General features: G+C 33.7%; 11 protein-coding genes across 12 annotated transcripts in view; 6 read left to right on the top strand and 5 right to left on the bottom strand.

The window, feature by feature from the left end:
* Positions 1–9,845: 9,845 nt before the first annotated feature.
* LOC21391883 (topless-related protein 1) lies at positions 9,846–15,511 on the top strand. The gene is made up of 23 exons (XM_024167845.1): positions 9,846–9,958; positions 10,058–10,168; positions 10,254–10,412; positions 10,544–10,679; positions 10,772–10,901; positions 11,006–11,079; positions 11,181–11,316; positions 11,420–11,529; positions 11,623–11,692; positions 11,790–11,863; positions 11,986–12,081; positions 12,168–12,263; positions 12,357–12,484; positions 12,586–12,820; positions 12,906–13,070; positions 13,224–13,367; positions 13,467–13,577; positions 13,703–13,882; positions 14,003–14,131; positions 14,499–14,594; positions 14,703–14,891; positions 14,988–15,154; positions 15,284–15,511. The coding sequence occupies exons 1-23, from the start codon at positions 9,906–9,908 to the stop codon at positions 15,486–15,488; spliced, it is 2,994 nt and encodes a 997-aa protein (XP_024023613.1). The 5' UTR covers positions 9,846–9,905; the 3' UTR covers positions 15,489–15,511.
* A 2,306-nt stretch (positions 15,512–17,817) lies between these two features.
* On the top strand, positions 17,818–19,327 carry LOC21391882 (phosphopantothenoylcysteine decarboxylase subunit VHS3). The gene is made up of 3 exons (XM_010101558.2): positions 17,818–18,143; positions 18,654–18,712; positions 18,795–19,327. The coding sequence occupies exons 1-3, from the start codon at positions 18,018–18,020 to the stop codon at positions 19,156–19,158; spliced, it is 549 nt and encodes a 182-aa protein (XP_010099860.1). The 5' UTR covers positions 17,818–18,017; the 3' UTR covers positions 19,159–19,327.
* A 181-nt stretch (positions 19,328–19,508) lies between these two features.
* Positions 19,509–22,622, bottom strand: LOC21391881 (heparanase-like protein 3). The gene is made up of 9 exons (XM_010101557.2): positions 22,174–22,622; positions 21,649–21,685; positions 21,364–21,547; positions 21,100–21,248; positions 20,780–21,010; positions 20,437–20,626; positions 20,214–20,339; positions 19,990–20,089; positions 19,509–19,903 (listed from the first exon to the last, which is right to left on the bottom strand). The coding sequence occupies exons 1-9, from the start codon at positions 22,396–22,398 to the stop codon at positions 19,535–19,537; spliced, it is 1,611 nt and encodes a 536-aa protein (XP_010099859.1). The 5' UTR covers positions 22,399–22,622; the 3' UTR covers positions 19,509–19,534.
* Positions 22,623–26,626: 4,004 nt separating this feature from the next.
* Positions 26,627–27,287, top strand: LOC21391880 (TPD1 protein homolog 1). The gene is made up of 2 exons (XM_010101556.2): positions 26,627–26,681; positions 26,971–27,287. The coding sequence occupies exons 1-2, from the start codon at positions 26,627–26,629 to the stop codon at positions 27,285–27,287; spliced, it is 372 nt and encodes a 123-aa protein (XP_010099858.2).
* Positions 27,288–27,621: 334 nt separating this feature from the next.
* LOC21391879 lies at positions 27,622–30,306 on the top strand. Its single transcript, XM_010101555.2, has 3 exons — positions 27,622–27,684; positions 29,526–29,766; positions 29,941–30,306. Exons 1-3 carry the CDS (start codon positions 27,622–27,624, stop codon positions 30,258–30,260), a joined length of 624 nt encoding a protein of 207 aa, XP_010099857.2. The 3' UTR covers positions 30,261–30,306.
* Positions 30,307–34,033: 3,727 nt separating this feature from the next.
* LOC21391878 (cysteine--tRNA ligase, chloroplastic/mitochondrial) lies at positions 34,034–37,664 on the top strand. 2 transcript variants are annotated; one of them, XM_024167837.1, is made up of 9 exons: positions 34,034–34,443; positions 34,557–34,620; positions 34,841–35,002; positions 35,177–35,347; positions 35,661–35,942; positions 36,047–36,172; positions 36,439–36,642; positions 36,894–36,995; positions 37,149–37,664. In XM_024167837.1, the coding sequence occupies exons 1-9, from the start codon at positions 34,034–34,036 to the stop codon at positions 37,359–37,361; spliced, it is 1,734 nt and encodes a 577-aa protein (XP_024023605.1). In that variant the 3' UTR covers positions 37,362–37,664. The 2 variants fall into 2 exon arrangements, with proteins under 2 accessions (XP_024023605.1, XP_024023606.1); XM_024167838.1 differs by lacking the exon at positions 37,149–37,664 and having other exon boundaries at positions 36,889–36,989.
* Positions 37,665–37,811: 147 nt separating this feature from the next.
* Positions 37,812–41,952, bottom strand: LOC21391877 (hydroxyproline O-galactosyltransferase HPGT3). Its single transcript, XM_010101553.2, has 12 exons — positions 41,537–41,952; positions 41,073–41,136; positions 40,828–40,877; positions 40,539–40,726; positions 40,151–40,211; positions 39,919–39,991; positions 39,533–39,656; positions 39,332–39,419; positions 39,061–39,111; positions 38,874–38,945; positions 38,263–38,375; positions 37,812–38,181 (listed from the first exon to the last, which is right to left on the bottom strand). The coding sequence occupies exons 1-12, from the start codon at positions 41,662–41,664 to the stop codon at positions 38,159–38,161; spliced, it is 1,035 nt and encodes a 344-aa protein (XP_010099855.2). The 5' UTR covers positions 41,665–41,952; the 3' UTR covers positions 37,812–38,158.
* A 1,161-nt stretch (positions 41,953–43,113) lies between these two features.
* Positions 43,114–45,233, bottom strand: LOC21391876 (ER membrane protein complex subunit 7 homolog). The gene is made up of 7 exons (XM_010101552.2): positions 45,091–45,233; positions 44,966–45,009; positions 44,369–44,477; positions 44,069–44,132; positions 43,854–43,970; positions 43,657–43,765; positions 43,114–43,458 (listed from the first exon to the last, which is right to left on the bottom strand). The coding sequence occupies exons 1-7, from the start codon at positions 45,183–45,185 to the stop codon at positions 43,364–43,366; spliced, it is 633 nt and encodes a 210-aa protein (XP_010099854.1). The 5' UTR covers positions 45,186–45,233; the 3' UTR covers positions 43,114–43,363.
* Positions 45,234–46,160: 927 nt separating this feature from the next.
* On the bottom strand, positions 46,161–50,726 carry LOC21391875 (uncharacterized transporter C405.03c). The gene is made up of 8 exons (XM_010101551.2): positions 50,393–50,726; positions 49,300–49,686; positions 48,137–48,354; positions 47,667–47,737; positions 47,457–47,558; positions 46,971–47,088; positions 46,743–46,878; positions 46,161–46,630 (listed from the first exon to the last, which is right to left on the bottom strand). Exons 1-8 carry the CDS (start codon positions 50,471–50,473, stop codon positions 46,568–46,570), a joined length of 1,176 nt encoding a protein of 391 aa, XP_010099853.1. The 5' UTR covers positions 50,474–50,726; the 3' UTR covers positions 46,161–46,567.
* Positions 50,727–57,976: 7,250 nt separating this feature from the next.
* Positions 57,977–62,926, bottom strand: LOC21391873 (synaptotagmin-4). Its single transcript, XM_024167843.1, has 13 exons — positions 62,690–62,926; positions 62,481–62,585; positions 62,212–62,262; positions 61,954–62,074; positions 61,198–61,325; positions 60,835–60,936; positions 60,638–60,712; positions 60,421–60,500; positions 59,834–59,984; positions 59,518–59,748; positions 59,001–59,297; positions 58,735–58,848; positions 57,977–58,181 (listed from the first exon to the last, which is right to left on the bottom strand). The coding sequence occupies exons 1-13, from the start codon at positions 62,792–62,794 to the stop codon at positions 58,035–58,037; spliced, it is 1,707 nt and encodes a 568-aa protein (XP_024023611.1). The 5' UTR covers positions 62,795–62,926; the 3' UTR covers positions 57,977–58,034.
* A 4,875-nt stretch (positions 62,927–67,801) lies between these two features.
* The window catches only part of LOC21391872 (probable sucrose-phosphate synthase 1), a 5,730-nt gene continuing 5,563 nt past the window's right edge, over positions 67,802–67,968 (top strand). The window contains exon 1 of the mRNA XM_024167828.1: positions 67,802–67,968. This exon is cut by the window's right edge and continues 237 nt beyond it. The gene's annotated coding sequence lies outside the window, so the exon portion shown is untranslated.

Genomic DNA, 67,968 nt, shown 5'->3' with positions numbered 1-67,968 from the left:
CAACTCTCAGTCGTGTGAGTCTGTGACTGCGTACAGACCAGCAGAGGAAACTGAGAAACGCGACTCGCAAAATATAGCTGGAGATAAAATCGAGGTGATAAGTAGAATGACTTATTTCCTTTTTTATTTTCCAAAATATCTAAAACTGATTTTTATGTCTGTTTAGCATGATATTTACGCGGAGTTATGCGATACGTGCGTGGTCTTATAGAAGTCAGTGAGAAGTGAGAATTCACTGTCAAGGGATTGGGTCCCACGGAGCGGAAAAGAAACGGTCGGAGGCGCAGAGGACAAGCGTGTTTGTCGTTTTCGTGGGTCCCACCAGGTAGAATTTTGGAGAAATGGGACTTTCTTTTTTCTCCTCTTTTTTTCTTAAATTTACATCTGACGGTTTCTATAGCCCGAAGAATATTTTCTACTTGATTGATTGTTGTTGATGGAAAAAATCTCACACTCTATATCATACACTAAATGACCGTCACGTGACACATCTAAAGGATTAATGGTCATGTCAGCTTGAGTAAAGTATCCCGTAATTTTATAGACGCCGATCCTGACTCTAAATTGAAAATTGAGCCCCTAAAAAAATGATCGTACTGAGGAATATATCGCATTATGAAGTTGACCACACTGTCGTCTGAAGACAGAGACCGCTTTGAAGGATCCAAAGGCGCCGAATCCACGCACGTCTTGAAGGACGTGATATATTACCTGACACATGACATGCATTTAATGCATGCAAAGTTAGTGGTGACGTCGGTGGAGAAAATCAAGCTGGCTGACTGAAATCTCGGTGATCAAAGATCACTGTTTCTCTCTCTCAGTCGTGTTGATTAGATTATTGACAAGGATAACATGATGTATAAATATGGATAGAATAGCCCAGAAGAGGGGTTCTGAATTCCCTCTCACATTGTAATATTTTTCTCAAGAGCATAGAGAAAACTCTCTCTCAATGGATGTAGCTTCAGAATTCGGGGTGAACCACTATAAAATTCATGTGTTGATCTTCTCTTTATTTTCATTAATCATGTTTTAATCTGCTTGATCCACACAAACCATCAAAAATCTGTTATTAATCTGTTGACAAATTTTCACTGTCAACAATTGTGTTGGAAATAAACTGAATAAAACTCTTGTTTTTTTCTCTCAATTAGATAGAATATTTGTGATTCAGCCAAAAAATATAAAATATTTTTGAATTTTTATTAAGAGGGACATTTTTTTATTAGGCAAATAAATCGATTAAAAAATGATAAAACTAACTTGTCATAATATTAATGAGTAATTTTTTGTAGCCATTTTTATAGTATTTTAATTAGGGATGGCAATGAGGCGGGGTAAGAGCGGTGAATGATTTACCATTTTCATCCCAACCTACCAAAACTATCTTCATCCCGCTTAAAGAGAGGTGGGGGTGGAGTCGGGGACTCCTCCTTGGGGAGCATTCCCCATACCCGCCTTAGGTTCCCATTGAATGTAATTAAGTATTTTAAAATTATTATAACTTAAAGTAAAAATAGAGTAGAAATTCAATATAAGTTTAGACCGAAATTAAAGGTTTCTCAATATAAACTAAATTCAAAACATATGCAAAAAAAAAAAAAAAAAAAAAAAAAAAAAAAAAAAAAAAAAAAAAAAAAAGTTGTAAAGCCAAGAAATGTCTTATTAAAAGCAATAATTAACACATATGTAAAAAGTATATGTATGTATATTTATTTAAAATATGTTATATTGTATATAACATATGTATATCGGGGCGGGGCGGGTTGGGGAGGGTTTTTTCTGCCCCCGCCCCGCTAAGATTCGTGGACAAGATTTTGTCCCATCCCCATCTTCATCCTTGGTTATTATCCTCCATCCTTGTGGGCCTTATCCTGACGGGGAATATTACCATTCCTAATTTTAACAAATTAAGGCTTATTATGCGACGATTAAGATAATTTTTCTTTGGCTGAAACCAAAGGTGCAGTAATTCTAAAAAAAAAAAAAAAAAGCGTGCAGTAGCAAGCATTGTATGTTATTGCATAATGATGTAATTACGAGCCTACTTGTCTTCAGTAATTAAGATTAAAGGCAGATTCACATTGGTGTACTGTTGATATATTTATTGCCACACGTGTTATTATTAGTAAAAAATTATTCTAACTAGAAGTAAATAAACATAAATTTATTATGTGTTGCAAATTAACTGAACACAATATTAAAGGAAATCAAATTGCTAATTCATTTCAATGTATCAAATATCAAACATATCAACTACGCAACAACAATAACTAAAACAACAAAAGAACACATGATTCTCTTTTTTTTTTCCTTTTCTTTTTTTGTTTATAATCAACAAAAACCACATGATTAACTATAACCTACGAGTGATTAAGACTAGCTACCCCTAACATCATTTCTATATGATCAGTTTCCTTCGGCCTCCAGATGCAACTCCCTTTATCATTATTTTTGAGCTCCAAAAATATTGTTGCATAATCCGAGTCCGAGATGCGATGGCGGCCTAATTAAGAGGACGTTTGGTTAGTGTATTCAGAATATTCAGAATCATTCTCAAATTATGTGTATTTGTGGGAAAGAAAACGTTATAGCGAACTACGAACCATGATCCGAATCATGACACGGATCTTTGTTACAAACGCATCATAAATTATTATCGTCATTAATATTTTAATAATAATAATAACAGTAATTATTGTTCACAAGCACAGGACATGGAAACGGGAATAATTTGCCTCGGAGCACCGGATTCAGTAGGATGTACTTCTTGATCTCGTTCATCAACACTTTTCTCGCTGTGGCCGTGTCCACGTAATACGTAAGCATCGGATGTTTCCTAATCATATAACAAATTATTAATATTAAAGCCCGAATATATATTACAAACAAAAGGAAAAAAAAATGAATATTGTCTTTAGATATTCTGTTTCAATTATATGAAAATAGAATTAAAAATATATATAATACCTAATGCTGTCCATCATCAAGAGATCGGTGGCGTCTTTAACCAATTTGTCGTTATATCGCTGAAAGACCTTTGTCACTGCCTTAGATTTATCCCCACTGCGAAATCAAATAAATCATTTAATGATAAGTTAAAACGACAAATTGATGTCGTCAATCTTTTGCATGGTTTGAGAAAGGTATTTTGTATATAAATATTGTACTTGTTAATAGTCCGTTTAGTTCGTTGATTCGAGTTTTTAATTCGAGTTGAGATGTAATTTTATATGAGAATTTTTTATTGTAATAAAAAAATTAAATGTGACTATTTCTGAGAGCTTTTTACTGTAGTAAAACTTGAATTAATGAAATGAACGAGACCTCAATATATTTTTGCTTGCGAATCTCGAAGATGATTTGAGTCGAAAAAATGTTGTCATGGAGAGGTCAAGCCCGAGATGTATTTCTCGGCTTCGTCGAAGGCTCCATGAACGAAAGGCTCCTCGAAGTGCCCCGCATTTAAGAAAACCCAGATTTGCGTTCAAGTCTGTATATTTATATACATTGATAAAAACAATAAATAAATAAATAAATAAATAAATAAATAAAAATCAACGTTTAATGACATTACTCTTATATAGACAACAAAATATTCTACAAAAAATAAAATAAAAAAAATTATATATGGGAAAAAGGAAATGTTCATTACGTGCGAGCTATTTCTTTGAGATTAACGGACTCAAGGTATTGTAAAATGCTGTAAACGTTTTGCGGGGTGGAGGCCGGAGTCGGAGATGCCATGATATCACCGGAAAGTGAAAATGAACCTATAATGTGGCCAAAAAGACAAATTATAATAAGAAATTTCAAAAATGAGTAAAACAGGAGGAAGTAAAAAAAAAGAAAAAAAAAAAGAAAGAGAGAGGAAATCCTAGAGACCAAAAGAAAAAGGAAGAAAAAAGAAAAATTTAAAGAAGGGATATAAATGTGAAAACAAAGGAAACTTGAGGGCTCGTCGACAAGAAAAAGAACAGTATTATTGTAAGAAGTAAAGTTCTGATTTCTTTCACTTGCATTTATATGTTTATTCGCAAGAAATCGAAGTTTTGATTCTCACTTGTGAAGAGCCAAGCCAAATTGTGTGTGCGTATGGCATGCTGGGGAATCATGAATTTATAGGGAGAATTTGGCTTCGCTCTCAGTGTCTATTGGATCCGGTGTGAGACCATTATAGGGCGTTTAATATAAAGATTCGTATCATAGTTTAAATTATAGTTCGTGACTCATTATAATATTTTTTTTCATAAAAAATACACGTAAATCAAGAATAGTTAATCATAGTTTTGAATCCGTGAACCAAACGTGGCCTCGTTTGTTTCACCGATTTAAATTTTTAGTTCTAAGTTTCTACAGTTAAAAATGTTAAAAAAATATCATATTTAACCTTTTTTGTTATAGTTAAAAGCTCTAAAAAAATATCACATCGAATTGAAAATTTGAGACTTTAGAGACTTTCTTACGTTGGGTCCCACACCTCTCTGGAAAATTATATGGCAGACGCACTTTACGCGTTTGAGAAACACTCGCTGTGTTGAGAGGAGAGTGCCAGTTATAATGTGAAAGCGTTTTCACAGTATTATGGTGAGCTCTCCCTTTGAGAAGGCTTGATCAAGAAAATAAGTGCCTTATCAACGTGTGTCGTGTTTTGTGATGATACTCCTGCATAATAGTAATAGACAGCAAATTAGTTGACGATTTTAACTACAATAAGATAGATTCAATGAAAAAAAAAAGGTCACTTAATATAATGTGTCGGCAAAAAGTATTAATTACTTGATTATTTAGAAGGTGATGATGTAAAATTAACCAAGTCCGCAAGTGACGCTCAAAATTAAAGAGGCGCATAGAGTAAATTGCAATATCAGAAAGTGCATATGCTTCCAACCTTGCATGATGGAATTTCCATCATACTTGGCGTAGATTGTTAGATATATGCAAAGGATTAATAATGATTGAATTGATAACTACATTAAAAATTAAATATTAATGACGCGTGTGATAATATGTTACATTAATTTTTTAAAAAGAGAATGCACTTTTAAATTATTAAGTAAAAAATATAATAACGCCTGAACAATAGATTATTTAATCAGTGAAAATTTCTTCATATATTTTGCAAAAAAAAAAAAAAATGATTGCCATTGTAATCTTTTAGAACATTGTTTCCAAGCAAAACAAAACACTCGGTCCATACATCACGAATGTAAAAAATAAAATAATAAGGCCCCGTTCATTTCACCGATTCGAGTTTTATAACAGTAAAAAGCTCTCAAAAACAGTCACATCTAACTTTTTTGCTACAATAAAAAGCTCTTACATAAAGTCACATCTCAATTCGAATTAAGAACTCGAATCAGTAAACTGAACGAGGCTTAAGTAAATAAAATAGAAAAATTCAGTGGAGAGTATATTAGCGAGAATGGAGAGGTCCACGGTAAGGTGCCTAAGCCTTGCACCACTGCAACATTTGCTCTCATTGGTTGTCAACGTCGTTCTCCGCCTATTGCGCGTGAACTCACGCAGTTTCAAATTGGTTCGGACGGAGCCACTCCACGTGGACATCAATATTTTTTTCCTAATTGACGTGGACATCATTTTTTTTTTTTTTATAATCAAACGTGGAAATCACGTTTGATTCAACGTTTTATTTTTTTTTATTTTTATTTTTTTTCAAAAGGCCATGTTAGGTAAACTTTTAAAAGTTATAGTTTCTTATATATACTATTCCCTTTATTACTTTGTATTTGTATTTTTGGGAAACAAAATAAATGTCTATCTTAGAGAAAAAAAAAGAAACCATAAATGTCCAATGACGCACCTTAATTGGATAAAAGCTACGTTACAATTGCAATATTACTACTGATTTCACACATGATGCTTGGATATCTCCAAGATAACAATGAATTTAATGTCTCTACACTTATGGCTATGATAATCTCAGTAGTAATGTTGAATTCCATGGTCTGATACCACGAGAAAATTAAAGCTACTCTTTTCCTAAACGGCCAAACACAAAAAGGACCAAAAGTGATATATAAGTTTTTTTTTTTTTTTTGAAAGTTTCATTTATACAATTAGTTTTTACTCATAATCACATCCCTTCTTTTAAATTTTAAAACCCAAATAAATTAAAATTGAATCTTACTATATGTGTTTGGATAAAAAAAAAAGTATATATAAACACAAAAAAGTAAAATAACAATAGAGAGTTTTGCATGAATAATTTAATTCATTTCAATTAATTATGAAAAAAGAGAATAGGAAAAAATAAAGAAAATTGTCATGCTACCTTAATGTGTGGTCTACACTATAAGTTTCATCCAAATTTTGTTTATTTTTTATTTAAGACTCAATGTGCGCTTAGTTCACTAATTTGAATCATGTTGATTTGAACTTTTTATTTAAATAGAAAAATATGAACATTGTAGCCCCCGTGTTTGGTAAGCATGCAGTTCAAATTATATTCTTTGTTTGAACTGAGTTAAATTGTCCAACTTAAAGTTTAGCTTCTCCCTTAAGTTCAACCATTTAAACTATTTTTAAACAGTAAAAATGTACTCACTCTCTCTACTTCTTACACCTACTAAATACAAATATAAATTTTATTCCCTGTTCATATTAAAATTTTAACTGCATATCCAAATGCCAATTCGAATTACAATTTAAATTACACAATTTGAATTTTTCTGTTCAAACAAAGAGGTTTAAATCAATAAAATTCGAACCAGCGAATTAAACGAAGGCGTAGTTTAAATAGTAATTTAAACCGGCGTTTAAATATGCAGTCTTTTAATCTAAACAGAAAATAACGTCCGAATTAGTGTTTGGATAAGGTCTTAAAATTGTGAGTGATAGAGACAACGTTCAAAAAAGAAAGAGAAGGGGGCATCGAATCTCTAGAGCTGAACAACCATTTTTTGAACTTTGAGAGTGACATCGCTGTAGAATATTTCTTTGAAAAGTGAAACCTCGGCCGTGGGAGTACCAATTTAATTTAAGATTAAATGCCTCACCAAACACCTATTAATTGGGATTGTAGAGCCGTTTGGAATGGTCCGAACTTGGCTGAAATAATGAAACACACGCGCTCAATTTCATTATATGTAACCAATCATCTTTTGATTTTGATTAAGAATGGAGTGCAATCTCTATCTCTATTAAGAAAAATAAAAGAACTCAAGTCCAATCATCTTTTGATTCACGAAATACAACTGGAATTGACTTGCACGTGTAAAAAATTGATATATAGTACATTATAGTGGTTCAATCAAATAAGCATGAGAATTAACGCAAGAACAACATGTTTGTGTTTACTAATCTATTATATAGTGATACAAGGCAAGTTTTCTCCGTACATTGCTAGAGGTGTCAATTAGGCCGAACCCTTCTAACTTCAAGCCCGTGGCGCCGCGAGTGGTACTGAACTTTGCTAGACGACATGATGGTTTCTCCGATTGGGTTCTTGAGCTTGAAGTGCTAAATGTGGTACGAGCTATTCAAAGAGGTTCGAGCTGAGGACAATAACCTAAAGTGTCAAAGTGCCTATGTTAAACCCCCGGTCTAGGAATGGTGTAGTCCACTTCATAATTAGTTTCGTTTTGTCATGTTCGATTGATGTTTCATGAAATGTTTCTACTCCTCGTTTTATTATCGCTTTTGTAAGATCTGATATTGAAACTTTTGAATAAAGACCCAGTTTACTTTCCAAAAAAAAAAACAAAAAAAAAAAAAAAAACGTTATGGAAAGATAAGAAAAGGAACAAAATAAGAAAATAATATTTGATACTATTTATGTAAATATGTTGTTTTGGTAAATTAATAATATTAATGTTTTAGTTTATGCCATCGAAAAACTTCTTAACGCCTCGTTCAGTTCACTAATTTGAGTTTTCAATTCAAGCTGAGATGTGATATTATATGAGAACTTTTAACTGTAGTAAAAAGTTAAATGTGAATTTTTATAAGAACTTTTAACTATAACAAAACTAAAATTAAAAATTTAAATCGGTAAAATGAACGACGCCTTAATTTATTATAATTGAAAACTGAATTTCATTCTCTCTAAAAATAGTCCAATGTACTTTAAAAAATGGAGTCCATAAGTTGAAAGTTGGACCGAATTTAATCACCAGACTAGAAAAATGTGCCAAAATTGGTTTCCATGTTAAATACATAAATAGATGAAAAAACATTAACAATATAGAAAGTCATTCCAAATTTAATCGCTAAATTGAAATAAAGTGTATCGAAATTAGATCATGTAAAATAAATAAATAAATAAATATAAAATGTTAAACAATAGCTTAACTCTCATTATAAATGATTTTTTTTTGTTTTCTTTTTTAAAAAAACAAGTGTGATAATCTTGTTAATTTTACCAAGAGCATTTTTATTTATTTGATGGAGATTTATCCTCATCAACACAAAGGTTTCACTTGTAGAGTTCACGTAAATCTCGTTATACGGAGCCCACCTTTATGTGTCCACGAGGATAAATGTCAGAACATAAATTCCTTTCTCTCCCACCCAACTTTTGACAAGTGGCAACTTTAATTGGCTTGGAACACGGAAGGAACATAAATCTGAACACAGACAAACTGAACCCAACTTTCCCAATCTCAGACCGTCGCTGTCATCTTTAGAACAAAAGCCGAGACAGCTGTTGCCTTCCTTTTCAGCCTTGGGCCCCACTTCTGACAAGTAACCACTCTAAATTCAGGGCCTTATCATATAAGCCAGTCTAGTTATCATATATAATAAGCACTCTTACGTATACCTCGTGAGTACCGCCTCAGTGTATAAATACCCAGGTTTTTGCGGCCTCCATAGGCATCTCATGAGAAGGAAAGTCTCTGCTGTAGAGGAAAAGCAAGCGATAAAGAGAGAAGTTGGTGAGAGAAAATAATAGCTTGCTTTTTTTTTTTTTTTGGGGTCACTTTGCTGCTCTGTTCTTCTTCAGTTCTGCAGAAAAAGGTCTCAAGTTTCTACCTTTTTTTACCATTTTAATAGGTAGCTTTTGTTCCGTTGTAAAACAAACTTCCTTTTTCTTCCAGACCATATTCGTCTTTACTGTTTTTCGTCTCTGAAAACTCTATTTCCCTTTTTTTGTTTTGGGTTCTTTTCTTAGTGGTAGTGGATTATTGCTTAGAGGTCTGCAATTTTGATGAGATTGAGACTAGTCTTGAATATGTTCTCTTCATGAATGAAGCCGTTTCTTCATTCAGACAGTTTCGTTTTTGTCCGTTTTCTCGTTAAACTCTAGTGTTTTATTTATTTTATTCATTTTCTTTTCATTTTAAAAGGTTGATGCGTCTTTGTGTTTATATTGTTCCTTTAATTTTGAATTTTTGATGCAAAAGCCTGCCTGATCACGAATGATACAAATTTTTATTTTTCTCAAGCCCAAAAAAAAAATAAAAGTTTTATTTGATATATATTTTTCACTATCTCTCTCTCTTTCCTTTCTTTTTTTCTTTTTTTTTTCGCTTTTCCTTAAGTGGAACCTCTATTATTATTAAAAAAAAGAAAAAGTGTTTGTTGTCTGCATTTACTCTGTTCATTTTTCAGTCTAGGGAAATAGGAACAAGAGACAGTGATGACGTCGTCACTCAGTAGGGACCTCATCTTCTTGATCCTGCAGTTTCTGGATGAGGAAAAGTTCAAAGAAGCTCTTCACAAGTATCTCTCTTCCATCATTTTCTAATCCCATGTCAGTCTTATAAACTTCAAATCATGTATCGTTTATATACGGAATCTCTTTTTATTACAGGCTTGAACAGGAATCCGGGTTGTTCTTCAACTTCAAGTATTTCGAGGATTTGGTGCTCGGTGGAAACTGGGATGAGGTCGAGAGGTATCTCTCCGGCTTCACCAGAGTGGACGACAACCGATATTCGATGAAGATCTTCTTCGAAATTCGGAAGCAAAAGTACCTCGAGGCCTTGGATAAGTAACACCACCATTCTTAAACTCTTAAACGGTACTTATATTTTTCAATATATATCTTTGTCTTACAACGTTTCTTATTGTTATTTATTATTATAATCAGGCTTGATAGGGCCAAGGCAGTGGCCATCCTTAATAAGGATTTGAAAGTTTTCTCCACTTTTAATGACTTGTTCAAGGAAATGACTCAACTTCTCACACTGGACAACTTTAGGTACATGTTCTGCAAGAGTTGTTGATGATAATGGAATAATGTGGCCGCATTTGAAAAGTTGAAGCTTATCTGGTTTATTATGCAGAGAAAATGAACAACTGGTTGGCTATAGAGATACCAAGACTGCAAGGGCAATTATGTTGGTTGAACTCAAGAAGCTTATCGAGGCCAATCCTCTTTTCCGCGAGAAATTGCAGTTTCCGACAGTAAAGAATTCAAGGCTACGGATGCTCATCAACCAGAGGTAAGAAATAGTTGTTTGCTATGCGAATTATGAGTCTGAATTTATGATCTCTATGTGATTTTTCACCCTAGTGTTGTCTTTCCTCTCATTGTTAATAGGCTTTTGACATATGAATTGATTTTTCTTGGCAGCTTAAATTGGCAGCATTCGCTTTGTCCGAATCCGAGACAGAATCCGGATATAAGAACTCTATTTCTTGACCACAGTTGCAGAAATTCCAACGATTCTTTTGCTCGATTAAATGGAAACAATCAATTGATGTGCTCGGTACTGAAAGCTGACAGTCTTCTTCCAATCAGTTCGAATGGGGTCTTTTGAAAGTGCTTTACTATTTAATCATTTTCATTTCTTTCTATCAGCCCTTCCAATCATTAACACCACCAGTGCAAACTCCTCTATCCATATGGATGTCAATTCCCTCAACTGCAAGTCATCCAGCTGTTTCCGCAGCTGCTAATGGTAGCGGTTTTGGTTTTCTAGGAAATCCAGGTAGTTACACCGTATACTTCACCATAATTCTTCTGTGGAAATTCTAGTATGAAAAAAGAAAAAAAAAATGTTCTCTAATTTTGAAATATTGTTGTCTGCTATAGCTGCAATCCCAAAGGGTCCTGGGGAATCTTCTGATGGCACATATAAAATGACATTCTCTGGAGCTTCAGACAGGGTAAGGTCTCAAACCAAAAATAAATAGATAAATGAATGAAATAATAATCTGGTTTTTCAACAAGGCATTATTTTGTTTATGCATTCTTTCTTTTTGTATAGATTATGTTGCCAGGAAGTAATGCAGTTCAAAGTGGCATCATAGACGAATTTCCTAAGACCGTTGCAAGAACGCTAAATCAGGGTTCGGTTCCCACAAGCATGGACTTTCATCCCATTCAACAGACCCTACTTCTAGGTAGTTTTTCTGTGAGCTCATCTTGAACTAGAATTGGAATATAGTAACATATTCGATGTGGTTAGATATAAGTTATGAGCTGATTTTGTATTATTTTCTCCAGTTGGGACTAATGTGGGAGACATAAGTTTGTGGGAAGCCAGTTCAAGGGAGAAGTTGGTCTCAAGAAGTTTTCAGGTTTGGGATATTGGAACAAGTTCAATTTTATCAAAGGTACATTCTCTTTTCAAACAATTCAGAAAAGTAAGATCAAAGTTTATATCATCAGAACCATCATAATTATTGACTGTTGCAAATGAATTTCAGGCAGCTTTGGTTAAAGATCCATCGGTGTCGGTCAAGCGAATTTTGTGGACCCCAGATGGCAATATATGTGGTGAGCTTGAAGATAATAAGGATGACAATTTTTGCTAGCGTAGTCATGATGTCATCTCCCGCTAAACTATATGTACCTTTTCTTTTCATTTTTGCAGGAGTTGCGTATTCCAAACACATGATGCAGCTATACCGTTATCATGGTGGAAACGACATTAGGCAGCATTTGGAGGTAAGCTCGATGCTTATCTTCTCTTGTAAAGTGTATGAAAGCTTTCTTCTTTATCTCTCTCTCTCCTTTTTTTTTATTATTTATTTTTATTTTTATAATAGTTCTTATTCTAATATTTCTAGATTGATGCTCATGTTGGGAGTGTAAATGATCTTGCCTTCTGTAACCCCAACAAGCAACTCTGCGCTATAACTTGTGGTGATGACACGACCATCAAGGTTGGTTAGCGAAAAACTGATTACACATATTGTTGTAGTTATTGTAAAAAGATATTTATATAACATGAAATTCTATAAATATTTAGGTGTGGGATGTGGCTACTGGTGCAAAGTTGTATGCTTTTGAAGGTCATGCAGCTCCTGTTTATTCAGTGTGTCCTCACAACAAGGAAAATGTCCATGTAAGGACTTCTCTTTATTTTTTCTTTTTGTTGCCTTGGATTTGTCCCAAAATTCTGTTCCTTCTCATGATGATTTACAATTTTATGCCTCAGTTTGTATTCTCAACATCAATAGATGGAAAAATAAAAGCATGGTTATATGACCTGGCTGGATCAAGGGTTGATTATGAAGCTCCCGGTCGATCGTGCACAACAATGGCTTATAGTGCAGATGGGAAAAGGTTGATTTAATGAACGAGTTGGTTTAGTATTCTAATGGTTTTGTGACTATGCATGTACATTCTTTCAAAAATTGATGCTTATATTAAACACCCTTTTGTAGGCTTTTCTCATGTGGGACAAGTAAAGATGGGGAATCACATGTTGTTGAGTGGAATGAAAATGAAGGTTCAGTAAAGAGAGCCTACCAAGGATTTCATAAGCATTCTTCAAGTGTTGTCCAATTTGACACAACCAGAAACCGGTTCTTAGCTGTTGGTGATGACTATTCAATCAAAGTTTGGGACATGGATAATGTCAATTTATTTACAACTATTAATGCTGAAGGAGATCTACCAGTAAGTTCACTATAGTATGAATTTATGTCATAAACATTTCTCTGTTGGCATTACTAATGTATTATATATATTTTCCATTTCTAAGGCATGTCCCCGAATCCGCTTCAACAAGGATGGCACACTATTGGCTGTTTCTGCAAACGAGAACAGAATAAAGATTTTGGCAACAGCAGATGGTGTTCGTTTGCTGCGCACATATGACAGTCATTCTCTCGTAGCCTCAAGAGTTGCATCCGAGACTCTAACAATGGTATGTTCTTATGACACAATCTCTTCTTAACTCATGGTTTTCTTTACATGTTGTTGTGGCGTTGCATGTACATTTTTATTCATTAGTCCAATTACAATCAGACACTTTAGAACACATTTTTGACACTAACAAAGTGAATATATTGCTCGCTAGAATGGCGGCACAAGAAACTTGGATGATGCGAAAACGAGATCAACTGAAGAATCCAATGCACCAAGACTCTGGAGGCTTACTGAGATCAGTAAGGCTGCTCAGCTCCGGTCATTAAGACTCTCACCTACAGTAAACATAGACAAGGTAGGCTTCTAATGGTAATCACGCCATGTCGGCCTCTACTGCAATATTGCTTCGAAGAAAATTAGCTTCTTTTAATTGCTCCTCCTGTTACTATGGCAGATCTCAAGGTTGATTTACACAAATTCGGGTACTTCCATTTTGGCATTGGCATCAAATGCTATCCATCTACTGTGGAAGTGGTTGCGAACCGACCAAAATTTGAGCACCAAGGTAATGCGGTTACATTAATCTTCTCTTAACAGTTCAAATTGATCAGTTTTTGTCACAGGTTTTGCTCCAAATACTGTAGTCTTATTAGTCTAAAATTATGGTGACACAAATTTCTCATGGTTCAGGCAACAACCAAGGCTGCTCCTCAGTTAGTACAGCCAACATCAGGCATGTTAATGACCAATGATTTAACCAATTCTAGACCAGAAGATGCTGTTCCCTGCTTTGCTTTGTCCAAGAATGATTCTTATGTCATGTCATCTTCCGGAGGCAAGATATCTTTGTTCAACATGATGTCCTTCAAGGTAACATTTTGGAAATTTTGAGTGGACAATAGTTTTTTCTTTTTCATCATGAAAGAAATTGCTACTGAAAAGATTGTTGGTTTTGGTGCTTATGATTTACTGATGTCAGTTTTCCTTTAGACTATGACGACTTTCATGTGTCCACCACCTGTGGCGACATTTCTTGCATTTCACCCTAAAGACAACAACATAATTGCTGTTGGCATGGATGATTCCACCATTAACATCTACAACGTCCGCGTAGATGAGGTATGCTCTTCCAGTTACAGATTTAACTTATAAGAATAATGATATAAAAGAAAGGCGAGCGAGTAAGCACATGCACAAAATTTATAATGATTCACCCCGCTGCAGCTTTTCATTTTGATGATGAAGAAGAATATTTGGGAATCACACGGCTCACACTTCTCTTACTCATTGTCTCATTCCCAAAACTAGCCCTCATTAATATAAGTCTAATTAAGGCAACCAAAATACATGTGCAAGTACCTCAATATACTCTGACAGGCAATAATTAAGCTCCACACACCCCAACACTTGCTCTAGCATAGAGGCTGAATAACTGACAAACTGTTTATTCAAAAGAAAATATGGTTATTTTCTTTCCTCTTGTCAGGTTAAGAAGAAGCTCAAGGGTCACTCCAAAAGAGTCACTGGTCTTGCCTTCTCTTTTCTTCTGAACACACTTGTTTCTTCTGGAGCAGATGCTCAGGTTCGCCATATCATTCTCCCTAGAATGCCTAGTTAGAATAGACACTGTTATACTTTCAAATCCGGAGACATGATTTTTGGTGTTTCCTTTCCTTTTTCCCCCCACCAGATTGTGTCATGGAACTCCGAGAGTTGGGAAAAGCAAAAGAGCACTTCCTTGCAGATTCCATCAGGGCGATCGGCGGCAGTATTGTCAGACACACAGGTTCAGTTTCACCAGGACCAGACACACTTCCTCGTCGTCCACGAGACTCAGCTTTCCATATATGAAGTTGCAGAGCTCAAATGCATAAAGCAGGTACCAAAAAAAGAAAACCAAATTCTTCTTTAATACATCATTGAGATTGGTATTGAAATATTTTAAAACATTGTCCTATTTCTTGCTTGCTTTCAGTGGGTGGCAGGGGAATCTTCGTCGCCGATCTCCCACGCGACATTCTCATGCGACAGCCAGTTAGTCTATACGGGCTTTCTCGATGGAGTCATCAGCATATTTGGCGCTGCAAATCTCCAAGAACGATGCCAAATTAACCCCACTGCTTATCTTCCAACCAATGTCAGGTAAGACAAGAGCCACATTAAATTCACAGCTTTCTCAATTCTCATCTCAAGTCTTTTGCAAGTTTATTTCGATGTAATAAGTAAAACATAAATCATCTCATTTACCAACATTTCTTTTGGCGATGACAGTGGCATGGTGTTCCCACAAGTTGTGGCAGCGCATCCACATGAACCGAACCAGTTTGCGGTGGGGCTAACCGACGGTGGAGTTGTCGTGTTGGAGCCGCCGGAGGCAGAAGGCAAATGGGGGTTGCCTCTACCACCTCCTCCATCAGCTGAGAATGGTTTGCCAACTCCAGTTGCTGCTTCTGGTTCTGATCAACACCAATGCTGATGTGATGGACTTGCTGAGAATATACTATATGTATATATATTTATTTATTTATGTCATGTCCTGTTACTTTGTAGACTACATCTGCAAATATAAGTTTGATTTTATGTTTTCTATAACAATGCAAGACCAATTTGAATTTCCTTAGGGTTTTTTTTTTTTTTTTTTTTTTTTTTGTATGTTTGCTCCATGTTTTGTTGCTTTGGTAAAAACTCCGTTAGTTTTTTAAGCTACTTTCTATTGGAACACCTCTTATGTTAAAATACCAACAACGAAAAATCCCACATCAATTAAATATGAGAAAAATATTTCAACAACAAAGATATAAGAATTCAATTACTTTACTTAAATTTAACATTTTAAGATATAATTTATAATGTATTATAGTACAAATACTCTGATCAAATTTTTTATCCATAATTTCTTTGTCTTCTCTCTAATTCTACTATCTTTCTTGAATCGAAAAATGAGATTGAGATTGTTTATAGGTTATACTGGTTATTTTTACAATCTGAAACTCTAAAAAAGTGGTATGGGTTAGAGATTTAAATTTAAAAAACCCACAATATAAAATATCAAAGAGATTTAAATTTAAAAAACCCACAATATAAAACATCAAAGAGATTTAAATTTAAAAAACCCACAATATAAAATTTAAAAACCCACAATATAAAATATCAAAGTGAAGCTACTCAATTCTCTCTTTTGCCAATTAAGGTTTTCATTATCTGCCTTCAGATAATGATTCTGCATATCCTATTTTGTAATTCGAATTTATGTAACAAATTTTTTATAGTCATTCTGGAGTTATAGTAGATAATTCAGTATATAAAAGTATGAATATAAGCAACACAAAAAAGTGTTATAGTACCATAGCTCATTCCAACAAGTCCTATGTCATGCTCTTTTTTTTTTTTTTTTTAAAAGACTTTTTTTTTTCAATATCTTCCAATTTTCTCAAAGGAGCCACAATCTCATTGTTGTTGTTGCATCTAATCGCACTCAAATGCATAACTATGGTGATGCTGCTCAATTGCTTCTCAAGAAAAAAAAATAACGTAAAATTAAGACTTACCATAATTGGGAACTCCAAAACGATTCAAATTAGAGGAGCTTGCCACTATTCGTGAAACGAGAAGAAAATCCAATCAAGCAACTTTCAAGTTCAAATCAGTAGGGAAATTTGGGGGAAAGAGGAGGAACCCTAGGAAGTGGTATTTGCGGGATTTTTTTTTTTTTTTTTTTTTTCTTTTTTAGGGGGAAAATGAAGGGGTACTCGGACAGAATAAAAGACAAAGCCCTAACAGACTTACACAATTTTACTTAAATACCCTCCATTATTTTATTTTTTAATGTCACATAATCAATTTCCGTCCATTTAATACACGAAACAAGACAGAGGAGTTATTCGATACGTTTTCTATATATAATGGGTGTTTTGACTTATTTTACAAAGTCATGAGGCATTTTGAACAAAGTACGTATTTTAGGGGTTATTTATGAAAATAATTCTTAATAATATGGTGTCGTTTCATTCATATTTTGTTTTTATTTTTATGCTACTGTCCCAATGTAGTAAAAAAAAAGAAAAAAGAAAAAGAACAAAATTCATTCAAACGATTTGCTTAAGAACAACTCCAATTATACTAATTATTTCATATTTTTAATTAAAATGGTTAATGATTTAGTTAGAATTTAGCTTTTCTCCACTCTAACTAATGTTTAGCTATTTTAGAGAATCCATTTCACACTAGTTAAATATAGTTAGCAAAAAGTGACTAACTATTTAATTTTTTGTATTATTTATTATTTCAAACTATAATAAACGCAAATGTTCTTTTAAAATTCAATAAAGTTATCTATATTTTTAAACTCAATAAATATTAAAATAATCTATAATTAATTAAAATAAAGAATATGGTTAGAGTGGCTCACTAAAAAGTTATTAGCTAAAATAACTTTTTAACCATTTGCATTTAGAGAGCTATTGAGAATGCTATTTTAGTTAGAACTTAACTAAAATTTAGAGAGTTCGTTTAGAATACTCTAAGACCTAATTTATTTCACCAATTTGAGTTTAAAATTTAATTTTTAATATAATAAATTTTTTTTAAAAATAATTATATTTAATTTTTTTATTATAATATAAAATTTTCATATAAAGTTACATTTTAATTCAAATTAGCGAATTAAACGGATCCTGAAACCGTTTAGTCCCGTGATACAAGGGTGGGTGTGGGGTAGGGATCGCATGGAGTTTGGTTTCCATTTTGTGTTATTATTAAAATTTCATGCAAAAAAAATACTTTAAAAAAAGTTTTTAAAAAAAGACTTTCACCTGGCAAAGTCTTTTCATCTACTTCTACATACTTCTAAAACGGTGTTCAATTTCCCATATCTTGTAAAACCCTACCTAAAACCCTAAATCTGCCTCTGCCTCTACCTTTGGCTCTTCGATTCTCATTCTCAACAAAACTCTTTCTTGGTCTTTTCTCCGAATTCGAGTTTTCCTCTCTCTAATTCTCCCTGGAAATGGAGGTCAACAGAATTTGCTCAAACGTCGCCGTTTTGGATGGTTCTCTCTCCTCTGCGATGGAGGCATTGGTGGCTGAGGCAGCCATTGCAGCTTCCAAGTCTATTGCTTTGTCACTCTTCCTGGTAGAATGTCTGAATTTTCTCTAATTTTGTAAATTTCTCATGAATTTTACTCTTTCCTGGATGCGAATTTGGCCGTTTACCTTTGGGTCTGAATTTTTAGATTTTTATTTGCCTAGCAACAAAGCTCTGTCCTTTACTTTGGATATTAGGGTTTCCGACCTAATATTGTCTCAGTTTCTTGTGCCTCTATGTTTTTTGGTGATTCTAAGCTTTCTCATTCTTTTCCCTTATTTTTGTTTTTATTCACCTTTTTTTCAAAGAAGTTTGCCAAAAATGACAATATGAGAAACTCAAATTAGCAAAATGACCTTGTTTACATTTAGAATTTCTTCATTCGTTGTATTTTTGTGTAATTTATGCGTTTTGTTTCTCTGAACTCTGAACTTATATTCCATTAGATGGTTTTCTTCTTAGCACAACTGATGTGCGTATGTGTGTGTGTGTGTGTGTGTGTGTGTGTGTGTGAGTGTGTGTGTTTTATTTATTGCATATTCACAATTGTTTTTTCAGATCGGATCTCTGTGTAATACAGTTGACGTGTTTCTCAAAGAACCCAACGACTTCGGAGGGTTAGTGGCTTGATCTTTGTGCTTTCTTTATTTCCTCTTGAAATTCATCAGTAGTAGGATGAAAGCAATTGTACTGTCGCAGGTTTCCCATTTCTGAGCTTTTTGCAGTGGAGAAACCTGGTCCTGAGAACAAAGATGGCAGCGAAACTGAGAATGGTGACGGAGAGGATAAAGACGCCGATGATCAGGATGATGATGATGATGAGGAAGGTGGTGATGATGATGATGACGATGATGCTTATGGAGAAGAGGGTGAAGAGGAGGAAGGAGATTCAGAAGATGAGCCCAGGGCGAATGGTGATGGTGGAAGTGAGGATGAAAAGGACAAGGATGAGGATGACGAGGACGGTGATGATGATGAAGGGGAAGAAGAGGAAGAAGAGGAGGAGGAGGAGGACGAAGATGAGGAAGAGATACCTCAGCCACCTGCTAAGAAGAGGAAATGATTGCTTTTCTCTCCCATTTCTTTTCCAAATGGCTACTTTATGTTGTAGGAAATCTCAAATTTGTACGGAAATACGGTTGGATTCATGTTACTTTTCCGTATATAGGGTAGAATTGCTTGCTGTATTTGTACCTTTGATAGTTTCTTAATTATAAAGCCTTGTTTAGTTACTATGTTTGTTATTTAGATTCGTTCCCTGATTTGAATCATAGTTCGTGATTCGCTACAGTATTTTCTCTCACAAAAAATATACGTAAATCGAAAATGAATCACATGGTTTTAATCCATGAACCAAACGTCACCATGATTTCAGACTTTATGGGAGCATACATAGAAGCAATATTTGGTACAATTTTTATTTTTTTTCTCTCAATAATTTATAAACAGGCTGGGACATCAATGTTGAGGATGAGAGCAAATACAATAGAGAAAGGAGCCACAGTTATCGGTTCGGACACACTTTTATTTATTGGGTCCAAGGGTGGTATGACTCCAGATGAATCTACATTTAATATTTTGCCATTTAGATGCACATTTTGGCTCTCTAAATTCCCATTTTTAGCCGTTAGGTGGTATTCTTCTCTTGTTATATTTTCGCTAGATATCGATCCTTGAGACATTGTAGACGGTGTTGTTCTTCGATGTTCCGTATTCAAAGTCTTGGAGCTTGCATCAGTCTCAGTTGAAACTCGGACATTAACTGTAGTGTCTTTCTCTAGGTTGATCAGGAGCAATGTGATTCCTCGCTGCAAGATCAAATGGATGCTTATGAGTTCTCTATGTACCTCACGAAAAATCTGGATGTTAAAATTAGCACTAGATTTTCGCTTACAGTTTTCTTGGAACAGTGAGCATAAGCGCGCATTTTCGTCGTCCCAGAAAAGTTTGTTGAGATGACATTGTTTCCCATTAATCGATGCCAAAGAAGAGCACTGTAAGGCAAAAACAACTCGGCATATTTACGTATACTTAAATATGTTTTTCCCTGTTCTTTTTATTTGTTTCTCGGTATTGTTGTGGCTCTGAAAAAGAAGGAAAGGGTAATTCAGGAGTAACCTGTAATAATCTGGATTTGGGACAAAAGTGTTAGTATTGAGAAGACCATAATTTCCGCCAATTAATGTTTGTCTGCAGTATGTTTTGGTATCATAAGATGCTGCCATACCCAGCTGATCCAAGTACCTGTTTGATGGGGCAGCAAACATGGTCTTCAAAATCTAATAGTCGGAATGTGAAGAAGGGGAAAAATAACAAATCTGCAGTCTGCTATTAGCTTTACCAGAAACTGAACACAAAGGCATTGGTGACGAGATTGCGGCCACTGTTATAAGCCCCTCCTGCTTCGCCAACCCAAGCAACTGCTGACGTCCCTGAATGCTTAAGAATACTTTGTAGGCTACCGAAAGTCCCCGACTCGCTGCTGAGAACAGACGGGTTTAGGATCTTGTCAATGAGATGCTCATCACTGCCTAAGTATGACAAAATAGAAAGGAAGATATGTCATTTTGCAGCTGCTTCTATTGAGACTGTATACTTGAAACTGAGATAGGACTGCCAGAAGACAGATTAGAGAACGGACAAATTATCTGGTAACCTTTTCGAAGTCAGATTTTTCAGTTTACCTGGACCAAGGTTGTAAACGTGGTGGGTAACTACTTGAAGAGACTTTGGCGTTTTGTCTAAGAACTCTGTGAACCAAGTGGGGTCAAAGAACCCTCCTGGTGCAAGAACCAATGGCTTGACTTCAAAACCTTCATAGATTTTTTGGACAATGTTTTGCAGATGGTTAATGTCAGATGCATATTGGTCTGGCGCAACTCCTGCTCCAATTCCGCGCCCGCTCAGTTCATTCCCTGATAAGCAGAAATTGCGACTTAGTTACACAAGCTTTAAATCCAAGCTGCAAGTTTCTTATATGAGCCTTAATGTTCAAAGTTCTTACCAAGTTCCCAACCATGAATTTTATATCCCTTGTTGACCGTATACCTCATAAGAGATTCAGCGTTACTGGAATTCCAAGCTCCGGTGGCAGAACCTTGGGAATCTATTGTCCTGCCCCTTAGCGCATTTAGACCAAAAACAACAACAGCCCTGCATTTAAGAAGTATATATATAGTTATATAGATTGTATTGTGAAATGTTAAAAGAGGAGAAGAAGAACAATAAAGAGGCAATGCAAAGTAAAAAAGGCCATTGTTACGGTTACCCAGTTCTGTTGAAGAAAGTGTTTAGTTCGTCCCACCGAGACATAGGTAAGCAGCCTTGAGAGAAGCCAAGCAAATCCGAGTCTTTTTTGACAAACGGGGTACAAGGCTGTTTATTGTCTTGTGTCTCGTATATGACTTTGTCTTGCAAAGTGCCCCCAAGCCTAATTTTCAGGGATGAAAATGCTGCAATACGATCAAAAGATTCAAAAACTCTGTGAGTTCTTACTTGGGTCGGAAGAAACATGCTGTTTCGGCTTTTGTATGCGAGTAGAAACGTCGTTTACCTCGTATTGCATTTACAAGTATAGGATCGTTAAGGTCCTATCAACAAAAGGAAAAAAAAGCAAGAGATATACGTTTCAGTAGAAGAAGAATCAATCTTATGAAAGGAAAAAGTTAGAAAACAAATAGAAATTATTACGAGGATAAAAGAATGAGCTTATGACAGAATCTTTATGTTAGTTGAGAAATTTTACTTATGCCGCTATTTTACAAAAGGAGAATATAACGCGGCCCTCTTGAATAATTCAAATATGTTGTTGTCCCCTCATTTCATAAGAAAAATTATATTTGTGCCCACATTGAATAACTGAAATATATAATTATATCTCCATTTAAGAAAATATCATCTCTAATTTCCTTTTAGAGTACCCCACCCGAAAAGTTTTTTTTGGCTCTTCCTTTGTTTCTCATATAAAATAGTATAAATTGACAAACTGAGTAGAATTAAACATTTCTGAAACATTAAAACCAGAAAAGATACCAAGTACTGTATTCAAAAGAAGAAGAAAAAAAAAAAGGCGGCTCACTAGATTGAGAAGAGAAGCTGTGCCCCAGCTACAAGTTCCAAAGTCACATTTATCAGGAGGCCACCAATCAATAGTGGCGCAGACAAAGTCGTCGTCTATTCGTCCGATCGGAGCTGTTCCGTTGACAAAAACGGTACCCCGCTGCGTCTTCGAAGCTACTGAGCTTGAACTGTGAGTCCAATGGTATATCCCCAAGCACAAAACTATGAAAACTAGCAGAGACATCTCATAGAATAGATAACGTCTATCCAGGGCTTAGAACCTTGTTGGTTTAGAAAGGATCAAGAACAACTAACTAACATGTTTTGTGTTTGTACGAGTGTGAAAAAGAGAGAATCCGTAAACTGGAAATCTGAATTCCTAATGAATATTGCACTCCATTTGCATGTTTAAATATCCGAAGAACATTTCTGTGAAGTAGACAATCTTGCTCTTTTTTTTTTTTTCTTTTTTTTTGATTGGTCTTTACTTTAGCATCTATGAAGCGTTAGTCGGGGCAGTCAACGATTAGTAACGTCCAGACTCCATTTGCTTAAGAAGTAAAGGATTTGGAATAGTCAACTGAGGGTTCTCTTGCTTTATTAAAAAATAAAAAATAAAAGAGAGAGAAAAAAAAAAAAACTTAAAAAAGGAAAAAAAAAATCCCAACTCGTTTGTCGAATTATAGCTATTTGAAAAATTATTGGAAGTCCTAAAAAGAAGGGTGGAATTGAAGGTTGTACCTGAGGACTTATTTCATATATGCAGCTATTCATGATCTTTATGTAATTATAACTTTGTAAATACTATGTAACAGAAAAAATGACTATTTAAAATTATAGTTATAAAAATAAATGTCATGTTATATTTATATCTTTACTTATTATAATATAGAACTGGACTAAACCGGTCATTTAAAAGACGAAAATTAAATCAGTGTGTGTATAAAATAATAATAAAAAAAAATCACCAACCCCACCAACTCTGTCGAATTTTAGCTATTGAAATGCTGCATTGATATATTCCTCAATGCCATTTGCATCAAAATCCACATTACATAATGCTGAGCAGAAAGAAGACTTCTTTGCTTCTCCCATCTTTGTCGTCTCTTGAATTATTAGTTATTATAAAGCCTAGGCATCAATAATTAGCAGGGAGTTAAATTTGCTATATGATTTTTCAAAGTTGATTATTAAGTACCAACCTATTTAGAACAGTAGAACACTAACCCATTTCTTTTATGCAGTTAATTAGCTCACCAAACGCTAGAAATTTAGCTAGGTTTATAACGCAAGAGACTGGGTCCCGTTCATTTCGCTGATTTGAGTTTAAAATTTGAGTTTTACTATAGTAAAAAGCTCTCAGAAACAGTCACATATAACTTTTTTATTACAGTAAAAAGCTCTCACACAACATCATATCTCAGCTCAAATTAAAAACTCAAATTAGCGAACTGAACGGACCCGAATAAGTAAATAAATTACTAGTTTTCTTCTTGAAATCAGTGTAACCGAGGAAGGTCTAACTATACTATTTTATAGCTTTTGCGAAGAATTTTCTTGAGGAAGGTAGTTACCAGTTCCGCAATATGGAATCTTTTGCTATAACTAACTAGGCCAGTTTTGTTCTTCAAAATGTGTAAGAATCATATTGGTCTATATGCCCTTTTGTTTATTAGATTAGATAGATACAGATTGAGATTAGCGTGTAATGTTTGGCTAAGAGGAAACGTTCTGGCAATTACAATAATTAATTTATAAAAGAGCAAGGGGGACCACTTATAATGACGAAATTAAGCACTTTGTTCCAAAACCCCCCAAAAACAAAAAAAAAAAAAAAAAAAAAAAAAAAAAAAAAACATCAAGTTATAAACTATAATAATCATTCATAGAGTACTGGTCCGTTTGGTAATTATAGATTTGAATAGAAGTTCTATAAGATAAAACGTTATAACAAAAAGGTTTAAACTGTAATTCAAATTAATAAAATAAACATGCGAATCATTATTATTTTAAATTGGTACAACAACAATCAGTATTGTTTTTTTTGTTTTTTTCTTCTCTTTTCTTTTAAGAAGCAGTAACACAAGTTGCTATTTTATGCCCCGTTCACTTCGCTGATTCGAGTTTAGAATTTAAGTTTTTCTACAGTAAAAAACTCTCACAAACGATCACATCTAACTTTTTTGCTACAGTAAAAAACTTTCACATAAAGTCACATCTCAATTCGAATTCTAAACTCGAATGAGCGAAGTGAACGGGGTCTTAGACTCTCTAAAAGTTTGCATTTGGTAGAGCTCCAACCAAGGGAGGGTGATTAACTAATTTTAATAAAGAGTTTTTTTTTTTTTAATTATTATGAGCAAATGATAATAGCACATGTGTATACATATATATATATATATGATCAGATCGAACCAAAAAGTACGTTTATGTGAATACATGATACATTTGTATGACTTGTTGATAGTCAAAGTCAGTTTCACTGTTCCAGAAAGTTCTCATTTCTAGTCGAACTATTGGGCGCGTTCATTTTGTTTTTTGTATGAAAATAAAAATGAAAGCGTTTTCAATCTCAGACAGAAATTATTTTTGAAAATGCGTTTAGTAATTTTATTAAGAGATTGTTTTCAATATAAAAAAACTCATTAATGTTTTTGTCTCTTTCTCTCTACTTGAAAGAAGAAAAAACGAAAACAAAAAATAAAAAACAACTAAAAGTTATTTTTCATTCCTCTCTTATTTTACACTAAATCAAAAAATCATTTTCATTTCCGTTTTTTATCTTTATTGCGCCAAACGCCGTTTTAGAAACGTTTTATTTTTTCTTTTTTGAAAAACGTAAAAAATAAAAACAAGATCAATTTCAAACACGACCACTATTTCCAGTATAGCAATAATTCGTCTTATATTGTGCAAACTTGAACGAGTCTTCAATTTTTATTTTTATTGAATTATTTGAACTTTGGTAATTATCTGAAGGGAGAAATAGGCCAAGACTTGAGATGAATTAAAATTAATAGGCTAATAATTTACATAAGTTAATAAATAGGCCAAATTACTGTTTTCGTCTATAATTTGTCTGGCTATGAACCATAACTTGACAAGTTTGTCCATAACTTATCTGGTTATGAACCATAACTTGACAAGTTATGGCCTATTAATTTCTATAACTAAAAATTGACCTATATACTTTCATAAGCTTTTCATATTGGCCTATTTTATACCATTTCTCTTATCTGAATTTCAATCCATTTATTGGGTCCTTATTTTGACAAGTCCAAAAAAAAAAAAGGAAATTCCAAAAGAAACCAACTTTGTGTGGATTCGGACGGCGAGAAATTAAAGGGCCCTAATAATGCCCCACTAAATGGTGCATGCATGCTTGGTAGTAAGTAATGCTAGTGCATCTCTCTATCAAGAGAGGGACCGAATATATATATATAATACGGGGAATCTTGATTTCACTTCCCAGTTTGGAATAATCTAGCATTCGAGTAAAAAATATGGTTCAAACTTCAAACTTCCTCCAGTTTTTCATATCAAATGCCAATTAACCTTGCTAAAAATCAAATTTATCCTACAAAGATTGTTAAGGTAAATGTGGATTAATGTGGAATTGCTACTAAGTTAAACATGCAACTATAGAAAGCAGAAGATAATGAGCTAAAGTATTGGATGCTGAATATTTGTAACACCTTGTCATAGTTCGAATTAGACTAAAATATATTATATATATTTTTCAACAATAAGTATGAGAGGCACATAAATATTGTACCTGTTGAATTCGAAAAATAATTAAAAAATAAATAAAATAAAAAGAGGACTGAAAAAATAAAACAAAAGATATGTCCTGAAAAAATAAAAATAAAAATAAAAATAAAAATAAAAGGGGACAGAGATGGAATCATGTAGCATGGGATTAATTAGAATGATAGAGAATATAAGATATGTCAACTTTGGTACAATATTTCCTCTGATTAATTATTTTCTCTTTTAAGCTTAATAGTACAGTCAGTAGTTTTTCCTATCAAGTTATGAATAAGATAATCTGACATTTTTCTACCACATATCCTGCCATTTTAGGAAATATATTGATTGTGATATTCTGTTGGCATATATGTGGAAAGAAAAATCTAGAAAAATATATATTAATCAAGCCTCATTCTTAATTTTCCCCCTATATTCTGCAGAAGGAGTTGCAAAATATCACGTGCTGATATGTTACCCCCTAAATTAAAGAACATTTCGATTTTATTCCTTTTCTCGTCGACGAATATTATCCCTTATTTTATAGAAACAAATTCAGTTATTGCCATCCTAATTAACAAGATCAATCATATAAATCTTGGATAGGACCTTCAAAAACATGCAATCACGATTAAGCGTTTGCTTTCCAATATTTCATACACTAAAAAGCCAAGACCAAAAACTAAGCAAATAATTGTGGTATATTAGTTTCGTCGATTGCAGCCATGATCATGAAGTTTCTATGCGTTGTTTTGGTATTCATCACTCTCGCGGTTGGCGGTAAATAACAGTAGTACTTGCACACTTAAATTTCCTTGTTCTTTCTCTAATGACCTCAATTAAAACAAATAACTTATAATGGTTTTCATTTTCTTTTTCAATACGTATATACATTTCCGGGGTTTTTTTTTTTTTTTTTTTTTTTTTTTAAATACAATACGAGATCAAACCAGCGTCAATTCAAACCTGTCATAAACTTTATAAGTTATAAGTAATATTATGTTGTACTTCAGCAATATTAGTGAAAGGATATTGACATGGTGATGCAGTTTTTTCATGTCGCGTTCAGGTAATTGCCAGTGCGCCATACAGGACATTCAAATAGCTAGGTCTCGGACCGGAGAATTGGTCGAAAATAAGCCGGAGTGGTCGGTGACGATCAAGAACGAGTGTTCATGCACTCAATTGGATCTACATCTAGACTGCAACGGATATCAAACGGTCAAACTAGTTGACCCTTCTATATTGAGCATATCCAATGATGGTCAATACTGCCTGGTCAACAATGGTCAACCCATCTATGCCTTCGGAAGTATCAGCTTCACTTATGCTTGGGATACTTCCTTTCCTTTCCGTCCAATATCCTCCCAAATTGCTTGTTCTTAGAGCCAAATTTCGCGTCTTTCTGGACACGATTAATAAGAGCTTTAAGCTTTTTTTTTAATTATTTTTTTAAGGTAATAAGAGCTTTAAGTTTTGTATAATGGAATTGTACTATTTTGGTACTATAATCTTTTTTTCTCCTGCACCAATATATATGAAGAAGCATAAGTCCAACATGCATGAAACGATAAGTGATTTTGAGTCTGCAATTGGCTTTTCTTTATTAGAGATAACATTCTTAACCTTTTCATACCAATATTGGAGTGATCAGAGGAAAAAGAGTGAACGACGGCCGGAGTTCTGGGCCACCTCCGGATGCGTCGTCGGGCTCCCGACCATGAAACTTGGCCCTCCGGCTCGTCTCGTCGTGAGCTTCTCATTGATGGTGGTGGTGTACACGGTGTTGTGACTCTATTTGGGTGGATCTAAACCAATTTGGAGCTTAAAAGCCGAATGAATGAGCTTCGTTTCTAGGCGAGTTTTTCATTTTTGTGGCTGAGATTTTTTGGCTGGCTATCTCCCTTGACGGCCCATTGGCCGGTTGTCCTTCACCGGAGGCTTCTAAAGGCGGTGGTCATAAGTTTTTTCTGCTTTTCTTATGTAATTTATGTGTTTGTAATAAGTGCGGTGGTCTCCCTACCCGACCCTCGTTTGTCATACTGTTTGTTCTTAGTTTTTGGTGATCGGCTTAAGACCGTTTGTATGTCTCCTGATAAAGTTGTCTTGGTCCGGCTAGAATTTTTTTTATGTCGTGTAGACATCCCCTCTTTGTGGGGGATCCAGCGCTCGAAAGTCTATCTCGATGACAGTGGCGGAGCTAGGATTTTGATTCAGGAGGGGCGTAAACTAAAAACGTAAAAAATGCTAATAAAATCAACTCCAAACATTTTTGGATGAGTAGTATATATGTATAGACTATTGAACATACTTGAGTAATAAATATTTTAACAAGTAAATTAGATAAGAAAAACTATTTAGGAGGTACATAATATTTATGAGAAAATAGTAACTGCGAGTGCAAGAAGGGGGAAAAAAGATCTTTAAGTATGTAGGACATATTTGAATAAATATATATTACTTTAATAAGGGCAAATTAGAGAAAATGTACATGTGAAAGAGTCATAATTGAGAGGATTGTTTGAAAAATAAAATCTTAATTAGGGACACATTTGGAGAGAAAAATATTTTAATGGGTTATTTTTTATATAGCTTATATTAGACCGAAAAATATTTTAGAAGGGACCAATTTGAAAGAAAAATTATTTTCGTAAGAATAAATTAGAGAAAAATCAATTAGGTACATTTAGAAATATAAGATTTAATAGGAAAAGATCAAAAGAACAATATAAGGAAATAAAATAATTTGAGATTGAATTTTGTGAGGATATATTTGAAATTTTTATTGATAAGGAGGGCATATATGAAATTTTTTTGAGAAAACATATACTAAAATTTAAATATAAAAAATAAAGGGGGCATATGCTCCCCCCGAATTTTATATATGCTCGTTATTAGTGTGCCGAGGTGTTCTCTTGTTTTTAGACTTCAGACGTGCATCCGTCATTTTAATGGGTTATTAACTTTGTACCAAGATGATTGTTTAGAAATTTCTCTTAAAAAAGAAAAGAAAAAACATGCATGAAACGAAGTTGCAAGGCTACACAGATTTATTTAGTTATTTATTTATTTATTTTTATAGTGCCACTCACAACGTTTTAATTCCATGAAAAATGACATTTGACTCTGGATCACCTTCAATTTCATTAATTTTCTTTCCTTCTTTCGCCAAATATTAATTTGTGATGACTACCCAGCATTTTTTTAGAGTACATACGTCTATAGCCTATAGGTAACTTCTGGAAAAAAAAAAAAAGATTTAACATAATCCTTCAGGTTTATAATTTGAGACATTCTCTAGTACGTTAACATACTGATAGATCAATTTTTTTGTACATAAAAACACGTAAAAGTTAAAAAATACGCAGATTTAACAATTATAAAAATTTGACATACTAATTATCGTACCAGAAAATCTCCCTAATAATTTTTCATGGGTTTTGTGGTTTACAGTTCGACTCAATAATTACAAGATTAATGAAATGTACATAATTGACTTTATGCATTTACATAATTATAAAGGAAACTAATATTGACTAGTAAGTAGTAAAGTAATTATAATCACAAAAAAAAAAAAAAAGTTCATGTGGACAAGTGATTGATACCTACCATAAATATAAACAGAAAATCCAAGTCTCCACATTCTCATATCAATCAATATATTCAATACAAACAAGAAAGATCGCCTCACCCCATTTCTCTCCACTCTCCACCAACGCTAAGGATTATTCCTTATTCCCTCACACAAAAAAAAGAAAAAAGAAAAAAGAAAAAAAGAAGAAGATTCCAAAACCCAACACACAAATGGCCATCACAGTAAAATCTCTTATTGCAATTGTGATTATGAGTTGTCTCATCAACAAAGGTAAGGCAATTTTTCCATCACAACATGTATACTCTACATATATAACTCGTGATTCATATATAATAATACCATAATTAGCTGTGGCTGCTAAATTTTGTTCAATTATACATGTAAAAATTCATTTAGTTATTCTTGTTCATGATTATTTGGATGGGATTTGATTGGATATGGCAGGATTAAGTGGAAATAATTGCAGTTTGGACGACATAAACATAGGAACGGTGAGAACCGGGAGAGAGATAAAGGAGAAACCGGAGTGGAACGTGACGGTGATTAACAATTGTGGGTGTGCTCAGAAGGCCATAGAACTGAGTTGCAAGGGATTTCAGACGGCTGAGCCTCTTGATCCGTCGACGCTGCTGCAGTCAAAGCAAGGGGACACGTGTCTCCTCATCAACGGTTCTTCGTTGGAGGGATTTGATTCTGTGAGATTCTCCTACGCTTGGGATCCTCCCTTTCTGCTTTTGCCTGTCGACTCTCTGATTAGTTGCTGATCTCATTTGGAATAATATTCATCTTGTCTCGGAAGAAATGTGTTTGAAGGGAAAAAATAATTGAATTGTGGTTTTTTCACCATCTCTATATGAGTAAGAAAAAAAGGATATTTTTCCAATATAAAGTTTGGTGTCGTTTACGGCATACAATGGCGTTAAAGTATGCTTGTCGTTTTATTTGACGCTTCAATGTTGCTCTTGTTACGTACAAATGACATGTCGTTTTTCATTTTGAAAAGCTTGCTGTCTTTGTTTTTATTCGTAAAACAGCACTTTCGTTTAAACGACATGTTATTTTCTTTCAAAGTTCTGTCGATTATCCAAATAAACGACACGTACCTTCATCTGCCAGTTTTCCTGTCGTTTACTTTTATGCTACGGAACGACATATCCTTTTGACGACAGAAAACGATGAGTCTCTCAAATATCAGGCCGCTTTTGTTCTTCAAGAAAAAAAAGTAAATCTTGATAAATAACTTTTAAAGTGTATGAATCATTATTTTTATTCTTTATTTTTAATTCATAATCTTTTAATTAAATAATTACACTAATAAAAATATTTTTTTCAAAAATAAAAAATAAAAATCTAAATTCATGCACTTTTAAGAGTAAATTCTTTATTTTTTAAAGAAAAGAAACCTAGGTGGCTCTATTTGAGGAGGAAAAAAAAATGACTACGACATGATGCCTGAAAGCAGCATACTCTTTTTCGGTCTTGTCGTTTTGAAAAACCGATATGTCTACCATTATAAATTATTATTCACATTAGAGATGGTAAGTAGAGAGCACTTTACTTAATTAAACCTCTACTAGAGTTTTTCAATCCTCGGGAGGGGATAAAATCAACTTAAATTGAGTTTCTAATTTGTCTGCATTTCACTCCAATTATCGGATAAATTACTTGAGCTGCATAAAAGAAAATCATCAAGAACTTGAAGTTAGAAAGGGAATGAAATGAAAGAAGAGAGGAGCTGAAAACTCTTCATATTAAAGGCTACATAACATTTCAAAATCCATAAATTACTCGTACCCTATTATTGAGTCCTCATTCTTGCTGATAAGTTGGCATAATGACATATATGTGTATAGTTTACTAAATTTATATAGGGTAATTTATTTTCAATTCTGAATTATTATTCTTCATTGAGAAGTTACAATATATGCATTTTTTAAAAGAAAAAATATTCAAGATCAAACAATTTGGAGAAGATGGTCAATTATCTATTCCAAATTCTAAAATTATAAAAAAATTTATATTACTTATTTTCATATAATTAACAGTGATATTTTTTTTTTATTTAGATACAATATTGATGTTCTCATGTGTCAATATGTCATGAATTAATTTAATAAATAAAAACTATTATATATATATTAGTATAATCTTAATAAAAAAAAATAAACCCCCTACCGATAAATCATGACTCCGTCACTATTGCAGGAAATTGCCAGTACAGTATAAACAACATCAAAATTACTGAGTTTAAGGGCCTATTTAGTTCGCTGATTCGAGTTTTTAATTCGAGTTGAGATATGACTTTATGTGAGAGCTTTTTACTGTAGCAAAAAAGTTAAATGTGACTATTTATGATAGCTTTTTACTGTAATAAAACTCGAATCGGTGAAATGAACGGGGCCTAACACAGGAGCATTGGTGCAAAATAAGCCGGAGTGGTCAGTGACGATCAAGAACGACTGTGTGTGCTCGTAATTGAATCTTCAACTAGACTGCAAGGGATATCAAACTACGAAATAAGCTGACCGGCCTTCTGTATAGAGCGTCTCCGGTGGTCGCGGCCTGGTCAACAATGGTCAACCCATCTATGGCTTCAAAACAATCAGCTTCACCTATGCTTGGGATACTGCCTTTCCATTCCACCCAATTTCCTCCACATTAGCTTGCTCTTAAGCCTTTTGACTAATATGTTATGCCTTAAGAAATGCCCTATTGTTGTTTTTAAATAAGAAGTGTCTACAATTAGCGTTTAATGAAGAGCTAATTATGTCAGTATTGCAAATTTTAATATTAATATAGAAGTTTCTTGGAATTGTTTTTCTTTCTGGAGTGTCTGTGGTTGATAGTTCTTAAACGCGATGAAAATTGCAATTAAAACTGACTTTATGGCGCTACAATAATCACAAAATTGCAATGAATGTTGGTACTAACGAGTAAGGTACATTTTTTTTTTAGGGAGCAGAAAACTGATTTTCCTACCATTTACCAATACCAATTTCCAAAAGAGCAGTTTTATTTGCACTCAATAAAATTTATAAATACACCCCAATTAATTAATATTTATTAACATATATCTAAAAATTCAATCCTTTTATAGACACTTTTTATATGATTCCCAATCTAACCTTCCATACCCCACCTCCCAACCAACGCTTTCATTTTCATTTTATGATGTTTTATAAAACGAAAAATAATTAGCCAATCTCAACAATAATAAAAGCTTTTCTCATTGTCAAAAAAAAAAAAAAAAAAAAAAAAAAAACCCCAAACCCAAAAAAAAAAAAAATAACAAACCCAAAAAAAAAAAAAAATTTTTTCTTTTTAAAAAAAAAAAAAAAAAAAAAAAAAAAAAACTCCATATGCCAAGAAGAAAAACACTTATCGTCTGCAAGCTTACAAACGAACTTTGAAATCTTTTCAACATAAATATTACAATTGAAATACCCAAAGTTTTAGCAAAACTAAAAAAATATGGTTTTAGAAGCCACCTCTTACGCATTGTTATATGAAAAATCAAACAATTTTTCTATTTATAATTGATGTGGTTTACATATAAAAAGATGTATTCTTAATGGGTATTATTGTAGGTTAAAATTATAATAAAAGTAAATTCTAATTCGGTGGGGGAATTTATGAATATTAGGGATGCAAATAGAATTTCTCTTTCAAAAAATATTTACATCCATAATTTTTTTCCCGTGGAATGGGGGCCCACTTGGACCCGCACCCGTTATTATTGGCTCAATCTCTGTATGACTCGCTTTAGTTTATGGGTCATATCGTTAGTATAAGCCTAAAAGTATTTTCAGTCTCATTCGAAGTGTTATTTTTTATTTTAAAATTTTGAGAAAATTATTGAATTTAATATATGAATCTGAATTTTTATTCTTACTTTTAAATAAAATTATTTTTACTAATATAATTATTTAATTAAAAATAATATTAATTAAAAATAAATGATAAAAATTTAAATCTATGCGAGCGAGTCAGAATCAGCTTGTTAGGCTTTAAGGCCAAGTTGGACTACCCTCCTCCTTTTAAAGTCGAGTCAGCTTAGCCTGAAGATCAGACGGCCCAAACTTTAAGCTATAGGGTCATATTGATTCACTTCTCTCCCTCTCTCTCACCCTCCATCTTCAAATATAATTTACTGCGAGTCTGTTTAATTTATTGATTTAAAATTTTAATTTAAGTTGAGATGTGATTTTATGTAAGAATTTTTTATTGTAATAAAAAAATTAAATGTGACTATTTTTCAAAACTTTTTATTATAACAAAACTCAAATTAGTGGAGTGGAGTGGACAGGGTTACATGTCGTTATTTGCTGGTTTTCTGTCTTTTTACTTACGACATGTCGTTTTAGTGAAAATATAATTCTTTTTTTTTTTTTTTTTTTTCTGTGGACGCCGGTGTAGATTCGTCACTCGTCCAACTCACTCCATCAGATTCCGTAACCGAGTCTACTCGTTCGTTTTAGATAGAGATACATAAAACAGAAAGAGAGGGAGAGGGCAAACGGAAATAAAGCAAAAGAACATGGCGACTCTCTTGAAGTGCTACAAGCACTTCTTCTCTATCCAACTCTCCTCGCTCTCCTACTCGGCTCGGACGATTCGACTCAGCGCCTCCCGGCCCCACACCTTCTTGAAGCTGAAGCTCAGCAGGAGCAGTGGTCGGAGCAATTTCCGCTGCCTCGGCTCTTCGAGCTCGTCATCTCCGCCGTCGGTTGCCGAGACAATTGGCGGCAAACTCGACGGCGCTGTGACGGAGAGAGAGAGTCCGTTGTCTTCGGAGCTGTGGGTGTACAACACAATGAGCAGAAAGAAGGAGGTTTTCAGGCCCAAAGTTGAAGGAAAAGTTGGGATGTATGTCTGTGGAGTCACTGCTTATGACCTCAGCCATATCGGCCATGCTCGCGTCTACGTCACTTTCGATGTTCTCTACAGGTCCTCCCTCCCTCTCTCTCTCTCTCTCTCTCTCTCTCTCGTAAAGAAAACTGTATATAGTTTGGACATTAATTGGATTGTGTTTGTGTTTTTCTTTGTTTGGAATTAGGCAGATATCTTAAGCATTTGGGATACCAAGTCTGTTATGTTCGAAATTTCACCGATGTTGATGACAAAGTAAGTTCATTTGGGAGCAAAAATGCAATCTTTTAATTGTGTGTATTTGAATACCTATATTGGACGTGTTGCCAGTGATGTTAATTTTTTTTTTTTTTAAAGCTGTGTAAGAAGTACAATGTGTTATCCGAAAAAGGGGTGGATTCCAAATACCGATTACTTTCCACATTGGTATGACAGGATATAGCATAGCTGAGTCTGCACTTTTCAAATTCTGTAGATAATCGCTAGAGCGAATGAGTTGGGGGAAGATCCCATCAATTTGAGTAGGCGCTACTGCGAAGAGTTCAATCAAGATATGGTCTATCTTCACTGCCTGCACCCAGCTGTGGAGCCTCGGGTGTCTGATCACATGCCGCAAATCGTCGATATGATAAAGCAGGTAATCTGTTAAACCGTATTCTTTTATGACTAGAAAATTCCACCATTGGCATCCTTTGTGCTCTGCGAAAGGTATTGGAGCTTAACAATCTGTTTTTGGATTCGGTAATCTGATCATTCAGATTCTTGTGATGCACCACGTCGTGTATGATTTATCATTGTTTTTGCTTTGCAGATTATTGATAATGGGTATGCCTACACGGTAGAAGGTGATGTCTACTTCAACGTAGATACATTTCCAGAATATGGAAAACTATCTGGTCGGAAGTTGGAAGATAACCGAGCTGGTGAGCGGGTAGCTATAGACTCCAGGAAGAAAAACCCTGCAGATTTTGCTTTGTGGAAGGTAGTAATACTTTTGCAAACTATAATTTAAGAAGATTCATGTTAATTCATGTCCAAAAGCAGTCTGCTTGGTTGAACTGTTTACTTGCGTATACAAGTCATTCCACAAACATAATGTATGCGTGCAAAGTTGTCTTAATGTAGTTTTATAAGAACTTTCTAATAGGATAATTTTATTCTAATCATATTCATTATACGCCCGAAAAACTGTAATATTAGGATACTCTTATCGGAACAAACTAGTGCAGCAAATTTTTCTGGTGTGAAAGATAACCATGGCTCCCATTTATTTATCTATTTATATTTAATGGCAGTCTGCTAAGGAAGGGGAACCGTTCTGGGACAGTCCATGGGGCCCTGGAAGACCCGGTTGGCATATTGAATGCAGTGCCATGAGTGCTGCTTATCTTGGTTATTCTTTTGACATACACGGTGGAGGGATGGACCTTGTGTTTCCCCACCATGAAAATGAGATTGCTCAGAGCTGTGCTGCCTGCAAGCAGAGTAATATAAGCTACTGGGTACATAATGGCTTTGTCACTGTTGATTCAGAGAAAATGTCCAAATCCCTTGGAAACTTCTTCACAATTCGGCAGGTAAGATAGATAATTATTTTGAGCAATCACTTGGTCTTTATGCCCTCGATTTTATGTCAAATTTGTGTTATTCTTGATTCTATTTTAAATATTTCATCTTCCAGGTTATTGACCTCTACCATCCGCTTGCTTTAAGACTTTTCTTGTTGGGTACCCATTATCGATCCCCAATTAACTACTCCGATGTACAGCTTGAAAATGCTTCAGACCGTATTTTCTACATCTATCAGGTACAATACCATCCGCACCATACGGACAAAAGTAGAATTTGTTTTCATCAATTCATTGCTTTTGGGTTGTTGATGGAAAATGTAGCTGCATTTAGCTAGTATTTTGTGCCAGCAGCATTTCAAAAGATATTGGTTTATGCTAACTTGCACCGGTTATATGTTTAAAACAGATATGACCAAGGAATTTTTTTTTCTCCTAAAATCCTCTTATCTTTGTGTTTTCTGCTTTGAAACAATCACTAAATGTAAAATCCATTTCGTTGCAGACTTTACATGATTGTGAGGATGTTCTGAGCCAACATGATGTGCCAACTTTGAAGGATTCCATCCCACCAAGTACTGTGGATGAAATCAATAAGTTACAAAATGTTTTTGTAGCTTCAATGTCAGACGATCTTCTCACTCCTGTCGTTTTCGCTGCACTATCTGATCCGTTAAAAACCATCAATGATCTCATACACACCCGTAAGGTATCGAACCATAGGCGTGTACTTTTGCATCATTATGGATGTTAATTTATCATTTGTGATGCAACTTCTTTTAAGATTTTGTTCAATTTTGGACCAAACCAATGTAAAGCAAACTTTTTAGCCTTGTTCAGACCCAGCAAAGTTACTAGCTTAGTTCCTTTCTGTGCAGTACTACCCTGTTTCTCGAATTGTCAGTTCTGTATGGACTTCCTCTGAGAAAAGTTATTATCTTGGCATTGGTTTAAGTGCAGGGAAAGAAGCAAGCTTTGCGAGTAGAATCACTAGCAGCTCTGGAAAAGACGATCAGGAGTGCACTGGACATTTTAGGATTGATGCCTGCAAGTTACTCCCAGGTACAGAAAATGATTTCAGAGTGCTTATCTTTGTACTATGACATAATTTTTTCCTTTTTCCGCACTCTTGTCTTTTGGGAAATTTGAATCCTTTGTAAGCGAATGAACTGCATAACGTCACGCTGCTGTGATGCATGAAGTTCTGTTCAACAGATGTTGCAGGAACTGCGGGAAAAGGCGTTGAAGCGTGCAAAATTAACGGGAGATCAAGTGTTGCGCAAAATCGAGGAAAGGACTGAAGCGAGGGTGAATAAAGATTACGAAAAATCAGATGCAATTAGGAAAGAATTAGCAGCTGTAGGTATTGCTCTTATGGACAGCCCAAATGGGACAACCTGGAAACCAGCTGTACCACTTGAACTTTAAGAGCAGCACGGCTCAACAGCCTGAATGACGTGTGGGAAGCAAGACTGCTATAGCTTGTCCATGTAAAATACCATAACGAATCTGGGTGAGAGCATTGATTTTCCTAACAATTTCATCGAATTGGTCCAGGTGTTTGATTATATACACTTTTTGGAGAGAATGAGCGACTTCGTGTTTGGCAAATTAAAGAATCAAACCTTGATAATTTACGGGGGAAGAAATTTTGGCTTACTGCTATGTTGTTTTTCGTTTCTTTTTCCAAGCGCAATTGTTTTGTTATACTGGTTTTTGCCAATATGCTCTCTTTCCTTTGTAAAATGTGTCCCTAGAATCAGAGTTCCGAATCTACTAGTAAGCAGAAAAATATATACATGTATAGTAAAATAATATATATATATATATGTTTAATGATAACAAATGGATAGAAAATAAGAGAAATCCAGACATTGCTTAAAGAAGCTCCACAAACTTTTTTACTCGATAAAGAAATTGATCAAATAAAGATTATTTTCTTTCAACTCTTCCAACGTTTCAGATAACAATCGTGATGACTAGAGAGGGGGGAAATGATCTTGAGAATGGATCAAACTATGTATGTATCCTAAAAAGAATCTTCTGCCAATATCTGAATGTGACTAAAAATGTAGCAAATTTTGCCCAGCTCATTCCCACAAATCAACACAATGCCGTGTAGATGATGCTCCGATGAAATATGACGCAAAAACCGCTCACGATCCAGATCAATAACCAAGACAAAGTTGGGAAGTCCCTCTGATAAGCTATCTGTATTTTCTTGATTAGGCTAGAGAGCACACCTTGTCTGAAAAGAGAGTTAAATGTCAGTGGTCAAACACAAGCCACACTCTTCAAAGAAGATGAAAGTGAGCCGCACAGACTTTACCTTGTCTAATGCTACTACAGCAAAAACGATTGTCATCTATATATGTTGTTTGGAGACCCATCATCCATGAACCTACTGATATATCATCGTGTGCATAAGTCTTCAAAGAAGCACTGAAATGACGATGAGTTTGAGAGTTAATCATTGGGCATTTATGGAAAATATATGATCAGCATTTCCATTCTATCCCAAGTTGAAAATAATCAAAGTGGACATAAGTTGATAAATGATGATGAGTTTGAGAGTTAGTTATTGGGCATTTATGGAAAATATATGATCTGCATTTCCATTCTATCCCAGGTTGAAAATAATCAAATAGCGGAAATAAGTTGATTGAATGTCTGGGACGAGCTTAAAATCCAATGCGATTGTACTTGACACAATGTCCACATATTTACATGAACGGCTGCTTTTAATTAGTAAAACAGACGAGCTACAATTTTCTGTCGATAAATTAAGCAAATCGTATTTCAGGCCGACTTAAAAATATGATTAGATTAAGGTGCCAACTAAATTCCGTCGGTTTAAGCTTCTAAAAAAATCAAGTTGTCTCTATTGAACACGGACAAATTTCCTATAACTGGAAACTATGACAATTCTTGGTAACTAACCTGTTTACGTAGACATACTGAGCCAAATTCTTGGAGAGAATCAAAAGTGATCCGGATGCATGCCGGAAGTACCTGAATGGAGGGAAAAACCTCAGGAGAGCCCATTGTTGGTTTATTATAAGAAACATATGAACAGAATGCTAAGTAGTACAGAAGAATACTGAAAGGAAATATAAACACCACTTACGATTTCTCGTCACCAAATTTCCACCATTCAGGTTCATACCAAGGCTTTCCTCTGAAATCAAATTCAATTAAAAATCAAAAGCTAAATCCCAACAACCTTCAGATTAAGAAGACAAAACACGATAACAATAACAATTAATTGAGAACGTTAAACAACAAACAATCTTCAGACAACAGTTCCTTGATGAGAGCACAATCACCACAACACTCACACAGAGGAGACATGATTGTTGTCACAATATAGTTGAACAAAGATACAATGTAATACATACTCATCAGCTACAACATCTCCTGACTTCATGCAGCCAATATAAGAGCTATTTTGACCACGACGATGTTCAAGAAGTCCAATTAGCCCATCTGTTACGCAAAGAGAGTAGTGTAAATAATAAAAACGAATCTTTGATTGTCAAAGTACTCCCAACTCCCAAGTTATAATATATTTCAAAGAGTGAAGAAAGTAGAAGCTCAACCAAGATCAAGGTCGATGTTGTCATCAACTTTAACATAAAATCCCGCATTCCAATTTTGGACCGCTGTGCTGAAGAAGAACTTCGCTTTCTTGGGCAACTCTTCCTGAGCCTCCTCATGATCTTCCTATAATTTATGTGGTTTAAACCCACGCAATTACGGATATAAAAACTTTATTATTAGTCCTAATACATATCAATCCCATATAGTTCAAATGCCTCTTTGAGGATTGAATTAAGAATAAAAATTATGTGATCATTATACAAAAGAACTATATAGACACATGCCTACGTTTCTACACATGAACATACATGCTCATAAGACTAAGAAAAAGAATAGAAGCAAAGGCATTGTAACAACAGCTGAAATTATAATGCTTAAAACTTACAAGAATAAAAAAATCTTTTGTTGAACGATTTTCCTCATCGATATTGCGATCTAAACTATCGCCGCGGTTAGCACTGCCAATTTCAAATAACATTTTTGTTAGAAGAGTTTGGTCCATCGACGACTATTGTGATCTTACCATGATAATGTTCAAATAACACACTTAAAGAAAATAGGAAGACAGGGAAGGCATAAAGAAGTATAATAATGAGGGATTAAAGTCAGAGAAAAACCTCCGACCGATTACAAAGCGGATGACTACTCCTCTCTCTTCAAGTTTTCTTAGGGCTTCACCTGCAAAAGCCACAACAGTGATGTACAACATATTATTTTGTTAAGGGCAAGATATATGATCCTGAAGTTCATGCATTTTGACCCATGATAGAGACATGCCATATGCATTTAACCCTTGAGTATTCATATTTTAAAGACATACAGATACAAAAAACATAATCCATATAAAAGTAGCAGTTTAATTTTAAAATGTACTTAAAGGTTTGCAAATAAAAATTGTATATGCAGAATTTCACAAATAATAACCTCACAAGCTTGCTAAATATTTGAAATCAGTAAAACGTAGAGTTAGCTTCCTGTTGTCTGCTATAAAAGACCCCAACTGACCTCTAGGCATCCAAGATCCTCTGAACACATTTCTCTTCAATCGACTGCCAAATCCAGTATAAACTCCAATAACAGCTAGAAGTTGGGAAGTAGAAGATCCACTTTGTTGCAAATGGTTCTTCAAGTACCCTTGACTCTTCGCCAGTGTCAGCTCCATCTCAACTTCCACAATTCTCCTCTCCAGATTTCTAAATACCAACACAATCAATGCATATACGAATACCGGTTAGATACATACAACTACAATGATGCGAACCAATTTGAGTAAAAGAAAAATTAAGTAACTTACTTGCATCCAAGGACCGCCAACTTCTCATCAATTGAAAGAATCTTGGGCCTCTACAAACATAAACAAGTGAACATCTCAAGAAATACATCTATTAGAAAACAATTCAAGGCAGTCGACAATTTTGACTCTCACTCGCAAGCTTCACTTAAACTTTTACACACAATAATCTAAAAAGAAATTTATTAGAGCTACTACTTTTAGTCGGAGCACCAAACAGATTCTCCAGAAAAGCTACTCAAACGAACCTGGCCCGTGTTTTTCTTGAGAAGACCAACTAGTAACGTTCTGTTCTCTGCATCCTGCCATAACCTGAATAGCCAAAACAAGAACAATTTGCAATCTTAAATTTAAGAATAATTTTGATTCCATCAAATTGAAACGGGGGACCCTAGTCCAAACACAAAACCACATCAAAGTTATAAAACAACAAAATTCGGACAGGAAAAAAGAAATTCCCGGAAAATTTACAGTGCTTCTGCATCACAAGGAACAGGAAATTCGAAACCATTATCACAGTCAACAGCAAAAATTCAACAAAGGATCTCCATTGCAGAGTCCTATACAATTTCAAAACTTAATCGATAGCGCAATTTATAGCTGGCTCAAATTTGCCGTCTTCACCAATCCAAATTTCCTACATTTTCTCGGAAACCAAACAGGCAATTAACGGAAAAAAAATAAAAAAATCAAAAGGAGAGTAGGATCGCACCTGCCGGCGACATAGAGCCAAGCGAGGCAAGAAAACAAGGCCATGAGAAGCGAAGGTTTCGAGGTCTGAATAGGCTTTGATCTCCATCGTTTCTCCGATTTCGTCGTCGTCGTCGGTAAACTCTCCATCTCCCACACGACTATGAGAGAGAAAGAGCACAATATATATATATATATATATAGGATGTAGACGTATAACAGGAATGAAATCTTTAGGCGTGTGATGGGCAATTAACAGAGTAAATTACTTGCTATAAGCAGCAACCGCAGAGAATAAAGGGAGTAACGGAAGGTACTATTGAAAAACTGGGAATTATTATTATTATTATTATATCGGAGGTCAGCATTGCAATGCCGTAGTAATTCTTCTTCCGCAAAAGGAAAGGAAAGAGAAGATCAGGAGGAAGTGCCAGTGGACTTCGAGAGCTGAGAGGACTAAGTTCATGGCCAACTTAATATTGGGCCTTTAAGCAGGCCCTAGAGTTGAGTTGGCCCGTAGGACATGTGGACCCCCTAGCTGCAGGGTTCCTACCTAGTAACAAAGAAAAAAAAAAAAAAAAAACTCTTTTGAGGTAGACAATGCATACGAAATTATTATAAGATGAATAGATGATCTCCAATATAAAGATCAATACTATTTTATTGAATATTTAATTGCTTGTTTTAATTTTGTGCGTTGTACAAGATTCTATTTTAAATTCTATATTTAATTTGTTATAAATTTTAAGCTTTGAAATTTGTTAAACTAAAACATATAATTTTTTAAGAAATTATAGTACTAATTAAGTACGATAAAGTCCCCTTCATTTCAGAGTTTAGAATTCGAGTTTTATTACAGTAAAAACCTTTAAAAAATAATCACATCTAACATTTTTATTACAGTAAAAGGTTCTCACATAAAATTACATCTCAACTCGAATTAAAAACTCAAATCAACACACTAAACGGATCCTAAGAGTCAACACATCAACTAAATAAACACAATCAGATGTTAAGATTCGCTTATTCTGTGGCTCGGAGCATTCAAATTGTAAATGGCAACAAAATCAATAAGAAAATGAATAGTTAACACTGTCAAAACAAGCCCCCTTTTTTTTGTTTATTATTATTATTTTGTTTAAAATAGGCGAGGCCTCTTATCAGCGAGATGGTTAAGGTGAGTATCACCTAATGCTGATAAGGATGATTGGTTTATTTAAATCTAAATAGTTTGTTTTTAACTTAGATTAAATTACGAGTTATCTTTTATTTTCAAATTTGGATCATTTTGAACTGTTAGGTATTAGGAGATAAGTCTTAATTTAAATAATTTACATATTAGATTAATATTAAATTAAATTCAAACTCCACATGAAACTCTATTTATATTGTATTCTCGTCAATGAAAAACTTGTACCATTGTGCTTCAAAATCTATTAGATGCAAAGGTTGGAGGCACTTTCTAACTAGTTCGCATGTCGACTTACAAGGTATGTGATAGAAAGAACCTTGTTTTCCCAACCCACATGAAGAGAAGTAATCAAATAAAAGATAGTGTAAAAAGTGAACTGCTCCAACTATAAGTTTAACACAAAATGATGAAATCAAAACGTTAAGGCACTAACATGATCAGATATCCCTAGCCATAGTCATCAAGGCGACATTAAAAACCTTTCAAGCTAGTCACAAAATGAAAACTATAATGTCGACAAAATACAATTATAAAAAATTTGTTGAGTTTTGCTCAAGACAAGACTGTCCATGAGGTTTCAGAAACCCCCAGCTTCCTGTCATGAAATTAGGCCCTTGATGCGCACAGATGGCTCGTGCTTGTTATAAGTTTTGCTCCCTAACTGCTTCTTGCAGCCCCAGGCAAGAGGTTAGACAGAGAAGGAACCCCTTGGCCTCTCATTTCTTCTTGTGCTCGTCTTATTTCTTCGGGATCTGTCGTTAATACACAGCAGATTATAGTCAGCCATGAAACAATCGAAGTCCTGATCGATATGCAGTACATTTAAATTGACTGTGAAAATGTTCAATATATAAATAAGTTCCACAGCAGGAGGTCATCCTGAAGATATGAATCTAGTTCCACAAATAATGTTATTTCAAAATCCTACACATTAAGTATAGGGAACTTACCCATGTTCTCCACTAATTTGGGCATCAGAAACACGACAATCACCATAAATCCAATCATCAGACCCATCGGGCTTTTCACAAGAGACATTATTGAGAAGGGTTCCCTTATCTGATATTACATGACAAAATGAGGTCAAAAATCGATGATATGAGAACAGTTTACAAATAATAATGTAAAAAAGTTTATCAAAGCCAACCTCGTAATACTGTTCATCTTTCAATGGCTCTAAAACAAACTCATGCAGCCCCCTTCTGGTCTCTGTCAGTGCTGCTTGAACCTTTCCCGGGTTTCTGGCACTAACATCAACCCGAACCTAAAGATTATATTGAAAATAAACACATGGGCACGTTAGATAAGTAGTGATGTAGCTAAAAAAAAAAAAAAGATTATTTGCAGATGGATAAAACCTACCGGGGAGAAGAAATATCCTAATGCTGCCACCTCTATAAGGTGAGTCCCCGCTGGCACAGTATGGCTTTAAGCACACATGTTAAGGATACCAAGTATGCTTAATGAACGAACAACCTCCATTTCATTCTTAAAATACAATCTAGCTCACTAAAAAAAGTCAAAATCTGATACAGAAACTTGAAATTTATACTATCCTTACAGAAATTGAAATTAATATATCTTCTATTATTCCATGAGAGAAAATAAGTCATCATAAATCAAACTTAAGCAAAAGCAAGCATAAAGAGATTAGTAGGATACAATGAAAAAAATCCATCAGGCTTCAGAAAGGTAACCCTTTGGCCACCGTTGAGGATGACTTTGATATTTGATATTTTTGCAGGTAGACCAAATCCTTTAGCCCCAAAATCTGTCAAAACAAAATCGTCACTAATGTGCACGAACCAAAGGTCAAATACAACTAAATCATAGAAGAAGGATCAAAGTAAGTGGGAAAAGCCAAAAAGAACACAAAACCACTCTCTTCTTAGCACTCGCTCGTCTCATTAACCTATGAACTTCCAAAAAGCCCCCACAGAGATACAAGAAATATAAAGAAGCCCTAAATCCTAGTCAAACTTGGCACATATCTAATAGGTCGAATCAAGTTTTTTTCTTTTTTTTTTCTTTTGACGCTTTTCCGAATTAAGTTTTTTTTTCCCCGAAATAAGTTAATTTAACTACAGTCTAGAACAAATATGAGATGTAAAATTGACGCTTTCAGAGTCCTACGCTTCTTCCTCAAATACAGATCGTTAAGAACAAGAATTGAGAACCAAAAATAACTCTAATTATGCTTAAATCCCGAATTCAACAAACGTAAAACCAATTTCGAATCAGAGTTGAATAATTACATACCAGGGATCTTCACTCGACCATGAATGGAGTAACCCTCACCGGACCTGGAAAAATGAATTGATTTTAGAATAAATAATCAGGAAAAAAATTATTGATACAAAAGTTGTTCCTCTGAAAAGCCGTACCCAGGAGAAGCTGCAAGGGAAGAAGAGATCAGAGTGAAGCAAAACTGTACGAAGAGCAGGAGAATAACCGATCCGGATCGCATCCTCGGCGCCATCGCACGGTGATGTTTGCAGGAATTTTTCGTGCGCACGGGATTCGTCGTTTCCCTCGGTTCTTTGAAGGTTAATGTGTATTCTGGTGTTACGCGCCTAGCAGGTCTATTGTGGTACGAGAAATCGTGACCGGTCACCCGACGAGGCGGAAAACGATCAATGATGAGACAAGTAGAGAGTTTTTTCCTTTTTTTTTTTTTTTTTTTGAGGAAGTTTTCTTGGCTTTTTATTTGCATTGCAATTTTCTCTGTTTTTTTTTTTTTTTTTTCTTTTTTGTTGCTAAAATAGTTAAAAGAAGACTTGCACCTTCAAGTTTAACTCACGACTTAAAACTATAAATTGCGCAGAACTGTTATTACCATTACCATTATTAATGTTGTAAGACTGTTTAATCAACATTGCAGTATGTTTGTTAAAAGGGATTTAAATGGCCATTTTTGAAGGATTTTTTCACCGAAGTTTTGTAAAATTATAAAAATAATTATTTTTTTTAATTTAATGGTCAATTATTGATTAATTTAACGGTATATAATTAATTGACTATCAATAATTAATTTTAATATATTATTAATTAATTCGATGATTCTTTATTATTAATCGATATCAATTAACAATTAACAAAAATTAATTAATAATTAATCAATTTTAATCAACAAATTACAAGTTTATTAATGATAAATTATTAATAAATTAATAATGAATCTGTAAATTGCTGATTAATTGTGATCAATAACTGATTAATTGTGAGTCAATTACTGATTTATTCCTATAAACAAAACGTCTATTTTCATACAATAAAATAAAAATGAGCCATTTATAAAAAAGTGGTGGAAAAAAGTCATTCACACTAGATGTAATTTTTCTTATTATTATTATTATTATTATTATTATTGGGGTTTAAAACAAGACAACACTACCAAGTCACAATAGGATCACAAGAAAGTGTCTGGAGATGACTCCAATGAACAAAATTGAAGTACATCTGTATCACATGTCAATCAGTTTGAAAATGTTCGTGAAGATATACACTTGAAACTTGAAAGCCTTGAAACAAATGCAAGAAAAATAAATTCCCATTTCCCCCAACAACAAAAGAAAAGGAAAAAAAGAAAAAGAATTTATTACATTAAAGGGCTCAACACTCAAACCTGACCGTGGCAATAAGACCAATCTAAGCCTATGTCGAATTTACACGAATCTAGAACCATATTACTTCCATCTTCGTTCTTTTTCTCTGAACAAAAGCACATGGAAGAAGTTTCTTCTACAACAAAATTGAAATTTAAATCAAGAATTTGGTATCTGAGCAGAGTGGCGGAGAGAGAAAGGCCCCCCAAAAAAAACAGGAATACCAAACTAAACCAGTAAAATTTTGAACCAAATGCTATAAGCCAAACTTCTTCGAGAACCAGTCGGAAAGATTCGCTATTACAAATCCAAAGAAGACCTGCAGAACACCACCATAAACCGAACGTATGAAAGAGCTCATACATGCACGTATGCAAGTAGCCCTAGTACATCATGAATTAGAAGCATTTTTTTTTTTAACCGCATTATACCTGAGCGGAGCCGAGAATGTAAACTGCTGAATACTGACGACCATGGATCACCATGTCGGCCACCATAGCAAGCGGGATGGTGAGCGACATGCCCAAGGTGGCCACCAGAGGAGTTGTCCATACAACACACAGCGCCCTATGGCGAAAAGTAGAAGTTTTAGATAAGGGAAGTCGAATAAAAGAACGGAGCATAAATTACTAGACAGAAGAGCAAAGGTTGAAACATACCAAAAGTAATCAGAGAGTACACTTCCAACAAAGCCATTGGCAATAACGACTTCATCCATTTTGGCAGAGTGAGGAATTGTAAACTTTGGTTCGATTCCCAATGCCGACAACGGCCAAACTGGATACACAGAGGAGAAATATTTCTCATTTAAGCAAAGCAGTGTTGAAGTAAAAGTTGAGGAAGCATGACCGAATAAAGGAAACTTTAGCATCTGACTTTGTAGAACACAATGTAATGAAAGATCATACAAGACTAACGGAGTCATTACTCGTTAGGGCCAAGGGTTGGAACTGGGGATAAATTGGTATGGGATGTTCAGGCACACATGTACTAGGAAGTAGGAACTACATTCTCTATTACAACCCAAAAGTTCCAGCACTAAAATTTAGCATTGTGAGAATTCTAGAGGTCGGACAAAAGAACCAAGTCAAACTGGGACATGGAAATGACAGTACAAAGAAGCATTACTATTTTGGAACACTTACCAAGCCACCACAGTGCCACAAGTGTAAACAATCCAATATATCCAAACAACTTTTGCACATCAGCTCTTTCTCCTTCTTCACCAGCAAACTTTTTGAGAAGCACTGCAATTTTTACACCAAAACAACAAAGAATATAAAATTCCCGTCGAAAAAAATAAAAAAAATAAAAAGTAAATAATAAATAAAAAGAGGGAAATCAAAGTTGCCAACCTGTAAAAAGACCATATGACATAGCTGAGAGAAGGCCAAAAAGATCTCCACTGAGAGAGCGTTTACCATTGCTGTTTACACATATCAACATCGAAGTAAATCCAACTTAAAAATCACAAATATAAAAACAAGACATGAACTTGTAAGACTCTTGGAAGAGCTACTTATGTTGAAAAATAACAAAAAATGACAAATATAGATATTTGGAGATGAAAGGGAACTGGCTTTCTATTGAAATTCATCCCACAACACATTCTTTATAGATCTCTCACGTTCAGAATCAAACCAACATCAAATAGAAATGTACACCCCAACCCCTCTCTGAAAAGGGTGCATCCAAGGTACCAGTTACAATTCTTATGAAAGTTCATTAATAACGTTGCAAAGATAATATTATAATATAAATGATCAAGATACTGCATTCCATCGCACGTACTATTAAAAAGACCCCAGAGGGAATTTGAACTTACGAAGAACCTCCCAAATCTGATTCATCTGCAGCCCAAGTTTTCCCCATAGTCGTCATAACAACACCAGCCATGCTAACAAAAACAGCAAGCACTTTTGCTACATTCAGAGAATCTTGGCCCAAAATTGCTCCAACGAAAAGAGTAAAGAGTCCAGATGTAGAGGATAATACCGTTGTACTTGCAACACTTGTACGAGCAAGTGCAGCATTTGAAAAGTACTGCAACCACAAAGCAATTTCAATAAAAAATAAAGGGAATTCAAAATAAATGCTTTATATTTTGACTACAAAAACGTGCACAAATTTAAATGTACAGGAGGTGAGGAAAACCCGTATCCTCAATGGTCAAGTGCCATGATATGAGTGTGTGAGACTCAATAACAACTCAACTCAAATCCCAAACCCTATAAGGTAGATTTCGAAGTAACGTCCAAAATACTTTTGACCACCAACCTTTAAATCTGTTTAACTTTTTTCCTTAGGAACTTTGTGGGACATCTCATGTCCTGGAAACATTGTTTCGACCTGTTTGGCACACACTACCTCATGAGTGGGGAAACAGAAATGTTTTGTGGAAGTATCATTCTATAACAAAATAACCCAATCGAACATATCAATAGCACTATACCAGGCCTCATAGATTTACAAGCACGTATACAGCCACAACTCTTGACATACCTCAGCGACGAACAACAACCTTACAAATGACACTCAAAGCTTTCATTATTACTGAGATATGATATTGTTGTAAGGGCAAACACTCTGAATATAGACTTGTGTGTTCTGTGTTGCTCAGAGACAGTTATACACATCATAAAACGCAATTATATTGGGTTTGATATATGCGGGTTTGAAAAAAAAAAAAAAAAAAAAAAAAAAAAAAAAACGAAAACAAACTCCCTTTCAAGAACGCAGAAAATTAGTTAAGGAAAAGCTTTAGATATAATAGGAAGGGTGACTTGTCACAGAAGCATGCACCCTTAAATGTATAATATACTTATGAACAAAGATTTTTTCTTTCTTTTTTTTTTCTTTTTTGGGTAAAAGAGTCTTGCTAATACTTCCACTAATCAAATTGACGTGAACACAAAAAATCATGAGAAAAAATTTAATTGTTAAGATTGAAAATATGTTAAAAGAAAATAGCCTTGGAAAGTTCCTTACTTCTGTAATGAACCAGATAGGTGCTATGTAAAATCCATAGGTAGCAACTTCCCGTGTTGTAAGATGCTTCACTTGTTTCAAGCCATATAAATCATCTTTGTGTCTAGGAACCAAAGGTCTTCCTTCCGCATGAGGTGAAAGGTTTGCTTCACTATCTTTTCTGGTCAACGTCCCCTGAAGCTCCAATTCGTAGTCTTTCTTTAGTGGAGAACCGAATCCACCAGAAAATTCATTCAAGCTTTCTACACTTTTGGCACCTTTCAAAGAGCGACGCTTTATAAAATTACACAACCAATCCTTAATGAAAGCTATTGGGAGATAAACTACCATAAGAGAAGCTCCAAGATAAGTTACTGCAAATGGCTGCTTATAGTCCGTAAATATACCCTATACATAAAACAAGCCTGTCATGATAAACAATCAACATGATATAATGATATATGATTGCGCATAAGCACATTGCAAGTACTGATTAGACAAATCAACATATACCAAATCACCAATGAGAATCTTAAAACATGACAAATTAGGTTAATTTATGCAGACTTTCTCCAAGATTACTTACTGAACAAAAAAAAAAAAAAAACACAGGTTTTAAAGAAAAAGACTATTTGAAACTAGTCATGAGTTCAATCCCATGACCCTTGACGAGATGATCAAATGATCACACTCTTTTCCAACGGTGACTTAATTTTACCACCGTGATCTCCAAGGAAAAACAAATAAAAAGTTAACCATAAACTTTCATTACAGTTCTGGTAGCTTCCACAGAACAAGCACCACGAACCAAATCAAACGATGTCAACTAAATTAAAAGTATTTTACTTTTTGCTCCTCCGAATAAGTTTCATAAACAATCTCAATCTCATACAAACAAAATAGTGATAAAACATTAAAATTCCAACCCATAAAGTCAACGCCATTAGCAATAAATCAAAACCCATCAAGCGTACACAAATCAAACTCACACGCATTGCAAAAAACAAACTGTCCATCAAAATTCCACCGAATGCTAAATCCAAAACGCTCTTAACCATGCAAAATCACAAATTCATTTAAACAGATGGGAAAAAAAACGGAAATTCGGAACAACCTGGGTGACTTCTGCAGACGTGACCCAGATAATAACAACGGCGGCTATGAGGAACAGCCCGGCCTTGTATTTCCAACCCATCACGAACCAGCGAAACACAGAAAGGATTCGCGAGATTTCAGCGCGTTGCTCTCGGATCTTTGACCGTGTCGGTGATATTCGAGTCGTCACCGGCGTGTGACCGTGAGATCTCGGGAGGTGAGATATTCAGTCGAAAAGAGAGAAATCTGGAGGGCGGCTGGTGACGGTGAAGGTGAGGGGAATAAGGAATTTCTTCTTCTGGAAATAGAATTAAATTAAATTAAATTAAATTAAATGAAAGAGAACGAGAAAGAGAAAGAGAGAAAAAGAGAGGGAAGTGTTAAAATTAAGTTTGGTATACTTTGTCTCTGTTATACTACGTTGCCTCTAAATAATGGGAAAAAAATAATATTTCCTTTTTTAATGAATATGCATTTTTTTTTTTCTCTTCGTGTTTCTCTCGTACGAACATAAAAAATAAATTATTAATAATTTTATATTTTTAGTCGTTATTATAATATCAAAAAGTATCTATTTTACATATTTTTTTATCTATTGTGATTTTAGTAAGATTTAATAGTCAAAAAACTAACTTTACCTATGGATAAATCCTACTTTAAAAAGTCCCATTTTTTAAATAACGTCATTTTAATAGCCTCTCAGTGAAACATTTTGAAAATATACTACAGTTTTAATGGTACTTTTACTTTTTTTTTTTAAAAATGTTACTTTGATACCTTAAAGCTATTTCTAGAGATAAAAAAAAATGTTCATTCTACTCTTCTATCTATTTAATTGGAAACTACAAATTTAAGAAAAAATAACAAAACATTTAAAAATGTATTAAAGATCTGTATTTTCTTGCTATGACTTGAAGATCTGCAAATTTTATTTTGAGTTTTCTATGTTTTTCAAATATTTTATTAAAGTTTTGAAATGTTCAGTTTATAATTAAATATATAAAAGCATAGAAAAAATATTTTATGTCCCAAAACTTGACATTAAGCTCGGCTTATTCAAAACACACAGTACTTCCTCTTTAAAATAAAAAAAAATAAAAAACATATAGTAGCTTCAAAATATTTTTACTATAACAAAGAGTATCAGAATAATTCCCTATTTGTTCCTAATCATGTGATGTTTTCATTTTCTTTTTCACTTTTTCTTCCTCGTTTTTTATTTAATTTTATTATCATGTCCCTTTATATCTATCTCTTTTCTATAATTTATTTTTTGTCTCTGTTTTTCGATTATTTTCTCACGTAGTTTTTACATCTTCAATAGTCAATTTGTTTTCCATTGAGGAATGGTTAATGGGTGAAAGGGATAGCTATATACCTTATTTTGTTGTTTCTGTTAACGTGCATATATGCTTGAATTTGATAAAGTCATTGGCCATTTCTATCAATTTTTGTGTTTATATAAAATCTAGGATTGTAATATTTGATTATGTGTTTAGTTGAATGTGATTTCCCTTTTTATCATTAAAAAAAATCCCTTTTTATTAAAAAATATTGAAGCCACATTTAACTTATAAAAATTAAAGAATATATATTTAAAGTTTAAATAGTTGGCAACTTGGACGCGTTTAGAACTCGTTTTCAAAATGATTTTATTTTTTGTATGAAAATGAAAATGAAAACGTTTTCAATCTCAGACATAAATCATTTTTGAAAATGTGTTTGGTAGATTTATCAAGAAATTATTTTCAGTATAAAAAACTCATTAATATCTCTCTCTGTGCTCGAGAGATGAGAAAACAAAAATAAAAAAATTATTAAAAATTATTTTTTATTTATCTCTCATTTTATATTAAATTATGTTGCTGTCCCTTTCCCTCTAAAAAAGAAAGGACGGAAATATTAAAAAAGAAAAAAAAAAAGAGATGTGTTCTGGCTCCATCAGATTTTATACAAGTTTTCGTTATCGGTCAAGTAGATATTATCATATTATTGAAGACTTTGAAATTTTGTAAGGAAAATGGACCACGCAAATAATCATGTAGATTTCAACTAATCACTCTAGCATAATAAAACTCATGTGAGTTGTGTAGATCTAATGTACATTATTGGAGACTTTTAGGAAGAAAATGGATTACGCAATATAATTAATCATGTGTTTTGTGCTGACTCCACCCAAAATTTGTTTATACTACCTTATGGAGTATGGACAATGACAAAATTAGAACAAAAATCACAAGCTTGCTCAAATATTTGGTGGATTTGTATTTGTTAATGAGCATTGTTTAACTTAATTTGCTACAAAATTCCGTTTTTAGCAATGCATTACCGTGTAATGTTTTTTATTTTTATTTTTATTTTTATTTTTAAGGCCGGTGTTATAAAGAACAAAGAAAAGTCAAAAGAAAAATAAAGATTGTGGCGATAGATTTCAAATTTTCAACTACTTGCTTTAATATAATTAGACACGTTCATTTTACCGATTTAAATTTAGAATTTGAGTTTTAATATAGTAAAAAGCTTTCGGAAATAGTTATATTTAATTTTTTTACTACAGTAAAAAGTTTTCATATAAAGTCACATCTCAATTCGAATTAAAAACTCAAATCAACGAACTAAACGGGCCCTAATTCTGTGGGAATATTTGATGGATATATTTTTCTTGGTTGAGAGGCTCTATGTCCTAACTGTTTAATTAATTAGCTTATCGGTCCAACTTCAAAAGAAAAAAAAAGTACAAAAAGGAATTAAAGAAACCGTGTGAATGTAGTGTGTATTTTGTGTTTATTTAGAAAGTATATCGTTGATTATGGATCTCATCAAACATATACCATAACATTTACAATATTAATAACCTTTTTTCTTATAACAATTAATAATCAATTTTGATTAATTTAATAACAAAAATACTTGAAAAAAAAGTAATTGAAAAAAATCGATGGAGTATGACTTAATTACGATTATTATTGTTATTATTTTATCAAAAAGATTATTATTATTATTTTACTTTTTTGCTTTTTATTTTTCTTTTCAAATGATATTTTGGTCTTCATAAAGTTAAATTTGAGCTTTAACCAGCCCAATGTATGAATTCGAGACACACTTTAAATGCTCTGGTATTTATTTGATAATAATGTCCAAAATCAATAGTATAAAGAATAAAGAAATAAATATTCAGAAATTCAATAAAAATTGGTGGGTGGTTGTCATGTGGTTCTTATTAAAGCTTGCAATTGCAGTAACGACACCCCCCACTTGCAAGTTTGGACCTTGGAATTAAAAAAAAAAAGAAAGAAAGAAAAACAGAAACAAAACAAAAAAAGGGTAGAAATTGGAAGTTCGAAGTCGTTCAGCTACATATTGCACCAATTTCTAGGACCCAATGATGCAATTCCTTTTCTTCTTAAAAAAGAGGTGCTACTTTTTATTTTTTATTTTTTGTTATTTTGATCCCATTACTAGAAATTCTTTGATTAATTTTTAGCAAAAAAAAAAAAAAAAAAAACAACTATGACATCGTTCATTTCACCTATTCAAATTTTTAATTTTAGGTTTCTACAGTAAAATGCTCTAAGAAAATGTCACATACAACTTTGTCTGCTACAGTGAAAAGCTCTAAAAAAATATCACATCTCAACTCAAATTGAAAACTCAAATCTGCAAAGTGAACGAGGCATATGTGATCTTTTCCCTTCTGAAAATACAACCCATGCTATAACCACCTTGTATTATGTACTAAGCTGCAATAACATTTGCTACAATAAAAGTTCCCATAAGAAATACAAATTAAACTATATCCTAATCAAACAATATTGCGGTATATAAATCATTTACTCATACAACTACTCTTAATAAATTTTCTACAAGGGCAAGTACGGACTCTAACAAACAACTCATATGAAGTAGGTTTTACACCAGTCTTACAATGCATACGAGATTCTTCCTACGTGAGTTATATTATTGTTTATTTTATCGATTTAAGTTTAGAATTTAAATTTTATTAGAGTAAAAAAATTTTAAAAACAGTTATATCTAACTTTTTTATTACAATAAAAACTCTCATATAAAATCATATCTCAACTCAAATAAGTGGACTAAACAGCCCACAGTGTCGGAACCTCCCTACCCTATTTCATACAAGCCTTATACTTGATGACGCAATTTCAATACGAAGACCCCCAAAGTACCTCAGCAACAACAGCGGCGGCCTCCGTATCAGAAACAGAAGCTTCTCTGACTCTCCTTAGTGTCTCCGCTCTCAAAACTCTCTTCTCTCTCTTCTCCATCCCTTCTCCCACCTCCACTTGCTCCGCAAATCTCGCCACGCAGTTTCCGAACATTTTGCTTCTCTGCAAAACCATCATCTTCTTTACCAAGTTTTCTCGAAGCATTTTCTCCACCACTTCTCGTCTCGCGATAACCGCCATCTCCAAAACGCAATGCATCGCCGCGACTTGAACTTGCGCGTCTTCTTCCGAGCTTAACAGTTTGACGATCCTAGGAATTTCCCCATTCGCTTCGATCTCGTCCACCAATGGAGTTCCGATGAATCTGATCATGGAACACAGGACTTGTGTCGAGCAAAACGAAGAAATCGATATCAAGGATTGTATCGTCGGACCCATCAGAACGAGTCCGACGAAAACGTCCTTGTTGAACTTCACCAAACCGAGGATGATGAGACAAGCCTGGTTTCGAACCCGCTTCGAAAAGCTCGATCCTCCACATAGTACGAATTCGAGAACAGTGAAGACTCGTCCTCGCAAAACCAGCTCTTGGAAATCGGTGTCGAAGCCTTGGGACAATCGGTTTCCGAACACGATTAAGACTTTCAACCTTTCGTCCTCGTCTCTGGACTCTATCAGCGTCGTTACGAGATTAACGACAATCTCTCGGTCTATGTATGACTGAATCCCGGCTTCGATTGAGCACGCGATTTGGAAGATCTTGTACTTAAAGATTTGGCGGCGGAAGAGGGATCTTAAGTCGCGTCCCTGTGATTTTTGGAGCTTTTCCGAGAGGCTTTTGAGGTCGGTGAGTAGTTCGGAGAGGTTAAGGAGAATCGGGTCTGAAGAAGAAACCACGGACGTTAATATGGCATCGGCTTTGGTTTCGAGTTCTAAAAGAGCTTCAATGGCGGATTTTGTGTCGTTTTGGTTGAGGATGCTTGAAATCGGGTTGATTTGAAGATCTTTAGAAGCTCTCTTCAGCGATTGCAATAGTGATACGACATGGAGATTATCTTTTTTGTGAGGTTTGTCCATGGTTTCTCGCTTCGTAATGAACGCATCTGTGTCTGTTCGGGAGAGAGAAAGAAGACATTAACAGATGGCTATCAGTACTCAATAATATAATGGCATTGATATTTAGCAACCCCACCAAACATTCATCTAGAAAAACCAGCGTGTGTCCGTACGTAGGCAGTACAAACGTGTTACATTCTGTGTTTGTGTTCATGTATGTGGGAAAATCCAATTTTCAACGTAGCCCCAAAGCAACAAATTCGTTTTCCTTGTTGGAAGGTTTTACTGTTCGAAATTTCTGAGCGATCATCTTTATCTATGCTTGCAGATACTCCGTCACGTGCTTTTGAAAGAAAATGGAATAAGCTGGGTGTGAACTTATAAATCCATTGAAAAGTGATCGAATTGCTCAAGTTGGCTCTTGTCAAAGGACGACTTGTTTTGTTCACGACTCAAACTTTTTTATTACGTTATTTTCTCTTATAAAAATTTAAATTCAATTTTTTATTATATTATCTTTTCTCTCATAAAAAAATTTGAGTTGTGAAAAGAACACACCCTTTATTTAATGGCCATATCGAGCCTTGTCTATCGGACACATTTAAAATGAGTGTTAGAGCATGTGGTGGTGGGTGGGGAATAAGGATGACAATTCGTGTCACGTATCGTGTTCGTGTCGTGTTTTGATCGTTTCTTTCTAAATTTATAGTCAATCCGAACACGACTCGTGACACAAAATTTTTTAAAAACTGCAACACGACCACTTTACGGGTTAATACAACACGACACGAAATTGACCCGTGAACCCGAAATTAACACAAAAATTGTATACTTTTATTTAGTTTTTTACATATTAGGAATAACTTAAAATTCATAACACGCTAAAATACAATAACATCCATTGAAATTAAGCAAATAATAGTATATGATTTTGAGTATAACTATCATAATATCACAATTTTATAATAAAATAAAAAATATGTAATGAAAAATATATGTATTTTTTATTTTTTTACGTGTTTCATGTCGTGTTTGGGTTATGCGGATCCAACTCGAAATTGACCCGTGTTTTTCATGTTAATTTCAAGTCGACCTAATTCTAACCCGAACCTTTTTTTTCTCAACCCTAACCCGCGAAATTCGTGTCGTTTTCGAGTCATGTTGTCGTATCGTGACTCATATTGCCGGCCCTAGTAGGGAAGAACCCCATGAATTGAGTTAAGATGTCCTTTTTATTGTTGTCCTTTGTGTCTCCTAATAAGATCATGTTACATCAATTAATTAATTAAAATATTTTAATTCTCATGATTTTTTAGTTAATGTGCATAAAAATTTAATTTACGTGACAATAATATTATTAGAGAGATTTTGAATTGATATATATTTGTGATTTTTCAATGCAATTATTTCAATGATTGAACCATTAAAATAATTTGTATTAATACAACAATATTAACAAGGACCAAAGCAAAAGAAAAAAAAAGGGAAACTAATGACTACTCATATATATATTGTAATATTTTTTGAACAGGACTCTGCTTCTAGCAAAAAAATTTAAAAAAAAAACTTTTTTCAATAAGAAAACTATATGTCGTTTTTATACATTATGACAATCCTCCAAAATCTAAACGAGTATTATTAGAACAAACTAGGTCTCCTTCAATTCGCGGATTCGAGTTTTTAATTCGAACTGAGATGTGATATTTTCTGAGAGCTTTTCACTGTAGCAGAAAAAGTTAGATGTGACATTTTTTACGAACTTTTTACTGTAGAAACCTAAAACTGAAAACTCGAATCGGTGAAATGAACGAGGCTAAATCGTTTTTATTTTGAAACGACCAATGGCAAAGTGACATCCTGTTGGACTGAGTAGCTAGTTGAGTAACATAACATGTTTTTCTAACAAAAATCACAAATTTTTTTATTTTCGGCTAATTTTCACCAAACATTTAGTTAATTTTCTTTTTCTTCCTAATGGTGCAAGATGAGGAGAGTTCAGTTGATATTTAATCTTACGCCATCACATATTTCATTATATGTAAACAAACTCAACGAAAATATTTAACTAAACATTAGAAAATTTCACATTGAATATTATAAATGAATCGTCCCTCATTTATCTTATCAACAGTAATTCAAAAAAAAAAAAAAAAAACAAATATGTGCAGTTTTTCCTTGAATTTTCTTCACGGGTTCGCCATTCTTTTAAAAAATTTTAAATACAGTTCAAATACATACAAAGATAAAGTTGTCATTGGCCTTGGATTTGTCGGACTAAGGAGATGTTTGTTTCATGTATTCATCACTGATTCTAAATCATGATTTATGATTCTCTACAGTATTTTTCTCTCACAAAAAATACACGTAAAGCGAGAATGGTTTTGAATCATGATTCTGAATCTATAAACTAAACGTCCACTAAGTTTCTCGGAGTATCATCTGAGGAGTCCACTTAAGATGCACATTTAGCCTTCCAGATTTTGCACCATCTAATGGAAAAGTGTCTTGAAATTCCCCTTCCAATAGGGCCCTTGTAAGCGTCATGATGACTCTCCCTATTTTATCCTGAGAAATGCGATCCATAATTTACATTTTTAAGAAATTAGTACATTTGAAAAGTTAACTAACAACAAGGGCAATTTGGTTTACAAATAGTGTTTTTGAAAGGTAATAATTTCTTGAAACATCTACTTGATACTCCTCATCATTTAACATCTCCAAATTTTCCTATTGAATTCACCAAGGATTTAGCTTACGATCCATGATTGTGACTCTCATTGAAAAGATATTGGACCTTAATAATTACTTGGAAACCAGCCAATCCAAAATTTACAGTTTGAACATATGTTGGTAGATAATAATAGAGAAGAATCATGCTAGATATGCCAGCTTTAATCCTATCATTTAATTATACCAACTGACATAGCATGCAAAGCCGCTGTTCTTTATCAGCATAAGTTATAACAAATTTTCACGTCAATTAATATTAAAAGATTACATCTGCCGGTAAAAAGATGAAAAATTTAATGCCGCGTAAGTTGGTATTACTTTATACGTCGTAGATCAAGTTTGCAAACCGAAAGAAAGGTATTATTAAGGTAATAGAAGAACATCTTACCTTCCCAAAGGTGTCATGATCCCAAACTTCCAGAATTAACATTTCATGTAATGCATCTTCGACTACAAAGTCAAATGTTTGATTCCAAATTGGATTCAAATTGTCGTTCAAGACCTGAGGAAGCACAAACGAATTAGATTATAAAATTTATCACATTACTGGTTAAGTAATAAACCTTGCACAGTATCTCATTGCGTATCCATAGATGAAAAACATCATAAGGTGTATTCATTTCCACAAGTTGTAACTCAAAATACAATTCTCACCCTAGTTTTGACTTTGGTTTCAGATTTCTTCATTATGAGGACAACATAGGGGTCAGCTTTTCCCATCAAATCGACTACCGGTAAGTCTTCAGCTGATATCACTGTCACAGACAGTACACCTCTAACAATGACCTCCCTCTTCTTCTTGGTGGTGGTTTTGTCAGCATCAGAACCTTCTGTGCCATGAATTTCACTCTTGAGGACCTTCTCTAGAGTCGTTAACGAATAGTCGGGATTGAAAGGGTTTGCAAAGTTATTCTCTGTGCCAAAAGGACAGTACAAGAGTTCCAATTGCACCTATGACATTATTATAGAGCTTGTTAGGATATACAACCTTATATTGTCCCACCTCTTATCAAGTTAACCTTTTAAAAGAATTGATAAATTAAGGCGGTCTTGAATTCAAATTCATGTTTAACATATTTCGAGAAGAGTGTCTATGACCTATCAGCTTAAGCTTTTAGAAGAATTTGTAAACTCTACATTGTATCAAAGGGATAAGAAAACGAGAAACTACCTGACCCCGGTATTTAGTATCTCTCTGGACCTCCAAATCCTTGACCAATTTCAACCAAACATCCTTCACTTTACCTGGCTGGAGGTCTTTAAGAGGCACTTGAGCACAACCAATGAGTTCAGAGGCTTGAACCCCTTCGTCATCAAAAACTCTTATCGTCAAGTGCTGAGTAGACGCATCTTCAACTATGAACTCAAAGTGCTCATTCCATATTGGATTCAGTTGGTTATTCTATCAAATGTGAATGAAGAGTAAGATTTAGCAGAAGAGGGGGAAAAAAAGAAAACAAAAATAGAAGAAGTTGAACATTTCTCACAATTGTGTTACTGGTTTTCGTTTTTTCGGGTAGTGGACGTATGAATAACACAGCAAAAGGATCTGACTTCCCAACTATGTCTTTATTTGTGAGGTCCTTGGCTTGCACAAGCTTTACTTCCAATATCCCAATTGTTTTCAATTCCAAATCACTATGACACGACAAAATGTTGGTTGAGGAGAATATCATCAGAAAATGGATTTATCATATTAATCATGAACATCATGGCTTAAAGTCTTCTCACTTTAATGATAGATAACAAGGATAAATTACAAAAATCCTCCTTGGACTTTGCCACTGGTATCAGCTTAGCCCCTGACTTTTCAAATGATAACCCTGAAGTCTGAACTTGAGAAAAGTGGTAAAGTTGGTCATTTCATCTATTCTTGTTCGAAAAATGGACGGAAAATCTCATGTGCAGTCATGTACTTTTTGGATGGAAAATAAGTAGAGCGACTAAGGTTGCCACTTTCATCAAGTTCAAGAGATGTCTAACAAAGTTTAAGGGGAATCTTTGTATTTTTTTTTCCTATGTCATAAATGACTTATAACCACCATTATTTAACCATATAACAAAATTAAAATACCTGTAATCCCCAGGTAAAATGGGAACAATTTTACGCACTGGCCATGTTATGGAATCTTCAATAGCATCTCGTATTGTTTCCTGAACGAAATCGTGTGGCGGTATGATTAGAAGTATGTTACATGCATGACAATTAAGAACAATAAACAAAATGGAGAAGGCAAACTTTGCAAAGAAATGAAAGTACAGAAGAGTAGATCGAAAAGTTCTGTTCAAACCTCAATGGCATCATAAATTCCTGGGATTGTTGATACATCGCCACCAACAATTTTTAGTTTAAAGTCCAGTTTTTTCTGTAGAATGAAGCATTTAAAAAAAAATTATATTTTGTCTTTGTAAGAGGCAATCAATTATGTCTCTGTTTATGGCCGCATAAAAGTTAAAAGAGTTGGCCATAATACGATAATGATGTTACCTTCTCTCTCAAGGAATAAGAAACAGCTCCAAAACAGGGGAACTCATCAACAAGTGGCTTGAAGATTAACCTGAAAACCCCAGTGAATCCAATATTTTTCACCTAGACAAACAAGGTAAAACCCAAGAAGATGAACAGTTACAACAAATCTGGTGTGAAAGACCTTTCATTCAGAGGTTCATTTAGAGCTATTAGTTTCATGTTGTTTATCTTTATCAGCAAAACTTTATGACTTCTCGTTCCGACAGAAGTCCGAAATAGGATTAGTCAAGACAACTTTTCCGCGATAATTTAGAAGTCATTGGCTAGAGATCTGAGGAAACCAGAATTACCAGATTTGTTTTTGTGAAACCATCTTTGTACCTGTATAGGTAGTGCAACACCAAGCCTTGTCTTAACATCAAGTACAATACTTGGATTACCATCCCATTGTATCTCCAACTCCATTGTAACTCCATCAGCTTCACTTTTACTTTCAAGAATGGAAACTCCTGAAAAACATTGACCCCTTCTATGAGTACCATTACCAAAGCAAAACCAACAAAACTAATCACATTGTTTCTCTTCACTAATGTCTGACTAGAACTTTACCAATAACAGTCCTGTAATATCACTTAAAACTCTTCCTATATTCAGAAGGTAATCTTTTTTGGAAATAAACCATGAACTTTAATTCTATAAAGCACGACTATGACACCTATATTATTCAAATTTCTTCAGCTAGCGTGCTTTCTTTTAAATGTTGGGAAGCAAAAAGAGCAGAATAGCATGTTATTTTGTCTATGTTTCAATATTTTCACCGAAAATTGAATGTTTTTCTAATAGAACATGATAAAATTTTGAGGCAGATATAAGCGTTTTTCTGTTGAGTTCGAAAGTGAATTATGCAGATTGCCATTTTGGGTACTATGGACTTGATTGATTTTCCTTTTTTTTTTTTTCTCTGAGAAACCGCTAACATTCGAAAACCATCATCATATTCACAAGAAAATGTACTACCACTGGGAATCCAGAACAGTGCGAAACAATCTCAATAAGACAAGGAAAAAAAAAAAAAAAAACTACCCATAAAAATATGGCTAACAATGTCACAAAAACACTAATAAAAAAACAACTAACCTGTAAATTGAGGAGCCACAGTACCAAGAGTCAACTTAGAGAACTTAAGCGAAGATAATATAGTTGATCTGTATCGTTCAAGTACCGGCTCCACATTGCTCCTTATCAGCGCCGACGCTGCCTAACCAAGAACAACCAAATAGAAAAAAAAAAAAAAAAAAAAACCCCTTCGAATAAGTTACTTAATTACACTTTCCCTATAAAAGGGCTAAACCAGGAAAAAAAAAAAAAAAAAAAAAAAAAGAGTAACACAATTACCTCATTAACGTATGGCCAAATTTTGTCAAGATGGTGATTCAGCCAATTTAACTGCAGTTATAAATTCAACATTAATATTGATGTTGGTGTTAGCTAGCAACCAATTATCCCAAATACTTGAGCTGATAAGTAATAATAATAGGTAACAGTAGATGCTAGAATAATGAGTGAAAATCAAACTGAGGCATTTTCTAAAAGACATGCATAAATGAAAACTGAAGAGTATTAAAATTACTGAAGATTATTAAAATTGCTAATAAGAAACTCAACTTCTGGCGCTGAGTAAAGACGACCCAAGCTGGATAAAAATCAGCTGGAAGAATAGCCTTTGAGTCTTTCACCGTCATCCTAGCAAACGCCGCCACTGTTTTTGCCTTGTACATAAAATCCCACCAGATAAATATGTCTAAACATGACAACAGAGTCTCAAGGTAATATATATCTATATATATATATAACGTATAAAAATATTACGTACCAAATCTTTACGACGTCTGGATCGTGCCCTCTCGGCGCGGGCGAAGGCGGCGATCAAAACGACGCCGACGGCGATGCCGATGATCGCACCGGCGAAAAACGACATCTTTTATTATGTCGTCGTCGACGCTGGAGATGACCCGATTGAATTTCTTAACGTGCCCAGAAAATCGTGTGTCCGTTTCTATATTTGTTTGGGATTGGCAATCGGATTTTGAGATGTGCCGAAAAGAAAGATTTTAGCATTGTGTTTTTTTGCTGAATGGATTGACCGATGTATTGTTTGGTTTTGGAATTGGAAACAAGAAAAGTAATATGTTCTTTTCTTTCGCTTTCCTTCCTTCAAATCCTTCCTTTGTTCCTTTCCTAATTGTCCTTATTTTTTCCTTTTTTGCCTCCAAATTTTTCTTTATTTGCAACTACTCCTTTTTCTTTATTTTCACTCTTCTAATTTCTTTCACGACAGTCCTTTCAGTAGTGATTCAATAATAGAGAGAGATCAATTTCATACCATAACTTTTGAAAAAAAAAATGTCAGGTTATAATTGAGAGACTTTATTTAGTAAAAAAAACAACTGAAATACACCTGTACCATAGCGTTTATATTTACATATAAAATGGACTATATAATTTTTCATAATAGTTGGGATGCAAGTGAAAAGAATTCACGTAGAATGGTTTTATCGTGAAACAATGAGAACATTGCGGGCGTAAGAGAAACCTCATTCTGAAAATCATATAAAATACAGTTAACGGTGTGATTAGTGGTATCTGATTCTTGATTTGTTATAGTAATTAATCTATGGCGTGCCCCAACCATATTACCTGCCGTCCCAACTACGTGGCATGATGGCGACTTGCCCGCGTATTTTTGTCCGTTTGCACTTGACACTTGGTTCATCACGTGACACGTGATTCTTGCCCTACGTCTTACACAAAGACAATCAATTTATTTATTTATTTATTTCTTCTTTTCTCTACTAAGTACTCAATACTTGCATGAATTAAACAAATTAATATTAGTGGAACACGAATGCTAGTCATTGGCGACTTCGTTATTTAAGCAGTTAATAATAATTCGTATACTTAAATGGCATCTAACAATCATATTATGTAACAACCTTTAAAAAATTTGAAAATGTTAAAAGAAACAATGAAAATGAATTGAAAATATTGAAGTATCATAAAGTGGTGGATTTATACACTATTTAGTCAAAAAAAAAATAGAAAAGAAATTGGAGTCCTCCCTAATATTTATTAAAGCATAAGACAATTAAGAAAAACATATATCCGGATTCGAAGGAAACAGTCAATAATAATAAAGGTCTCGTTCATTTCACCAATTTGAGTTTAGAATTCGAGTTTTACTATAGTAAAAAGTTTTCAGAAATACTCACATCTAATATTTTTATTACAGTAAAAAATTATCACAAAAAATCGCATTTCAATTCGAATTAAAAACTCAAATTAGCGAATTATACGGGCCTAAAAAATGTACAGGTTATCAAAAAGAACATTACTAAAGGGTTGTTTGGTTGGGGGATTCGTATCCTGATTCGAATCATGATTTATGATTCGTTACAGTATTTTTTCTCATAAAAAATATACATAAATAAAAAATAATTATAATCTCATGATTCTAATTAATAAATCAAACGTCTCCTAAACAACTCCGTGACCCGTTCAACTCCTCAAACACGGTGCGCCCCATATAAATTCCACAGAAGCATGAGTCCCATCCCATGTGCGTGCAGAGCCGTTCAGCATTTTTGTATCAGAAATATAAGTTGAAAAGGAAACCGTTATTTGGAAATCAAATCGTACATGTTTAGAATAAAGAGAGAGTATCTTATCAACAAGTATTCCTGAAACAACCGGACCCAAGACAGCTGATATGACCTTCTCAACAGAACCTTTCTCTTTTTTATTATACAGAGTGGCATAAGAGATAAAACGATCCATTTAATCTATTAAAAAAAAATACCCATTTAGTTTATTATTATTACTTTTTCCTGACTGAAAGACCATCTTTCTCTTATCTTTTTTTTTTATTTTCTTTTTAAGAGTGTTCTTGTATTGATAAGATTAATTTTTGATCGTTAAATTTAATTAAAATTAAATAAGATTTAAAAAATTTATAGAATTAATAATTTTTAATATAAATTTAATAGTTAAAAATAATAAAAAAAAATTATTGATAATTTTATTTTTTTAATTCTACGAGAAAAACTTCCTTTCTTTTTATTGGTGTGCACATTTGTTAACTTTATGAAGTGTCGTGATATTAACATGGCGGTCGCTTTATAAACTAGACATTCCCATGTTAGCATAAATGGCCTATAACTTGTTCCTTTTTCCAAGGAATGACTAATCGTCCTTTGGCTTTTTCATGCATTTTTCCCTTTTCCCAAGCCTCTTTTTTCTTTTTTTTTTTTGCTTTTTTTTTTTTAAATTATTTTTGAAGGCTAACCAAGCATCTTTCTGATTCTTCACTATAATAATAATAATAATAATAATAATAATAATAATAATAACAAATAAATAATTAAAAAATAAGAAAAATTATCAAGAGTAACTAATACTTTTTTTTTTTAAATTTTGACAAACGTTTACGTAACTAATGTTCCATATACCCCATTTCATTTTTTTTTTAATCCTCTTTTTTAGGTGAAACATATACCATTCCACTTTTCATCATATAGCTACAATTCTGTACGCAGAATCATGGTGAACGGATCACAATGACCACTATTAAATGAAACGCAATCATTTTCTTATGAATACTTCGGGAAATCAAGAGCTAATTATCAAATATTTATTAATAATCAATGTCTTTTCAAAAAGAAAAATCTTTAACGTTTTTCGCCGACTTAATTTGATATTATGCGTGTCAGTTGTCACAACTTGACAGCTGCAATATTATTAGTTCATGATCATTAATCAGGAAAAATATATCAAGTTATTTATTCAATAAAGAATTACGCCTTTATTCTTATCTGCTAAGAGATATTTTAAAGAGTGGAGCACAACCACTGTCCATTATTTTCCCTTTTTAATTCTTCCTTCCCATAATCATTTTCAAAGTTTACGTAAGGATCTAATATATATATATATATACACACGTATATATATAAGTGCTGACCAAATTAAGCTTGTAATTACAAATATACATACACATATATATATATATATATATGCGTGTGTGTGTGAGGTTCACTCGACGATTTTCTTTACCTGATGCCTTGAGGACTTCCCAGAAATGTATGCACATACGCATGTGATCGATGATATTTTGATGCCTCTGTACTCTTTATCTGTAAAATAGAAGGCTTACATTCTCCTTTTATAATATTCCAATTTCTAAAAATCAGTTAACTTCACACTCTTTTTTCAAGAAGTCAAATATTATGGGTGCGTTTAGAACTCGTTCTAAAATAATTTTATTTTTTATATGAAAATGGAAATGAAAACGTTTTCAATCTTAGATAGAAATCATTTTAAAAATGCGCTTAGTGGTTTTTTCAAGAGATAATTTTCAATATAAAAAAAAATCCATTAATGTCTCTCTCTCTACTTGATAGAGGAAAAAACGGAAAACGATTAAAAGTAGTTTTTCATTTCTTTCTCATTTTACACAAAACTAAAAAATCACTTTTATTTCTGTTTTTTATCTTTAATTGTGTCAAAAGCTGTTTTTCTCATGTTTTCATTTTTTCTTTCTCAAAAAATGTAAAAAATAAAAACAAAAACAACTCCAAACACATCCTATATATTTTTTATTGGTTCAGTTATCAGGTTAATTCAAATGAAGTAAATTAGTAAATATGAACAAGTTGAAAGTAGAGTACAAATGTTAGGAAATTAAAACAATATTGGAAATATGATGATCACCTTTAACCCTCTACCTTTAAGTGAATGCAAAGCAATGTTTGACCTCTTGACGTGTATTGTTAACAACATGAAATAACAAAAATATTAATTTGAAGTGTCCCATATGTTTTCACGCCTTTACTGAAATTAGTATAACAATTATTATTTTTTCTTTTGCTGGAAGAAATTGGTACAACAATTGAATATTTATGATACGGTGTGTTGGCAAAAATCTCTTTTGACACGCTAACATTAGTTACTTTTTCTAATATTCTTATTTTATTTGCAAATTTGGTTCATTCCGGGTCAATTACTAATTTATCACCCAATACTCCACTTTTTAAACACAATCTGCCTCTCATAGAGTATGAAATATTAAAAATTTGATATTTAAAAGGAAAAAAAAAGAAAAATTGAGAAAAATAAAAAAAATGAAAATGAAAATTGCCATACCACTTGAACATGTCCTGGTGGCCCCACCTAATAAAATGCCTAACTTATCGGTTTTTTCATTCCATGATATGCCTAGTTATTCCATAATAGAGCATCCATTATCTTTTGCTTAGTAGTAATTAGTACGCAAGAATTTCCTCTGCTCTTTTTTTTTCCCCTTCTCAAGAATATCTTTTTGGCAGTAAAATGTGACACATTATAATAAATAAAAAAATAAAATGACAGATTTTTTTTAGCACTATTTTTGGGATAATTTCATAAATAATCTCCGCACTTTTCTATCAATTTTATTTTAATTCCTCACTTTTAAAACGTCTTAAATTTAATCTTAAATTAGCAATTTATTTCATTTTCAACCCCTTCCTCCTCAAGTTAGATGTTAAAAGGAAGACAATATATAAGTGATACTCTTTGATCTTTCAACAAAGTATTCTCCTTTATCAAGATCACTTGTATATTCTGTCATTTTTAAACACTTAATTGATAAAAAAGATTAAAATTAAAATTAATAAATTAGGGGACGTTTAAAAAAAAAATTCGTGTCATAATTTAAATTATAATTCGTGATTTACTATAATATTTTTTCTCATAAAAAATATACATAAAACAAAAATAATTTTAAATTTAAGAATTAAACGTCATTCAGTCAGTGATTACAAACAAAATTTGTCACGTTTTAAAAGTTAAATACTAAAACGAGATTGACCGCAAAATTCGAGGGCAGTTAATACTTCATACTGGGATAAAATTTCTAGAAAAATCGCAAAGTGGGAGAAAAGTTCTTCGGAGCACGTGTCTCCGCCAGAGAGTCTCTCATGTCGATTCGCAACGTCGAGGACATACCACACTAGTGCACTGTCGATAACCGTCCCTCTGTTTCTCTCTCTCTCTCTCTGGTTCTTCGAGTCCGCTATAAAAACCAGGAAGTCTCCGCTTCTCATTGCTTCAAAGATACAT

Source organism: Morus notabilis, unplaced genomic scaffold, assembly GCF_000414095.1.
Source record: "Morus notabilis unplaced genomic scaffold, ASM41409v2 Scaffold1028, whole genome shotgun sequence".
NCBI lineage: Eukaryota > Viridiplantae > Streptophyta > Magnoliopsida > Rosales > Moraceae > Morus > Morus notabilis.
Note: the sequence above shows the minus strand (reverse complement) of the source record. Positions and strands in the feature narration are given on the sequence as shown.

What these genes read in the sequence shown, in the direction of transcription:
- LOC21391883 (XM_024167845.1), top strand. Translation starts at nt 9,906, where the DNA reads ATGAAGATCTTCTTCGAAATTCGGAAGCAAAAGTACCTCGAGGCCTTG. An exon ending in ACATTAGGCAGCATTTGGAG is followed by an intron (nt 11,864 to 11,985) that starts GTAAGCTCGATG and finishes TAATATTTCTAG; the next exon opens with ATTGATGCTCATGTTGGGAG. An exon ending in TATAGTGCAGATGGGAAAAG is followed by an intron (nt 12,485 to 12,585) that starts GTTGATTTAATG and finishes ACCCTTTTGTAG; the next exon opens with GCTTTTCTCATGTGGGACAA.
- LOC21391882 (XM_010101558.2), top strand. Translation starts at nt 18,018, where the DNA reads ATGGAGGTCAACAGAATTTGCTCAAACGTCGCCGTTTTGGATGGTTCT. An exon ending in TTGCTTTGTCACTCTTCCTG is followed by an intron (nt 18,144 to 18,653) that starts GTAGAATGTCTG and finishes TTGTTTTTTCAG; the next exon opens with ATCGGATCTCTGTGTAATAC. An exon ending in GAACCCAACGACTTCGGAGG is followed by an intron (nt 18,713 to 18,794) that starts GTTAGTGGCTTG and finishes GTACTGTCGCAG; the next exon opens with GTTTCCCATTTCTGAGCTTT.
- LOC21391881 (XM_010101557.2), bottom strand. Translation starts at nt 22,398, where the DNA reads ATGTCTCTGCTAGTTTTCATAGTTTTGTGCTTGGGGATATACCATTGG. An exon ending in GCCTTTGTGTTCAGTTTCTG is followed by an intron (nt 20,340 to 20,436) that starts GTAAAGCTAATA and finishes CCCATCAAACAG; the next exon opens with GTACTTGGATCAGCTGGGTA. An exon ending in CTCACTGTTCCAAGAAAACT is followed by an intron (nt 19,904 to 19,989) that starts GTAAGCGAAAAT and finishes TTGATCTTGCAG; the next exon opens with CGAGGAATCACATTGCTCCT.
- LOC21391880 (XM_010101556.2), top strand. Translation starts at nt 26,627, where the DNA reads ATGATCATGAAGTTTCTATGCGTTGTTTTGGTATTCATCACTCTCGCG. An exon ending in CATCACTCTCGCGGTTGGCG is followed by an intron (nt 26,682 to 26,970) that starts GTAAATAACAGT and finishes TGTCGCGTTCAG; the next exon opens with GTAATTGCCAGTGCGCCATA.
- LOC21391879 (XM_010101555.2), top strand. Translation starts at nt 27,622, where the DNA reads ATGAAACTTGGCCCTCCGGCTCGTCTCGTCGTGAGCTTCTCATTGATG. An exon ending in TGATGGTGGTGGTGTACACG is followed by an intron (nt 27,685 to 29,525) that starts GTGTTGTGACTC and finishes AAATATAAACAG; the next exon opens with AAAATCCAAGTCTCCACATT. An exon ending in GAGTTGTCTCATCAACAAAG is followed by an intron (nt 29,767 to 29,940) that starts GTAAGGCAATTT and finishes TGGATATGGCAG; the next exon opens with GATTAAGTGGAAATAATTGC.
- LOC21391878 (XM_024167837.1), top strand. Translation starts at nt 34,034, where the DNA reads ATGGCGACTCTCTTGAAGTGCTACAAGCACTTCTTCTCTATCCAACTC. An exon ending in ACTTCTTCACAATTCGGCAG is followed by an intron (nt 35,943 to 36,046) that starts GTAAGATAGATA and finishes TTCATCTTCCAG; the next exon opens with GTTATTGACCTCTACCATCC. An exon ending in ATCTCATACACACCCGTAAG is followed by an intron (nt 36,643 to 36,893) that starts GTATCGAACCAT and finishes GTTTAAGTGCAG; the next exon opens with GGAAAGAAGCAAGCTTTGCG.
- LOC21391877 (XM_010101553.2), bottom strand. Translation starts at nt 41,664, where the DNA reads ATGGAGAGTTTACCGACGACGACGACGAAATCGGAGAAACGATGGAGA. An exon ending in TGGCTCTATGTCGCCGGCAG is followed by an intron (nt 41,137 to 41,536) that starts GTGCGATCCTAC and finishes TTGGCTATTCAG; the next exon opens with GTTATGGCAGGATGCAGAGA. An exon ending in CGCTTTGTAATCGGTCGGAG is followed by an intron (nt 39,992 to 40,150) that starts GTTTTTCTCTGA and finishes TGAAATTGGCAG; the next exon opens with TGCTAACCGCGGCGATAGTT.
- LOC21391876 (XM_010101552.2), bottom strand. Translation starts at nt 45,185, where the DNA reads ATGGCGCCGAGGATGCGATCCGGATCGGTTATTCTCCTGCTCTTCGTA. An exon ending in TCCCTTGCAGCTTCTCCTGG is followed by an intron (nt 45,010 to 45,090) that starts GTACGGCTTTTC and finishes TCATTTTTCCAG; the next exon opens with GTCCGGTGAGGGTTACTCCA. An exon ending in AAGATGAACAGTATTACGAG is followed by an intron (nt 43,766 to 43,853) that starts GTTGGCTTTGAT and finishes ATGTAATATCAG; the next exon opens with ATAAGGGAACCCTTCTCAAT.
- LOC21391875 (XM_010101551.2), bottom strand. Translation starts at nt 50,473, where the DNA reads ATGGGTTGGAAATACAAGGCCGGGCTGTTCCTCATAGCCGCCGTTGTT. An exon ending in TCAGATTTGGGAGGTTCTTC is followed by an intron (nt 47,738 to 48,136) that starts GTAAGTTCAAAT and finishes ATGTGTAAACAG; the next exon opens with CAATGGTAAACGCTCTCTCA. An exon ending in ACATTCTCGGCTCCGCTCAG is followed by an intron (nt 46,631 to 46,742) that starts GTATAATGCGGT and finishes GGTGTTCTGCAG; the next exon opens with GTCTTCTTTGGATTTGTAAT.
- LOC21391873 (XM_024167843.1), bottom strand. Translation starts at nt 62,794, where the DNA reads ATGTCGTTTTTCGCCGGTGCGATCATCGGCATCGCCGTCGGCGTCGTT. An exon ending in TCTTTACTCAGCGCCAGAAG is followed by an intron (nt 62,263 to 62,480) that starts TTGAGTTTCTTA and finishes TTATAACTGCAG; the next exon opens with TTAAATTGGCTGAATCACCA. An exon ending in CTTATTCCTTGAGAGAGAAG is followed by an intron (nt 60,713 to 60,834) that starts GTAACATCATTA and finishes TTCATTCTACAG; the next exon opens with AAAAAACTGGACTTTAAACT.